This window comes from Erpetoichthys calabaricus, chromosome 8 (genome assembly GCF_900747795.2).
Source record: "Erpetoichthys calabaricus chromosome 8, fErpCal1.3, whole genome shotgun sequence".
In the NCBI taxonomy this organism is placed as follows: Eukaryota; Metazoa; Chordata; class Cladistia; order Polypteriformes; family Polypteridae; genus Erpetoichthys; species Erpetoichthys calabaricus.
Window position 1 is genome coordinate 3,615,331 of NC_041401.2, and position 72,089 is coordinate 3,687,419.

The 72,089-nt window shown below is 42.4% G+C and overlaps 1 protein-coding gene across 2 annotated transcripts; it reads left to right on the forward strand.

Annotated features, from left to right (window-relative positions):
- Positions 1 to 5,289: 5,289 nt before the first annotated feature.
- Positions 5,290 to 59,075, forward strand: LOC114655306 (uncharacterized). Of its 2 annotated transcripts, none has more exons than XM_028806198.2 (7): positions 5,290 to 5,865; positions 21,998 to 22,106; positions 32,193 to 32,239; positions 45,130 to 45,438; positions 45,587 to 45,655; positions 54,820 to 54,921; positions 56,762 to 59,075. In XM_028806198.2, the coding sequence occupies exons 2-7, from the start codon at positions 22,012 to 22,014 to the stop codon at positions 56,782 to 56,784; spliced, it is 645 nt and encodes a 214-aa protein (XP_028662031.1). In that variant the 5' UTR covers positions 5,290 to 5,865; positions 21,998 to 22,011; the 3' UTR covers positions 56,785 to 59,075. The 2 variants fall into 2 exon arrangements, with proteins under 2 accessions (XP_028662031.1, XP_051786666.1); XM_051930706.1 differs by lacking the exon at positions 5,290 to 5,865 and adding an exon at positions 31,511 to 31,691 and having other exon boundaries at positions 21,837 to 22,106.
- The last annotated feature ends 13,014 nt before the right edge of the window (positions 59,076 to 72,089 follow it).

Sequence of the window (72,089 nt, forward strand, 5' to 3'; positions counted from 1 at the left end):
CATAATTTTTTAACTATTTGGATGATACCTTACGAGATACAACAGCCTGTTGGACAAGAAAATACAAGTGTTTGGCACTATAAAGTCATCATAGCTCTTTGCTGCCAGATAGATTACAATACCAAAGTTTTACTTTTTAGTTAGCCAATAAAAGGTGTCATTTTGCTTGACTACTCATTTCTTCATCAGAATAATCTATGTTAAAACACTAATAAAACCACTAGTTCTGTGAATAACGGAGTAAATATTGTATATATATATACACATCTGTGATAAATTAGCTGTCTGTCTTAGACTTTTCCCATCTAATATCCATGGTCTCTGGTACTCATCTGTGACCCTAACCAGACTAGCAGGCCAGGGCAAACAGCAATTACTGAAACAGCAAACCTATTTTTAAAAACACTTTAACTGTTTTAACAGTTTACTGAAAATAGACGTGGTTCTATGTACAGACATGAAGTATAACCTATATACTCTTTAGCCAACTTACATCTTAAAATAAAACTGAAAATACTAATTTATATTGAGCTAATGTAGGTTGCAGGTTTGTTCTCCTAATGTTGTCTGTTGTCATTAACAGCACAGCAAACTACATCAACCACTGCAGTGTTTTACATACAACAGAAAAATATAGGCAATTGACCTGTATATGAAAAATATGACACTACAGCTGGTTAAAGAGCTGCAAGTGCCAAACAATTTCTTCTTCATCATCATCAATTCCCACTTCTATGTGTGGTCAATGTGCTTGATCAGCATTCTCCATACAGCTTAGCCCTGAACTGACTCCCCTGTCAGACCCTTGCCCTTCAGATATTCTTTTACTTTATCCATCCATCTCTGCTTATGGCCTCATTAGCTTTCTCTTCCCCTGTACTTCCATTTTTATCATCTTTTTACCCACATACACATTATCTCTACTCATTACAAATTCAAACCACCTCAGTCTACTTTCCAGTATTTTCTTAGATATCTCTCATTTGTGTTGCTCCTGGGATTGTCTCATTTCTTATTCTGTGCATAAATAAAGAAGCTGAAAAACGTCCAATTGAGATTAAAAGAAAGGACTGAACACCATACGTGGTAATTATCAATACAGAAAAATTAATTCATTGATAAATTGGTTTAAAGATTACTCAGCCTGAGTTAATTTAAAAAGTGGGATACACGTACCTCCGTAGGAAACTGCTGTTCTGCGGTGATCTCGCAAGTGTTCATTTGCTCGTATATACGAGTGTGAAGAATACAGTCGCGGATGACAGAAAGGGCACAAAAACACATCTGAAGATTGAAGTACTGACGGAATGGCTGTGGTATTTTTGACTGTGATATGATCCTGTTTAAAAAAATGTAAAATAACATTACAGCGTTTTAATCAAACATCTCACAAATGTAAATATTCACAGAGTTCATAGGGAACCAAACTACTGGCGGTGATCAACTAGCATTCCACTGAGCACCGGACAGGGGGTGCGTTTGGGTGGATGTTGCCCGTGAAACTTGCTTTGCGGTGTTTGAAGAGTTGCCGGCACCGCTGAGTGCCGGGCCACTTCAAGCACTGAATATGCATCAATTACTACAGCGAAAATTATTATTAATACAAACGTGAATACAATATATATATTAATATTTATACAAACGTACAATCACAACAAAGAAACAAAAAGTTATTTGAAAAACACGAAGAAAACTTAGCAATTGCAAATTTCATACGTTTTAATTTAGAAGCAAACTTACTTCCATTGTCAGAAATAACAAACAATTCGTTTCGTCGCTTCTTCTTTGGTCTAATAGAGTTTCTTCGCTGCTGCTTTGTCTTCTTTACTTTAACGGAGTTTCGTTGCTTAGTACAGAGCGAGGCTATTTCAAAAGAAACTCTATGAGGCGGAACCTCAAAGCGGTAGGGATCACTAACTGTGAAAAGATTGGTGGAAGTTACACTTGATAGACAACTTCAAACATTGAGTGAGTTTTTGATTGTCATACTTTAACAACAATCTCATTCGTTGAAATTCTGAACTAGCCAATACTATCCACTTCCATTTACAGTTATCCCGCCTTCAGATCCGCCCATAAAGTCTTCGGTCTGCAGCAATACCCTTCTCTCAGACATGCGTAGTACAGAGATTGGATCATGATAGGGCTTCGAAGCCTCGAGCAGACATGGTTACTGAATCTTTGTGAAGCCTCAGCACACTCAAAGGCATTGACCTCTATATTTTGAGAGTCTATCTGACACTTGACTCTCTAGTTATATTTTGTAATTCGTATTGACATTACACACTTCACTTAATATAGTTAAACTACAATTCAGGTAGTTGCTGAGAAGTAATTATTGTTCTTGTGGTTTGCTGTGATTTCCTTTGTCTGATACATAGTGTCAAAGATATATTGTCATATATCAACTTTATATATATAAAAAGATTAGGTAAATCGTGCAACCTTTTTATGGAACGCTTAATTTTGTTCAAAACCGTACGTCATATAGTATACATCTATAAATATAATTTTTTTGTCTTCATTAGGAGAATACAACAATGATACTCGCGTGTCAATTAAACCAATTTAACGTGCATATGTCAAACAACATATTTCCACATCCGCCGCAGTAAGAACAGTAGTAGTAGTTCAGTTGTGTGAAGCTCGTTGATTATCCTGATTAGGTGGCTCAATGGTATCACAACTGTCTTTCGATAAAAACACCAGGGGTTCGCGTCGTCGATCCTCCACTTGTTAAAGGCTTTTTTCAATTCCTCCATTTAACAATATTTTCAGCTTGGACGGATAGTGAGCGAATCGAGCTGTCGAGGGAAGATTGGGCCGCCGTAGACGGGCAGAGGGCACACGTCCCTAATTCTATTGTGTATGTAAAGAGTTTCACTGTAAAACGTAATAAGCTTCATATTTGTGTGTTTGGAGACCCTGGTGTCGTACTGAATTTGTATTGTAGAAAAAACAAACTACTGTCCAGCATGCCTAAATGTGTCTTTTCGTTTCTGATCGCTATACGGCACTACCAATTTGAGACAATTCGCTATAAACAGTTTCAGCCAATCAGCGCCTTCTAAACATGCAGAATGACAGTGTGACCCTTTATTGTAGCGGCGCAGCATCTTCGTACAGTCCGTCATTGTCCTGTTAGACTATTTACTGTTAAGTGCTGCTTGAGGTAGCGTTTATAGTACAACAGGTAGCCTACGTAGTTCTTAAATTGGTATTGAAATGCACACACAAGTCTCCTAAATTATTTATTGAAATGCCTACATTTACAGTGTCCGTTTTAGGAAATCGTAGTTTTTACTTGTTCCCGTTATTAGGAATTACAATTTCTCAGTGTCATATATTATTCGTTACTACTCGCGAGTCCCGCATCATTGAGATTCTGATTTATATTCGGTATAAGCAATTTTTTAAAAGGAGCGTTAATTGAACTGACTATAGCAGACTTGTCATCTTCTTAAAATGACTTTATTGATTTGATGTTGACAATCATAAGGTCAAAAACCAAGGAGGCGATGAGTTTGCACGGAATGTGCTGTTTCTTTTTTTTTGTGACATCGCATCAGTAGAGAGTGCGTCACGTTAACAATGCATTGTGTCCTAAATGGCAGCGCATACGGTTTTTGATATTTCCTAAAGGCCAATGTGTCTCAGTTTGCTCATTAATATATTTTGACAGTGTATTTTAGTGAGAATGATTATAAACATATTAACCTTGTTCATTTCCCATGTAGATATGTAACGTTTGGTGAGAATAAATAAAAAGTAACAACACATATAATAGTTATGTTGCATTGTTTATGATTAACAAAATTCATAGTTTATCTGAAATGTTCTACTTATACAGTCGATTTATTCCACTTCTGCAGGTGTACATTGTCGGTATTCTCCATTGCAATTGCCCCAGAGTGTAACGTGTGCCAGTGCAACTGAAGGGTGGCAGACGAGCTCACGTAATGGGTGACAAGGCACATCCTCACCCTGATGCCGAGGCTCTTGTCATGAATATTCCCATCTTGTGCTTTTTCTCGTTCCTGCCAGTTTACTATTATTATTGGACACGTATGTAGAGGGAATGTGTGTCTTAGTTTATGTCTATGAAAGGAAGGACAGTAAAGCCTTGAATGACACAGAGTGTTGATGCTTTGGGTGACACGACAGGTGAGGAGCAGGGAACGTTAAATGTGACAGTGACTGCGGGGGATTGTGGGACTGGAAGATGGTTTAAGAATACAGAAACGACAAAAGCTTGGTCTTTCAATAATTTTATTTACATCAATGATTTACTCCGTTGAGCTGCAGTTCGGAAGATTACTTATTTACCCCCCGGCGCAGCCTTTGATAAGATGCATTCAGAAGGAAAGGATGTTGCTGACAAAGTCAGGTGCTTTTTTGAAAGTTTGGCTCCAGATGTGCTTATCCAGCTGCTCCTTCTTGTCAGTACTTGAGTGATCTTTATGTTCACCTCTGGATGAATTCGCAAAGTTTCTTTACAACGTTTTTGTCTCATTAACGCAGAACTCCCGCAGCTTTCCTAAAATTGCAGAAGACAGTTGTGATTAGTTATGCAGCACACGCTTTTACTCACATTGCTTTTTGGAAATCAGTAATACAAATCAGCTACAGATCTGGGAATCACTGAATAGTAAAAACGTTTAATGAGAGTGTCTTGCGCATAAACTGGTGTAATGACCACGTCGGCTTTAGTGACGCTTTTCTTAGCCTCTCTGATATGATCGACATGGCGTAGAGTAGATTCTGGATTGTTATAATATGTGCTACCTTACGCAAAATATGCTCATTAATTTGTTACAGATTCTAGGTGGACACGATTCCACACCAAGGAAAAAGGTGCCCCATGTAAATCGTTCATAAAGTCTCCAAAATATATTTGTTAACTTTCAGACAAGTGCTACTTAACTGTTTTATACAAAATCCTTATTTCAACATATACGAGCCTAAATTAGGATTTGATTTCGGGTTAGCGAATCTTATCGCTGTAGCAAGAACAACTGCTTTTACGCTTTGAGCCAAAGCGCTTTAACAGACTAGTGAGTGACCAAATCGACTGCTGACTGCGCAGATATCAATGACGTCATTACGCTAGCGTGACTCAAAATCACGTGACTGGCGCATTTGAAGCGGCGCTTCGAAAGCTCGACACAGTGTCGAAACCTGAGTATCGAGCGGCCCATCACTACCCTGCAATCCAATTGGCTGTTCTTTATCATCAGTCACGTGGTAGTCAAGCTCTCTCTCTCTCTCTCTCTCTCTCCTGTGCTGCACTAAAGCGATACAGTAAAAGGTTCGCAGTCTTGGTGTGAAACGTCCCATCGCGAAGTATTTCAGTTGCCAAGAGTGGAACTGTAACGCAACAATGAAAGCTCGACGACTGCAAGGAGTAATTGTCGGAAAGCTGGTGATATTCGAAGTGAAAATGACAGAAAATGAAGGACCGCGAAAACAGGCCCAGGCACTCGATTATCCAAAGGGAGGAAAAATATCCAGGACATCCAAGCAAACTAATAATGATATGCAGAAATACAGGAGGCGCCCAACTGATCTCAGATTTGGATTTTATTTACTTGTGACAACCACGTCTTTCTCATGAAGACGAACGTTTGTATAGGTTTCAAATGACGTAGTGATCCATAAGTGGCAGTGACATGGGAGTGGCGTCTGTTGCATTTTGTCGCCGCCTCCTTGGTTCAGTTCTTGCATTCTCCGGCCGCACTTTGCAGGGTCGACGTGCTTCCTGATGTTTTCATCCATTAATCGGGAGTTACCCAGACCAGCGCGTCGTTGGAAGACGTGAGAGGAAAAGAGGCACAAATTAAGCCTTTGCAGTTTAAAACCCATCAGGTAAGTTTTGCAGGTTATTTACAGAGGGAATTGTTAAGCTAAATTTTAATTAGGTGTTGTATTTAAATTTTGAACAGCTTTGATTCTGAATTCTACATCTGGATGCGCCAGCTAACTTCTTTAATAATTTTAGTAGTATTCAATTTAAAAAGATAATAAAAATACAGAATTGATAACTTATAAAAAGATCACTCACTGTGGCGGTTTAGTTCTAGGCTTCTACATCTATGTTACGATTTTTATATAAAAACTTGATCAAGCCTGGAAAGAAACTGCAGGGTTACAGCAACAGATAAAAAGGCACAAATTGCATGTAACAAGAATTCTAATACAGTGGAACCTCTAGATACGAGTTTAATTCGTTCCAGCACTGAGCTTGTATAGCGAATTTCTCGTATCTAGAACAAACTTCCCCATTAAAAATAATTGAAATCCAGTTAATCCGTTCTGCACCCCAAATATATTAACATAAAAATCAATTTTCCTAACAAATAACACTGATAAATTATATATACTGTAGTCTACCTTTAATAAATAACACTGGTAAATAATAGAACTGATTATTAAAAGAATCAAAACAGGTGTCCAAAGTGCAGTAGAGCATTCAATAAATCTTTAAATAAATAATCCTTAAAACAGTTGTGAAGTGGAGGTTTAAAGTACATAAGAATAACAATCCTTTAACACGAGGTTAAAACGTCAAAAGGATGCAGTCTTTAAAAAACAGATGACAATCCCCGGTGCTTCTTCTCTGTTACCGTCTCACCTGCTTCTCCCATGCGGGCTCTGCAACAGGCGAGACACTTAATGCAGCTGACCTTCTCTACACTGTCCTGCTTCAGCTGTTTGGCTCGCCTGTTCAGCTACACGCGAGCCTGTACTCGCTCGCTCTCTCGCACCGACTTCCTACTGCTGCGGATTCCTTCCTCCTCCTGCAACCTCCGCTCTCTCTCCTCTCCTCTCTTTTCTTTTACTTCTTCTCCCCCTTAACTGGCTCGCGCTTCTCTATATATGCGGGGAAGACATGGCAGCTGCTAGGGTTACCACACTCTCTCTCTCTCTCTCTCTCTCTCTCTCTCTCTCTCTCTCTCTCTCTCTCTCTCTCTCTCTCTCTCTCTCTCTCTCTCTCTCTCTCTCTCTCTCTCTCTCTCTCTCTCTCTCTCTCTCTCTCTCTCTCTCTCTCCTTTTACTTCTTCTCGCGCTTCTCTATATATGCGGGGAGGACATGGCAGCTGCAGCCCATCAGCCACAGGAACAATCATGGGTGTGGGCAGTTTCCCACCTGTGCACTTAAGTGAGAAACGCAGACATCGCGGCTCACAACTGCTACCACGCCCCCTCGCTAAGCCGTGAGCTATACCCACAGCCTGGCACGTGGCTCGTTACGTGAGCCAATGCTCGCATTTAGATCTGAATTTTTCGCTCATACTTTCCTCGTATTTTGAATTTCTCGTATACAGAGGTGATCGTATCTCGAGGTTCCACTGTAATCTTAAGTATGCTAACAGAGTACAAATACACATATAAGGAGAATCGTTCCCACCTCAGACGTCTCGGGGATTTCATGAGATCTACCAGTTACCTAAAAACATCTACAGGTATACCACTGAAAGGAGGCGTTACTGCCTGGATTGGGAAAATCATGTAACAGGGCAGGCAGGGAGTGTGGTGTGGTCAGCTGAACTTCTAAGACATCTACAACAGTAATACCTGACCACAACAACAGCATTTATTTGTATAGCACGTTTTCATACAAATGATGTAGCTCAAAGTGCTTTACAAGATGAAGAAAGAAAAGTTTATTAAAAACAAAAATATAAAAGTAAGATTAGGACCAGGGCAGAGAAAATTACCAATGTATGAAGCCATCCCAACAACAGTTTCTTGTCTGCCCTACAAGTCAGGTAACGGTACGGAATCAGAGATCAAAGTCCACAGACCATCTTTGAAAAGGAAAGTGTCCCTCTTACATTCAGTTAAGTTATTCATTTAGGTGTTATTTTTCACGTATTTAAAATTTTATGAACTGTTTATATTTATAAAGTCCATCCGTCTATTTTCCAACCCGCTGAATCCGAACACAGGGTCACGGGGGTCTGCTGGAGCCAATCCCAGCCAACACAGGGCACAAGGCAGGAACCAATCCCGGGCAGGGTGCCAACCCACTGCAGGACACACACAAACACACACCAAGCACACACTAGGGCCAATTTAGAATCGCCAATCCACCTAACCTGCATGTCTTTGGACTGTGGGAGGAAACCGGAGCGCCAGGAAGAAACCCACACAGACACGGGGAGAACATGCAAACTTCACACAGGGAGGACCCGGGAAGCGAACCAGGGTCTCCTGACTGCGAGGCAGCGCCACCGTGCTGCCCTATTTATAAATTCGCGCATTATTATTGTTGTCCTTTTATATTCTTAAAGGCACAGTCAATGGTGTTGAGCAATTAAGCACTACACGACAGATTGCACTGTATATTTTGCATGTGACAGTTAAAAAAAAAAAAGTGAAATCTACAAGTATATTAACATAGTGCAGGTACTTATTAAGTGATTAGAATTGTGCATACTTGCCAATTACAGTTTCACAGTCCAGGATGTCTGTTATTGGCACAATATAATGGCACACAGTGTAAGGGGGTGACTCGTTACAGAGCTTGAAGATTGATGGTACCAATGACCTCACATTGTGCTCCTTGGACTAATGCAGTTCCCTCTTGTCTCTTACTGAAGGTGCTCCTGATAAAGTGTGTGAGAGTTACTGTCCCGGATAGTTGGCAACTCCCTGAGTGACCGCCTGCTGTGCCACTTCTTGTGGCGAGTCCAGCTTGACTCTTAGGATTGATCCGGTCTTTTTAATCGGGTTGTTTCATCCATTGGCATCACTTGCACTACTTCCATGTTCCCAGGACGCTGCTGCATTCAGAGTTACACTGGCCTCTGCAGACTGGTTTGTTGCATTTCTACTCCAGGGTTAGGTTCCCCTTCAGAGGAGTGGCCTTTGACAACCCCTTAGATTTCTAATAAAATAGAAGCACGCATGGTTTTACTTGTATACACATAATAGATAGAACTTTATTTGTCCCCATGTGGAAATTTGACTTTTACAGAAGCTCCTTAAATAAATAAATACATAAGACCACAGTGTGTATGTATAAGTATTTAACACAAACCAAAATGACTAAAAAGAAAGAAACCTTTTGAGTTGACCGTCCTAGTCACAGCAGTGAGGCGCAATAAAGAGGTATTGCTGTTGGCATAAAGGAGCTCCAGTCGCGTGTCCCGACACACATGCTAAATAATTCGTTGGCTTTTGGAGTGTCAGAGGGTGGTGCAGTATTGTTCATATATATTAAATTAATTCGATTGATAAATCAGTCGCTGTATCAGTAAGTTCAAATACAAGGTCCATTGAGTAGCGGTGTTATTTTGCGTGGTACAGCTGAGTCAGCCACACCCCCCCCTGCTTCAGTCCAATCCTGTCAGATTGCGTTCAGTGCATCGCTTTAAAAAAACCCAAAGCAAGCCAGTTGGCATCTCGACGTGAAAAGATACACGCGGCGAGTAAGACCAAGCAATTATACGTGGTCACGGGTGAGAACACGAGTGGTCCGCATCTTGTTCTTTCTAAGCCACTTGCATAGCGGAATGAGACATGGAAGAAGGAGGGACAGACAGCTTAGCCGGGAAACACTAGGCGCGCGTACACGAGAACACGCGGCACTGAACAGAACGCGTTTCCGGATTTCCCATTTAAATCGCGCGCTGTAGGTTGCACATTTATCCACTTGTGAGCATACGTCACCTAAATCCGCGTCTAGCCATATGGGTTCATATGATGAAGTGGATACAACTCGTACATTGAAGGAAGTTCCACTTCTCTAGCCAATGAGTTGCGGGGGGCGGGGCTTACCAAATAAAATTGGGAAACCTCATAGATCAGGAGGCACTTTTGAAGGTGACAGATCGATTGGATGAGAGGCTCTTATTGCACAACATAAGGTAAAAAGCACCCCACGTTACACGCGGTGTTTCAGTTTTTGAACAGTTTGTTGTTTATTTTTATATTCTGTGTGGTATAGCGGGTCCGCGGCTTCCAATAAATAAAATGGGCGCGTTTGCATGACCGCGGGGAGTTCATGAGGTGATAGGAGCGAGTCGCACTTGCACTCGGGGGTGTATATGTACGGGTCGAACTAGAGAAAAGGGGAGATAAATTGTGATAGAGAGAAATGGAAAGAAAGTGGATGAATGGCAGCTTAGCAGGACGATCTGGCCACCTTGGATTCGGAGACACCACGGGCTGGGGCCCCGCGAAGGAGCGTTAGACGGTGGCGCTCTGGGGGTTAGTTCGCCCCTCTGAAAATAAGTGAGTGGGGTGAGCAGAGAGGTGTCCTCCCGTGGGATCTGAGGAGCGACTGCGGGTGCGCGAAAGATCGAGGGAGGAGAGCTGATCTCGATGGTCTGGCAGTGACATCCGTAACGGGGATAAGACGTAGGTTAGCTGAAGTTGCTCGTGGCTGTTGGTCTCCGCCAGCTGTGAGTAATGGGAGGGCCAAGGAGTAAAGCGAGTGAGAGGCTGCATTTTTAACTTGTGCATTTTTTAACCTGATTTTTAAAGGATTATTTATTGATGGTTTTTAGCCCCACTGGACACTTGTTTTTATGGGTTTATTTATTGAATTAATGCACGTTTTTGTTTTGATTGATTTCTTCTACCATCACCAGTATTACTTTCTCTGGCCAAAATATTCCTCTTTCCACATCTGTTACTAATTTGGGTGTTAGAATGGACTCCCAACTTACTTTTGACACCCACATCAAATATCTCTGTAAGTCATCTTTTTTCCATCTCAAGAACATCGCCAAACTCCACCCATTACTCACCCTGGCAGATGCAGAGAAACTCGTCCATGCCTTTGTCTCTTCCAGGCTGGATTACTGTAATGCGCTCCTCATTGGGATTCCTGGCAAGAGTATCCAGAGACTCCAGTATATTCAGAACAGCGCTGCCAGGATCCTGATGAGGGTGCGAAAGTATGATCACATCACCCCAATCCTGAAAACCCTTCACTGGCTCCCTGTTTCATTCAAAATAGAGTACAAGGTCTCCCTTCTTACCCATCTGTGCATTTATGGATATGCCCCTCTTTATCTACAGGAACTCCTTACCCCTCATAACTCCTTACGTTCCCTCCGCTCTGTACACACTAACACTCTTCAAGTCCCCAGAACTAAGCTCAGCAGCATGGGTGACAGGGCGTTTTCATCGGTGGCGCCGAGGCTGTGGAATGCCCTCCCTGATTACCTGAGAGCCCCACAGTCGACTGAGGCCTTTAAGCGAAACCTAAAAACTCATCTTTTTAGAAAGTCATTTTGTTAAAGTATTTTATAGACTCTTCTGTTTTTTTTTTTATTTTATTATTCTATTTTTACTCTGTAGCACTTTGGGATTGCTAAAATATAAAGTGCAATATAAATAAAATTTATTATTATTATTATTTAATAGTACTAGGGTGTTGTACCGTGTTAGCCATTATGAATGTAGAGAAAAGCCAAGCAAAATGACCCCTTTTATTGGCCAACTAAAAAGATTACAATATGCAAGCTTTTGAGGCAACTCGGGCCCCTTCTTCAGGCGAGATGTAGTCATTGATTGATTTTAATAAAAGTACTTATACACTTTTTTGGAAATATCCCCTGGCTTCATGTGAGATTTGTCCCCATTTGTCAGCTCATCTCGGTTATAACTATCGACGGTGTTGGGTTCGAGGCTCCTATAAGGACGCTGGGAGCGTGAAGAGAACCCGCATCGTCACATTCTGCCAGCAACTCGGGTACTTTATTACAGTTTACTTGTGATGGGTGGTTCGTTGCTGTTAATACCAGTCTACCATGTAAAGATGAATCCAGTTAAGTATACTGTATATGAATTTTCTTTTTGTTTTGCAAAGTATGTGCTCATTTGCTGATGTCCTCTCTGGTACGTTTCACTAAAAACTGTATTATGTGCACCTGTGTTGTATGGTCTGCCTTCCAGGGCTTTACTTGTTAAATGACTTTTGTTTTTAAAAAAGGGGGCGCAAGACAGAACGTGATTTTTGTCATATATCTGTGTTGATCCTGGGTTCGCTTCCCGGGTCCTCTCTGCGTGGAGTTTGCATGTTCTCCCCGTGTCTGCGTGGGTTTCCTCCGGGCGCTCCGGTTTTCTCCCACAGTCCACAGACATGCAGGTTAGGTGGATTGGCGGTTCTAAATTGGCCCTAGTGTGTGCTTGGTGTGTGGGTGTGTGTTTGTGTGTGTCCTGCGGTGGGTTGGCACCCTGCCCAGGATTGGTTCCCTGCCTTGTGCCCTGTGTTGGCTGGGATTGGCTCCAGCAGACCCCCGTGACCCTGTGTTCGGATTCAGTGGGTTGGAAAATGGATGGATGGATGGATCTGTGTTGATTTTATAGAAAATAAGTAAACATTATTTAAAAGAGCAATGTTCTGCCTATGACAATGTAGATTTGCCTTCGAGCAAGTCTTCCTCCATAGCACTGACTGATTTAGGATTAAGAGGTGGTGTGTTTTTTTTTTTTTTTTTTTTTTTTTTTTTTGTAGCATGCAGTCTGTTCCTTTAACTTTTTAGTGCTATCCATCCATCCTCTTCCGCTTATCCGAGGTCGGGTCGCGGGGGCAGCAGCTTGAGCAGAGATGCCCAGACTTCCCTCTCCCCGGCCACTTCTAGCTCTTCCGGGAGAATCCCAAGGTGTTCCCAGGCCAGCCAGGAGACATAGTCCCTCCAACGTGTCCTGGGTCTTCCCCGGGGCCTCCTCCCGGTTGGACGTGCCCGGAACACCTCACCAGGGAGGCGTCCAGGAGGCATCCTGATCAGATGCCCGAGCCACCTCATCTGACTGCTCTCGATGCAGAGGAGCAGCGGCTCTACTCTGAGCTCCTCCCGGATGACTGAGCTTCTCACCCTATCTTTAAGGGAGAGCCCAGACACCCTGCGGAGGAAACTCATTTCGGCCGCTTGTATTCGCAATCTCGTTCTTTCGGTCACTACCCATAGCTCATAACCACAGGTGAGGGTAGGAACATAGATCGACTGGTAAATTGAGAGCTTCGCCTTGCGGCTCAGCTCCTTTTTCACCACGACAGACCGATGCAGCGCCCTCATCACTGTGGACGCCGCACCGATCCGCCTGTCGATCTCACGCTCCATTCTTCCCTCACTCGTGAACAAGAGATACTTGAACTCCTCCACTTGGGGCAGGATCTCGCTCCCAACCCTGAGAGGGCACTCCACCCTTTTCCGGCTGAGGACCATGGTCTCGGATTTGGAGGTGCTGATTCCCATTCCAGCCGCTTCACACTCAGCTGCGAACCGATCCAGAGAGAGCTGAAGATCACGGCCTGATGAAGCAAACAGGACAACATCATCTGCAAAAAGCAGTGACCCAATCCTGAGCCCACCAAACCGGACCCCCTCAACACCCTGGCTGCGCCTAGAAATTCTGTCCATAAAAGTTATGAACAGAATCGGTGACAATGGGCAGCCCTGGCGGAGTCCAACTCTCACTGGAAACGGGTTCGACTTACTGCCGGCAATGCGGACCAAGCTCTGGCACCGATCGTACAGGGACCGAACAGCCCTTATCAGGGGGGCCGGTACCCCATACTCTCGGAGTACCCCCCACAGGATTCCCCGAGGGACACGGTCGAATGCCTTTCAAAAGTCCACAAAACACATGTAGACTGGTTGGGCGAACTCCCATGCACCCTCCAGGACCCTGCTAAGGGTGTAGAGCTGATCCACTGTTCCACGACCAGGACGAAAACCACACTGTTCCTCCTGAATCCAAGGCTCGACTATCCGACGGACCCTCCTCTCCAGGACCCCTGAATAGACTTTTCCAGGGAGGCTGAGGAGTGTGATCCCTCTGTAGTTGGAACACACCCTCCGGTCCCCCTTCTTAAAGAGGGGGACCACCACCTCGGTCTGCCAATCCAAAGGCACTGTCCCTGATGTCCATGCGATGTTGCAGAGACTTGTCAACCAAGACAGCCCTACAACATCCAGAGCCTCGAGGAACTCCGGGCGTATCTCATCCACCCCCGGGGCCCTGCCACCAAGGAGTTTTTTGACCACCTCGGTGACCTCGGTCCCAGAGATGGGGGAGCCCACCTCCGAGTCCCCAGGCTCTGCTTCCTCATTGGAAGGCATGTTAATGGGATTGAGTAGGTCTTCGAAGTATTCCCCCCACCGACCCACAACGTCCCGAGTCGAGGTCAGCAGTGCACCATCACCACCATATACAGTGTTGTCACTGCACTGCTCCCCCCCCCCCCCCGAGACGCCGGACGGTGGACCAGAATCTCCTCGAAGCCGTCCGAAAGTCGTTCTCCATGGCCTCCCCAAACTCCTCCCACGCCCGAGTTTTTGCCTCAGCAACCACCAAAGCCGCCTGCCGGTACCTATCAGCTGCCTCCAGGGTCCCACAGGACAAAAGGGGCCGGTAGGACTCCTTCTTCAGCTTGACGGCATCCCTCACCGTCGGTGTCCACCAATGGGTTCGGGGATTGCCGCCACGACAGGCACCGACCACCTTACGGCCACCGCTCTGGTCAGCCGCCTCAACAATAGAGGCACAGAACATGGCCCATTCAGACTCAATGTCCCCCACCTCCCTCGGGATGTGGTCGAAGTTCTGCCGGAGGTGGGAGTTGAAGCTACTTCTGACAGGGGGCTCTGCCAGACGTTCCCAGCAGACCCTCACAACACGTTTGGGCCTACCACGCCTGACCAGCATCCTCCCCTACCATCGAAGCCAACTCACCACCAGGTGGTGATCAGTTGATAGCTCCGCCCCTCTCTTCACCCGAGTGTCCAAGACATGTGGCCGCAGGTCCGACGACACGACCACAAAGTCGATCATCGAACTGAGGCCTAGGGTGTCCTGGTGCCAAGTGCACATATGAACACCCCTATGCTTGAACATGGTGTTCGTAATGGACAATCCGTGACGAGCACAGAAGTCCAATAACAAAACACCGCTCGGGTTCAGATCGAGGGGGCCATTCCTCCCAATCATGCCCTTCCAGGTCTCACTGTCATTGCCCACGTGAGCATTGAAGTCTCCCAGCAGTACGAGGGAGTCCCCCGAAGGTATGCCCTCTAGCACCCCCTCCAGGGACTCCAAAAAGTGTGGGTACTCTGAACTGCTGTTCAGTGCATACGCACAAACAACAGTTAGGACCCGTCCCCCCACCAGAAGGTGAAGGGAGGCTACCCTCTCGTCCACCGGGGTAAACCCCAATGTACAGGCTCCAAGTCGGGGGGCAATAAGTATACCCACACCCACTCGGCGCCTCTCACCGGGGGCAACTCCAGAGTGGTACAGAGTCCAGCCCCTCTCAAGGAGATTGGTTCCAGAGTCCCAGGCTGTGTGTCGAGGTGAGCCCGACTATATCTAGCCGGAACCTCTCAACTTCGCGCACTAGCTCAGGCTCCTTCCCCTTCAGAGAGGTGACATTCCACGTCCCAAGAGCCAGCTTCTGTAGCCGAGGATCGGACCGCCAAGGTCCCCGCCTTCGGCCACTACCCAACTCACACTGCACCCGACCTCCTTGGCCCCTCCCATAGGTGGTGAGCCCATGGGAAGGGGGACCCACGTTGCCTCTTCGGGCTGTGCCCGGCCGAGCCCCATGGGTGCAGGCCCGGCCACCAGGCGCTCGCCATCGAGCCCCACCTCCAGGCCTGGCTCCAGAGTGGGGCCCCGGTGACCCGCGTCCGGGCAAGGGAAAACGCCGTCCAAAATTGTTTTTCTTCATAGGAGGTTTGTTTAACCGCTCTTTGTCTCATCCCTCACCTAGGACCAGTTTGCCTTGGGTGGCCCTACCAGGGGCATAAAGCCCCGGACAACAGAGCTCCTAGGATCATTGGGACACGCAAACCCCTCCACCACGATAAGTTGGTGGTTCGAGGAGCAGTACAGTAATCTAGTCGACTGAAAACAAAAGAGTAAACTAATTTTTGAGCATCTTTCAATGATATGAGGTCTAATTTTTAGGACTTTTATTCCTTATGCATCAAGTTTATTTCTAATAATCTCATTATATACATTATTGCCAATCACTAAAATTTCTGTTTTCTCTTTATTTAGCTTGAGAAAATTACTATTCATCCATTTAGAAACACAAGACATTGTGTTAGTGAAACAAGAGTCGGGGTCATCAGGGGCTGTTGATGAATACAGCTGTGTGTCATCAGCATAGCTGTGGTAGCTCACATTTTGCCCTGAGATAATTGGACCTAACGGAAGCATGTAAATCGAAAAGAGCAGTGGACCCAGGATAGAGCCTTGTGGAATACCATATAGAATATCATGTGTCTTTGAGTTATAATTACCACAACTAACAAAGAATACACTATTAACATTTACGTTGTGTTCGGGACTGTGGGAACCATTTAACATGTCGACAAAATGAAAATCATCAAGATCTGTGTTAATTGAAAATTGTTTTTTGTTTACATTCATGAAACGAAATATACAATATAATTACAATCTTTGCACCACGTTAGAGTTTAGTAAAACGTTAATAAGTGATTACATTTTTTAAAATGTACTATGCATGTGTGCAGTATTGTTCTAAACCAATTTAGAATGAACATTTAAGCCAGTCTAATATTTTTAAATATCTATGTGAAGACAACGGCAATACATATTCTACACTGAATTATGATAGACTAGGGGGCTCTGCCCCCTGCTCGCTTCGCTCGCCAACCCCTGGTGCTGGGTAACCCAAAATACATTGATGTATGTATGAGATATATTGGAGTGTAAAGGTGTAGATGACGAACAAAGGAAGTAAAGAACCCATAGCATGGCACATTAGAAAGATTTATTGGAATATTTCTTTATACACAACATTTGTAGTAAAGATGGTGTATTGTCCTTGAATGAGTTTTCCTTGGTATGGAGTATCTATAACTTTAATGTCAGATGAATGCCGAACTCTTGAGAAGGCAACATAAAGTTGTCCATGTCCAAATACAGGCTCAGATAGGTATATGTCAACTCTGTCCATGGTTTGTCCTTGGGATTTGTTGATTGTCATGGCAAATGCAGGTTTAATGGGAAATTGGCGTCGTTTAAGTGTAAAAGGTAATTCCAGGTCAGAACTTGTAAGGTCAACTCTAGGAATCAAAACAGTATTGTTAGAATGTGATCCTGTAAGTACTTTTGCTTCAATAACATTGTCTGTCATGGTGTTGATGACTAAACGTGTACCGTTGCATAAACCTTGTTTAGTATTAAGGTTTTTTAATAGCATGACTATTGTCCCGATTTTAAGGTTAAGATTGTGTTGTGGTAATCCGGCTGGGTTAATAGTGTTTAAATATTCAAAGGGGAAATTAAGATGCTCATTCTCGTCATCAGAATCAACATTGTCAGTACTTAGAAACAGGCGGCTTTCTCCAGGAAGTAACGCAATGACCTGCTTATTTATGCGATCAACGTCAGTATTCTTTGGACATAATATAGCCCGTTGTGTTAACAGTGGTATCTGGTCTAATGAGATTGGTGTTCCAAACACCTCCGTCACTAAGTCGTCGCAGATAAAGGCTTGAGGGATCTGAATAATATCTGGGTGAAGTACATTGTTTTCAGGAAGGTTCATTCGTTGATAGTGAATTATGATAGATACTTTATTAATCCCAAGGGGAAATTCACCTACTCCCGTAGTAGCATACCGATAAAGAAAATATTAAGAGTGATAACAATGCAGGTGTACAGACAGACAATAACTTTGTATAATGTTAACGTTTACCCCCCCCCCCCCCCCCACCGTGGAATTGAAGAGTCACATAGTGTGATGGAGGAGCGATCTCCTCAGTCTGTCAGTGGAGCAGGACGGTGACAGTAGTCTGTCACTGAAGCTGCTCCTCTGTCTGGAGATGATCCTGTTCAGTGGATGCAGTGGATTCTCCATTATTGACAGTAGTCTGCTCAGCGCCCGTCGCTCTGCCGCAGATGTCAGACTGTCCAGCTCCGTGCCTACAATAGAGCCTGCCTTCCTCACCAGTTTGTCCAGGCGTGAGGCGTCCCTCTTCTTTATGCTGCCTCTCCAGCACACCACCGCGTAGAAGAGGGCGCTCGCCACAACCGTCTGATAGAACATCTGCAGCCTTCTAAGGAAGTATAGTCGGCTCTGTCCTCTCTTGCACAGTATTGGCAGTCCAGTCCAGTTTATCATCCAGCTGCACTCCCAGGTATTTATAGGTCTGTACCCTCTGCACACAGTCACCTCTGATGATCACGGGGTCCATGAGGGGCCTGGTCCTCCTAAAATCCACCATCAGTTCCTTGGTTTTGCTGGTGTTCAGGTGTAGGTGGTTTGAGTCACACCATTTAACAAAGTCCATGATTAGGTCCCTATTCTCCTCCTCCTGCCCACTCCTGATGCAGCCCACGATAGCAGTGTCACCAGCAAACTTTTGCACATGGCAGGACTCCGAGTTGTATTGGAAGTACGATGTATATAGGCTGAACAGGACCGGAGAAAGTACAGTCCCCTGTGGTGCTCCTGTGTTGCTGACCACAATGTCAGACCTGCAGTTCCCGAGACGCACATACTGAGGTCTGTCTGTAAGATAGTCCACGATCCATGACACCAGGTATGAATCTACTCCCATCTCTGTCAGCTTGTCCCTAAGGAGCAGAGGTTGGATGGTGTTGAAGGCGCTAGAGAAGTCCAGAAACATAATTCTTACTGCACCACTGCCTCTGTCCAAGTGGGAGAGGGATCGGTGTACCATGTAGATGATGGCATCCTTCGCTCCCACCTTCTCCTGGTATGCGAACTGCAGAGGGTCGAGGGCGTGGCGGACCTATGGCCTCAGGTGGTGAAGCAGCAGCCGCTCCATGGTCTTCATCACATGTGATGTCAGGGCAACAGGCCGGAAGTCATTCAGCTCACTAGGACGTGATACCTTTGGGACTGGGGTGATGCAAGATGTTTTCCAAAGCCTCGGGACTCTCCCCTGTTCCAGGCTCAGGTTGAAGATGCGCTGTAGAGGACCCCCCAGCTCCAACGCACAGGCCTTCAGCAGTTGTGGTGATACTTCATCTGGACCCGCTGCTTTGCTGGCACGAACTCTCCTCAGCTGTCTGCTTACCTGCGCTGCTGTAATTGTGGGTGGTGGTAAACTCTCTCCTATGCTGGTATCAGCAGAAGGAAGTGTGGAGGGTGCAGTACTCCGAGGTGAGAGTGGGTCAGGGTGGTCAAACCTGTTAAAGAAGTTGTTCATTTGGTTTGCTCTCTCCACATCTCTCTTGATGGGGGTACCCCGCTTCGAGCTGCAGCCAGTGATGATCTTCATCCCATCCCACACTTCTTTCATGCTGTTATTCTGCAACTTCTGCTCCAGCTTTCTCCTGTACTGCTCCTTCGCCGCCCTGAGCTGGACTCGGAGTTCCTTCTGCACGTGCTTGAGCTCATGCTGATCACCGCCTTTAAAAGCCCTTTTCTTCTGGTTCAAAAGGCCCTTGATGTCACTTGTAATCCATGGCTTGTTGTTAGCAGCGTACAGTTCTTACTGGAACTACAATGTCCATACAGAAGTTGATGTATTCAGTAGTGCAGTCAACAACCTCCTCGATGTTCTCACTATGTGACCCCTGAAGGATATCCCAGTCTGTAGTTCCAGTCTCTCAGAGCCTGCTCTGCCTCGGGGGAGGCATTATTAGATATTAATTGCCTTATATAGAACTGCTCTAGTTTTTGTCACTTGTTATTATAAATGATGAGCCATCAAAAGAAAAATACTAATAAGAACACACTTTATTTGTATAGCACCCTGCCCAAAATTTCCGAAAGAACAACAGGACCTATATAACATTGGCTAAAAATAGATAGATAGATAAATATCTCACTAAATAAAGATAAATACAGGATATACTGTACAAAACATTCAAATATAATAAGACAATAATGCAGACTAAAATACAACATATAATACTACAAACAAATCTTGAACAAATAGCATAAATTGTGATAAAAATGCAAACCCCGAGTACCTGGACAGATAGAGGGGTTAAACTGAAAGAAGGGGCAGAATGTCAGGTCTGTTTAATGTCTTCCTAAACAAATGAGTCAGCTGATGTCATTAATTTTGGGAGGTCATTCCAAAGTCAGGGCGCTATACAGCCGAAGGCCCTGCTGTCACCCACAGAGTTAGTGCCCAGGTTAGTGAGGGGCACAGAATGAGAGGACCTTAGTGGGCAGGTCAATACCAGAATTTGATATTCAATCCTGTAAGACACAGGGAGCAGTGAAGGTGCAGCAGGATGGCTGTGATGTGCTCGCTGTTGTTGGTTCGTGTCAGGACTGTATATCCTGTATTTATCTTTATTTAGTGAGATATTATTTTTAGCCAATGTTATATAGGTCCTGTTGTTCTTTCTGAATTTTGGGCAGGGTGCTATATAAATAAAGCGTGTTCTTATTAGTGTTTTTTTTTTTTTTTTTTTGATGGCTCATCGTTTTATAATAATAATAATAAGTGACAAAAACTAGAGCAGTTCTATATAAGCCAATAAATATATAGCATAATTCAGTGTAGGATATATGTATGTCTTCACATGTTTAAAAATATTGGATTGGTTTAAATGTTCATTCTAAATTGGTTTAGAACAATATTGCACACATGCATAGTACATTTTAAAAACGTAATCACTTTTATTGTTAACGTTTTAATAAACTCTAACGTGGTGCAAACATTGTAATTATATTGTATATTTCGTTTCATGAATGTAAACGAATAACTATTTTCAATTAACACAGATCTTTGTAACAATAGGATTGTTAAGCCTTAAGATAATGTTCCCACACGGAGGGTTTTGAAGATAGCACCGGAAGAAGCATAGAATAGGGACTGTCGCTGGCTGTCAACTACTGTGAAATAAACAGACATAAACTGGAACCATGAGTCTGTGCCTTTTAATAATCTCGAGAGAGAAACAATCTTGATGATTTTAATTTTGTCGACATGGTAAATGGTTCCCACAGTCCCAAACACAACGTAAATGTTAATAGTGTATTTCACAGAAATGATCCGTATTGTTTAGTTTGATGTATGACCCGACGTGATGGCAGAAACCCTCTGAACTTCACAATGATGCATATTATTTAGTTTCTGAACCCGAAGTTACTTTCCGGGCTTTGCCGAGACCTGCCGAAACCTTCCAAAAGTAATTTTACGAAGTTATTCCTGAAACGACGGAGACTTCATTTCCGGGTCTACAACTGCGGTGACGTATGGTGCTGTGCTGCAGACTGAGGAGATTGTTCCTCACCCACAGTATGCGACTCTTAAATTCCACCGTGGGGGTAAACGTTAACACTACACAAGATTATAGACTGTTATACCTGGCTCACACTCTCCACCTTGCCTTTTTTTTTTTTTTTTAACTTGCACTGCGCTTTTATTACTCTTTAATTAATATTGTTATTATCAGTATGCTGCTGCTGGAGAATTTCCCCTTGGGATTAATAAAGTGTCTGTCTGTCTGTCTGTCTGTCTAATGAGAATTTCCCCTTGGGGATTAATAGTCTCAGTCTCTCTCTCTCTCTCTCTCTCTCTCTCTCTGTTGCGCAGCTCTTACGTTCGTAGACGTGCAGCTGTTGCAAGCGTCCCATGCCATATACGGACTTACAGACATCATTTGGTGAATGACGCTCCCTTCTGTCCAATGGGAGAATATTTTCCAGGGTTGACCCGGCAGATCAATCTCCTAGTGAGCCTTGGACCGTCTTGTTTATTATTTGAATCAAGATTCGTAGTGAGTCTTTTGCTGCTCAAGGTTTAAGAGGTTAAATTGAATATGCGAATGACATAAAACATTTTATGTTTAAAGATGCAGAATTTACTTTTTAAAAAGTGCTGAAAGAAAAACGTTTTTGTATACCATGTTGTAATATTTCCATTGTTTCTTAAACAGATCTTAAGTGACGATCCTAAGTTTGAGTAATCTATGTTGTGATTTTTTTTCCTCTTCAAATCTGATGTATATTTCCCCCATCTTTTGGGTTTACAACTCTCACTCTCTCTCTGTCTCTCATCTCATCTTATCTTAGTGCCACATCTCAGAATGCATCTGGATCAGTTTTTATTTTTGGCATCAGCACTATATCCATGTGTGACTTTATGGATCTTTTTGAGTGATTTGCAGAAGAACATAATCTGGTAAGTGTTTTGTAAATGTATGTAATAAATGTGCAATGCAATGGAACAAAATGTAAGGATTGCTTAACAGTCAGTGTTTGAACTCCACTGGTTGTAACAGGTCCCTTACTTAGATGGTGAGAGAAGGCCTTCAGTTATATTTTGCTGCATATACTCACCGTGACCTTAAATAAAGCAATTCAAGCTGTTTTTTCTAAAATATCTTCTGGTCTGTTCAAATGAAGCCATCTTATATACTCTGTTAATTAGAATGAAAACTTGCACATGGCTAAGAACATAGTTTGAGACACTTAAACTAATCTCTGGCAACAAATTTAAAACTGATATTTTTATAGTGATTATAACCCAATTTAATCAGATTATTTTAGATTTGTAATTTGAATTATTATAATCGGTTTTGCACTTTTCTCAACTGATTCGTTGGAGACGTAGGGAAAAATTAACAAGCACTTGCTGGTTAGATTTATTGGTGATTCCACATTTACCCCTGTGTGAGTGGGCCTTGTGATATACTGGTGCAATAACCCAGAGCCGTTTCCTGCATTGTGTCCAGGAATCCTCTTCTATTGAATTGCATTGTGTATTTGAAGTGGTTTTGTTAAGTACAAAAATCAACGTCCCAAAGGTTGCCATTTGCTTTTTTTGGTTCACAGCTAAAGCTAAACACTGAGTGTGAATAGTGGTCTGGAAATACAATTGGCTGCCATCTTTTGTGCTGGCAGGATTTCATATGTGACAATTAGATACAGTAGCAATTTGGAATTATATGCATTGTTTTTCATCTAAATTCTCAACCGGTGTGATTATTACAATAAATTCAGTATGTGCTTTGCTTCCAGTAGCCGAACCACTTAACTCTGGTTTGGTGGACAAAGCTGAATGGAAAGAGTAGTCGCCCAATAGTTGTGGGTTTCCATTACTCACAATTTAAATAGCTTTCTTTAACAGACGTCATAAGCTGTAACCTGTTTCTAGGATTTTTAGTTCATAAGAAAAAAAACTTTTATTTCATTTTGGTACCAGTAGTTGCGAGACATGGACGCTATCCAGTGACTTGAGATGAAGACTGGACTCCTTTGGTACTATGTCTCTCCGGAAAATCCTTGGATACCATTGGTTTGACTTTGTGTTGGTCATATAGTCCCGAATGAGGCACATTACCTGCATTGTGAGGGAGCATCAGTTACAGCACTATGGCCATGTGGCGCGTTTCCCTGAGGGTGATCCGGCTTACAAGACCCTCATTGTTGAGGACCCGAGTGACTGGACCACACCAAGGGGTCGCTCATGTAACACCTGGCTGCGGCAGATAGAGGGTCATTTCCGGAGGGTGGGACTGGACTGCGTGTCTGCCTGGGGGATTGCCAACCGGGATCCCGAGTTGTTTCATTGTGAAGTGGGTGTGGCGACACACTGTACCAGTGCATGCTCCCCAACGTGACTTGACCAGTAGTCCTCTGTAACTGCTCACTGCAGCTGTAAAGTGTATAAAATGTACTTCAAACACAAAGTCTGGCCATTTAATTGAACATCTTCAAACGGAGTCTAGAAAGCCCAGTCTTGAGTCTGAATCATAAAGCCACAGTGGCGTAACTAGGGGCGGGCAGCACATTTTTGGGGGCAGCATTATTGGCCAAAAGGCTCAGTACAATATTTGTGTGTAAGCAGCGGGGTTCGGAGAAATATCACTCATGAAAGAAAAAAGTAAAATTCTTTTTTATATCCACGAGTGCTACAAAAATAATTTTCAGACTGTGCTTCTGTGATGGCATCGGACACAGCAGTTGAAATTTATGAGGCGATAACAAAAATAAACATAAACATTACACTGATAATAATTTCTATGAAGATAACCAACTAATTTATAATTTAGTTTCGTTATCAATCTGAATGCGTTCTTGCTCTGTGAAAAAACATTCCCACCCATCACTTGTACACTACACTGGTTCTGGTTTTCGCAGCATAATTATAATAAGCCATGTTATTATTATTAGTTTGTCTGTTTTGTCTATACTATATCACTGATGCTTATAAATAATTATATGTGAAAATGTATTGCTGTGTCTTTATATATGAATAAATCTATGCAAAATTTATCTTAATTTTTCTCTATACGTCCTTTTAATTTTCTATTTAAATAGGTTGACATATTCAGATACAGTAGGGCAAAAAAAGTATTTAGTGAGCCACCAATTGTGCAAGTTTTCCCACTTAAAAAGATGAGAGAGGACTGTAATTTTCATCATAGGTATACCTCAACTATGAGAGACAAAATCAGAAAAAAAAATGCAGAAAATCACATTGTCTGATTTTTGAAGAATTTATTTGCAAATTATGGTGGAAAAAAGTATTTGGTCAATAACAAAAGTTCATCTCAATACTTTGTTATATACCCTTTGTTGGCAATGACAGAGGTCAAACGTTTTCTGTAAGTCTTCACAAGGTTTTCACACACTGTTGCTGGTATTTTGGCCCATTCCTCCATGCAGATCTCCACTAGAGCAGTGATGTTTTGGGGCTGTCGCTGGGCAACACGGACTTTCAACTCCCTCCAAAGATTTTCTATGGGGTTGAGATGTGGAGACTGGCTAGGCCACTCCAGGACCTTGAAATGCTTCTTACGAAGCCACTTCTTCGTTACCCGGGCAGTGTGTTTGGGATCATTGTCATGCTGAAAGACCCAGCCACATTTCATCTTCAATGCCCTTGCTGATGGAAGGAGGTTTTTACTCAAAATCTGACGATACATGGCCCCATTCATTCTTTTCTTTACACGAATCAGTCGTCCTGGTCCTTTCGCAGAATAACAGCCCCAAAGCATGATGTTTACACCCCCATGCTTTACTGTAGGTATGGTGTTCTTTGGATGCAACTCAGCATTCTTTCTCCTCCAAACACGACGTTCTATTTTGGTTTCATCTGACCATATGACATTCTCCCAATCCTCCCTCTTCTGGATCATCCAAATGCTCTCTAGCAAACTTCAGACGGGCCTGCACATGTACTGGCTTAAGCAGGGGGACACGTCTGGCACTGCAGGATTTGAGTCCCTGGCGGCGTAGTGTGTTACTGATGGTAGCCTTTGTTACTTTGGTCCCAGCTCTCTGCAGGTCATTCACTGGGTCCCCCCGTGTGGTTCTGGGATTTTTGCTCACCGTTCTTGTGATCATTTTGACCCCACAGGGTGAGATCTTGCGTGGAGCCCCAGATCGAGGGAGATTATCAGTGGTCTTGTATGTCTTCCATTTTCTAATAATTGCTCCCACAGTTGATTTTCTTCACACCAAGCTGCTTACCTATTGCAGATTCAGTCTGTCTTCCCAGCCTGGTGCAGGTCTACAATTTTGTTTCTGGTGTCCTTTGACAGCTCTTTGGTCTTGGCCATAGTGGAGTTTGGAGTGTGACTGTTTGAGGTTGTGGACAGGTGTCTTTTATATTGATAACGAGTTCAAACAGGTGCCATTAATACAGGTAACGAGTGGAGGACAGAGGAGCCTCTTACAGAAGAAGTTACAGGTCTGTGAGAGCCAGAAATCTTGCTTGTTTGTAGGTGACCAAATACTTATTTTCCACCATAATTTGCAAATAAATTCTTTAAAAATCAGACAATGTGATTTTCTGGATTTTCTTTTCTCATTTTGTCTCTCATAGTTGAGGTATACCTATGATGAAAATTACAGGCCCCTCTCATCTTTTTAAGTGGGGGAACCTGCACAATTGGTGGCTGACTAAATACTTTTTTGCCCTACTGTATGTTGGAATGTGGCAAATTGAAGCCCCACCCTGAGTAGCATGAACTCGTCGCCACTGTAAAGCTAGCAGTCACATAAAGCATGAATGTCATGCCGATTGTAAAGAAATTTCTAAATTTTGCCTCTTCTCTACCTTTCTCTTTGGAGACCCCCTGGAACAGAATTGTTTTGAACTCTCACCATTTTTTAGGGTCTTCAAGTACTGAAGTCTTATTAAGAAGACCTAAGGATGGAATCTTTGTTTCTTCTTGTATCATTTTTAGGATTTTTAAAAAGTTCCGTATGTCTATTAATCTTGCGTTCACTGCTGCTTTTTACCATCCATCCATCCATTATCCAACCCGCTGAATCCGAACACAGGGTCACGGGGGTCTGCCGGAGCCAATCCCAGCCAACACAGGGCACAAGGCAGGAAACAATCCTGGGCAGGGTGCCAACCCACCGCAGTGCTTTTTACCTTTTTTTTTCATTGTATGGGCAATAGTGTGGTTTGGAAGCATTTTTATTCCATTTCATACTTTTAAGTTCTAAATTAAAAATAGCTAAGGGTGCAACACAAATATTCTTATGTATCAATTATGTATACCACATTGTTTTTGGTAATGGATAAGAAAAGAAATTTTAATCTCATGTTTTCAGGAAGAGAAAACTTGAGAACAATTCTGATTCAATGGTCTTAAAGGGGAACAAATCTCAATGGCAAAGAGTTCATGTATTTGCATGCACACTCATAATTGTTTTTTAAGGTGAATAACTTGGTTAAAGCTGAAACCCGGTTTCTTAAAAATCCACATTTTACATGGGCAAGTAATTTGCTGGAGTTCTCCTTTGCCAAAAAAACACCCCGTCATTAAATTGCACAAAAAAAAAAAAAGAGTTGAACATCATCATCATCCTCCACTATAAGTCCGAAACTAAGCCTGACACCTGTGATAATGTTCTTATTTTATAAATTTGTTCAGTCAAACTGACTTTTATAAGTTTCTGTTAGTGGATTCCATGCAGCTCACTCCTTTCTGCTTCACTGTGTGGCTGGCGAGAAACCTTAACTTTTTATCTTGCATCTGTATTGCTTGATTATTTACAGTTAGGTCCATAAATATTTGGACAGACAACTTTTTTCTCATTTTGGTTCTGTACATTACCACAATGAATTTTAAATGAAACAACTCCGATGCAGTTGAAGTGCAGACTTTCAGCTTTAATTCAGTGGGGTGAACAAAACGATTGCATAAAAATGTGAGGCAACTAAAGCATTTTGTGAACACAATCCCTTCATTTCAGGGGCTCAAAAGTAATTGGACAAATGAAATAACTGGAAATCAAATGTTCATTTCTAATACTTGGCTGAAAACCCTTTACTGGCAATGACAGCCTGAAGTCTTGAACTCCTGGACATCATCAGATGTTGGGTTTCCTCCTTTTTAATGCTCTGCCAGGCCTTTACTTTCAGTTGCTGTTTGTTTGTGGGCCTTTCTGTCTGAAGTTTAGTCTTCAACAAGTGAAATGCCTGCTCAGTTGGGTTAAGATCAGGTGACTGACTTGGCCATTCAAGAATTTTCCACTTCTTTGCTTTAATAAACTCCTGGGTTGCTTTGGCTGTATGTTTTGGGTTATTGTCCATCTGTATCATGAATCAATTTGACTGCTGTATTTGGCTGTATTTGAGCAGACAGTATGTCTCTGAACACCTCAGAATTCATTCGGCTGCTTACGTCCTGTGTCACATCATCAATAAACACTAGTGTCCCAGTGCCACTGGCAGCCATCACACTGCCTCCCTCCACCGTGTTTTACAGATGATGTGCTATGCTTTAGATAATGAGCTGTTCCACGCCTTCTCCATACTTTTTTCTTGCCATCATTCTGGTAGAGGTTGATCTTGGTTTCATCTGTCCAAAGAATGTTTTTCCAGAACTGTGCTGGCTTTTTTAGATGTTCTTTAGCAAAGTCCAATCTAGCCTTTCTATTCTTGAGGCATATGAGTGGCTTGCACCTTGCAGTGCACCCTCTGGATTTACTTTCATGCAGTCTTCTCTTTATGGTAGACTTGGATATCGATACGCCCGCCTACCCCCTGGAGAGCGTTGTTCACTTGGTTGGCTGTTGTGAAGGGGTTTCTCTTCACCATGGAAATGATTCTGCGATCATCCACCACTGTTGTCTTCCGTGGACGTCCAGGTCTTTTTGCGTTGCTGAGTTCACCAGTGCTTGCTTTCTTTCTCAGGATGTACCAAACTGTAGATTTTGCCACTCGTAATATTGTAGCAATTTCTCGGATTGTTTTTTTCTGTTTTCGCAGCTTAAGGATGGCTTCTTTCACTTGCATGGAGAGCTCCTTTGACCGCATGTTGTCTGTTCACAGCAAAATCTTCCACATGCAAGCACCACACCTCAAATCAACTCCAGGCCTTTTATCTGCTTAACTGATAATGACATAATGACGGACTTGACCACACCTGCCCATGAAATAGCCTTTGGGTCAATTGTCCAATTACTTTTGAGCCCCTGAAATGAAGGGATTGTGTTCAAAAAATGCTTTAGTTGCCTCACATTTTTATGCAATCGTTTTGTTCACCCCACTGAATTAAAGCTGAAAGTCTGCACTTCAACTGCATCGGAGTTGTTTCATTTACAATTCATTTTGGTAATATACAGAACCAAAATGAGAAAAAAAGTGGTCACTGTCTAAATATTTATGGATCTAACTGTAGGCAAGACTGTAGTTTTTGCTTCCTTGTTTCCATATTTACAGTCAAAGTAAAAAGTATGTGAGCCCTTTGGAATTATTTGGTTTACTTCATGAATCTAAGTCACAGGTACTGATATACACAATGAGCTTAAGCCAATGACACACACAAAATTCTACTCTTTCATGTCTTTATTTTACAAACACATTCAATGTTCACAGTGGTAGTGGAAAAAGTAAGTGAACCTTGGGATTTAATAACTGGTTGACCCTCCCTTAGCAGCAATGACCTCAACTAGGCACTTCCTGTAACTGCAGATCAGACCTGCACATTGTACGGAGGGAATTTGAGCCCATTCTTCCCTGCAGAACTGCCTTAACTCTTCCATAGTCTTTGGTTGTATGGGTCTCTTCAAGTCATTCCACAGCATCTCAGCAGGATTGAGATCTGGTCTCTGACTGGACCACTCCAAAAGGCCGAGTTTGTTCTTCTGAAGCCATTGTGCTGTGGATTTGCTGCGATGTTTGGGCTCATTGGCCTGTTGCATCACCCAGCCTCTTCTGAGCTTAGGTTTGACGGACAGACACCCTCACGTTATCCTGGAGAATTTTTTGATAACTTGTGAATTCATTTTCCCCTCAATCATGGCAAGCTGTTCAGGCTCTGATGCAGCAAAGCAGGCCCAGAACATGATACAGTATTCCCTCCTCCATACTTGACTGTAGGGGTGATGTTTTGATGTTGATATGCAGTGCCCTTTTTACGCCAAATGAAGTTTTGCTTGTTCCTTCCAAATAGTTCAATTTTGGTTTCATCACTCCACAAAACATTTCCCCAGTACCGTTGTGGAGTGTCCAAGTGGTCGTTCAGCAATGTTCTTTTTTTGATAGCAGTGGCTTCCTTCTTGGTGTCCTGCCATGGACTCCTTTCTTGTTCAATGTTTGGTGTATAGTTGACTCATGAACAGAGATGTTAGCCAGTTCTGATGACTTCTTCAAGTCCTTTGCTGTCACTTTAGGGTTCTTCTTTACCTCATTGCTGACTTTGTGTTGTGCTTTTGGGGTCATCTTGGCAGGGCGCCCACTTCTAGCAGAGTAGCCACAATACCAAATGGTCTCCACTTACAGACAACTTGCCTAACAGTAGACTGATGAATATCTCAAATCTTTGAGATGACTTTGTAACCCGTTCCAGCCTTATGTAGATTAACAATTCTTGATCATAGCTCTTCACACAGCTCTTTTGTGCGAGGTGTGATTCCCATCTGGATATGCTTCTTGTCAAAAACTCAAAACTGTATAGTGTTTTTGATCAATCAAACTAATTCTTGGCCGCACCTCTGAACTCGTTTCATTAAATGGACTCCAGGTGTGCAAAATTCTGACTGCAGTGAGCTTTTTAAAAAGTCATTAGCTTAGGGTTCACTTACTTTTTCCAACCTTCAGTTTCAATTTGAATGATTTATTCAATATGGTCAAAAATTCTCTGAAAATCTGTGTGTCTTTAGTTATAGGAGACTATGTTTGTTCATTATTGTGACTGACATGAAGATACGGCCATGTTTTATGTGAGAATTAGACATAAATATAGAGAATTCCTAGGGGTTCACATACTTTTTACTTTGACTGTAAGTTGCTATATCTTTTAATACTGGAAAGTACAAAGCTGGAGGACTACATTGATGACATTGTCATCACAGATAATGTTGTGGCAGTGTCCTTCACTAAACAAGTTTAATAACAGAGAGGCAGCATATGCTAGAGTTGCACAAAGAGACCAAAATGCAATTGGAAATGATGGCAAACCCAGTTTTGGGTACAGTATTACCTCAAACTCCTTTTAAATACACTGTATCTGCATAAGCTATCTAATCAGGATTGATACTATTTCGTGCTGGTTCTGCATGAGGCAAGCTGTTAGATTTAAATGTGTAATACTAGGGGCCTCAGCCCCCTGCTCGCTTTGCTCACCAACCCCTGTGTGGGCCCTATGTGCTAGTCATTTCTCAGATCTGCCACTTACGATGAATCGTGCTGTGCTTTTGGATAAACACAAATATCAACTCTGTCTTTGTTTCCATCTTTCAAAATTTATCGCTGACAATTCATCACATGTATATTATATATACGAGTGTGATCTTTCTGATTCATATAGAAATCCAAGAAAACTTCTTTGTCCGTGTTTTGTATCCATTATTGGCTGTAGAATTTGTAATACGTCCGATCGTTTAACTCTTTTGATTCTATGTTGCATCTCTTCTCCGTGATCATAAATATAAACCTGACCGTATTGTGGTTTCTTTGAAATTAAACTTGCAGTAGCTTTAATTGTTGCGGGATCACAGATTTTCATAGCATATGGTCCTGAATCATGTAAATCTATGTTTTGAGCATTGATTGATGCGAACGTGAACAGATTATTGTAGATCTGGATATTTTTGCCTGTAGTGTTTGTGGATTTCACTTTCACCGAATAACAAATCTTTTAATTCTCGTGAATACGCCTCTTCATTGGGAAGAAACGCTACTTTTCCCCGATGGCAACACGAATTAGATAATCCTACAAGTCTCCGATTTAAACTTTAAATCTGAACAATATCTTCATCGGTCATATCACCTATGTCCATATTTTCGATCTCTTTCGCTGTTCCATTATTTCACCAAATAATAATTTCTGTGTTAGCGCTAATGCGATCTTTACTATCAGTTTTTTGAGACTTTCAGTTTTTAGTACTTTCATAAACTAACCTGCTCTGCATGTGTATAGCAGCAACGTTTTTGAACTTCTTTACGACGTTCTACTTTGTCTTCTACTCTTTGTCTTTTATTTCCGCCCCTGCTTGGACCTGTTATGTTTTTAATTCCACTTGGTCCAAGCTGATTATAACTTTCCTTATTTTCTGAATTTGCACTTAGATGATTATTGTTCTCTTTTTGAATTCTTTTCTCTCCAATGCTTTTAGGCCTCTTTTTGACGCGCTGCCCTTTCTTCTTTGCTTAATCATTGACGTTTCATCTAGAACGTATAAAATTATTGTCCAGAAAAGAACTACATCGAAGGAAACGAATAGATTGAAAATGTAAAAATTTGTAAGAGCTGAGAGCACAGGAACTGTATGACAAAAGCATTCACATGAATGAAAGGTGAGTGGACCGTGGAAGTGGTTCTCGTCTCACGGGACTTGAAAAATTTTTTTTTTTATATAATAGAGAGACTTGAATAAAGCCACAATTGAATTTTATTATATTGTAGGTGTATTCATTTTGAATAAATGTACATCTATCACACTGGGTAGAGATTACAAAACCTTGCATGTCTTTTTAATCAGAGCATGGTCGCATAGTTCAAGGATGAAAATGATCTAAATGAAATGTGTATTTAAATTTATTGCAGAGCACAATTGTATTGTATTGGGCTGGTTTGAGAGTTGAGTTACAGTATATACCTGTATCATGTAAGGTTTTAAAACAATTTACATTGAACTTCTAACATGAAACTAACACCATAAGTTAAATAATTTTAAGGGCTAGTGTGATTGGTAGCAATGTTAAAGGCATACACTTTTCCATCTTTATATTTTCTATTTTTATTCTGTTGGGGCTTTTTAATGTACTGACATGATGTTTAAATGTTTTCTTTTTCAGGAAGAGTTTTTTTATCATCTACTTTTTGATCAACTCTGCATTTTGTGGTAAGTTTAAATAGGATAAAAAAATTTTTTTTCATATCTTCTATATGATCAAAAGCTATGTCTATGTATATGCTGTCTATGTATATCCAGTCCCTCTGAGAAATCTGATTGTGTTTGGTCAGTTTCACTGTAAGTTACTCAGTCAATCGAGACCAGAGATGCCGGTCAAGGGAAGCTGACATACACAAGGATATCAGTATTTGATATTTAATATTACTTGTCTGTGACAGTTAACATAGCTAGTTACTTGTATTCCAAAGTATTGCAATGTTTGTGACTTATGTTGTACAACCCCAAATCGTAAAAAGTTGGGATGTTATGAAAAATGTAAAAAAAAAAATATATATTTGCTTTGACTTTTATTTCATTGCAGACTGCATAAACCCAGGATATTTCACACTTTGTCTGGTCAACTTCATTTCATTTGTTAATGTATGTCCATTCCTGCATTTCAGGCCTGCTACACATTCCAAAAAAAGGTTGGGATGGTAAAGCATTTACCACTTTGTAATGTTGCCATTCCTTTTCACAACACTTAAAAGATATTTTAGCATTGAGGATTCCAAACAGTGAAGCGTTTCAGGTGTTATTTTGCCCCATTTTACCTGCAAACACATCTTGAGTTTTGCAACAGTATGGGGTCGTTGTCACATTTTTCATTTCGTGAGGACAGGTGAGGACTGCAGGAAGGCCAGTCCAGTACCCGGACCCTCTTCTTCCTCAGCCATGCTTTAGTAAAGTGTGCAGAAGTGCCTTTGCATTGTCTTTGTTGAAAAATGCATGGACATCCCTGGAAAAGATGTTTCCTTGAAGGCAACATACATTCCTCTAAACTCTCAAATGTACTTTTCTGCATTAATGCTGCAATCACAGAAGTATAAATGACCTTTAAGAGCACTGACACCATGACAGACCCTGGCTTTTGGACTTGTTGCTGAGAGCGGTCTGGGTGGTTCTTTTCGTCTTTGGTCCGGAGCACATGGCGTTCATTTTTTTCTGGAATTTTCATTCATCTGACCACAATGCACGTTTGTTTCCACTGTGTGATGGTCCATCCCAGATGTCTCCAAGCCCAGAGAAGTCGACGTTGCTTGTGGACACGGTTAGCATAAGGCTTCTTTTTTGCACAGTAAAATTGGAAGTTGTTATTTGAGTGTAACACCTTATTGTAGTGCTTGACAAAGGTTTGCCGAAGTCATCCCTTGTAATCCCATGTGGAGATATCGGCCATTGGTGAGTGATGAGATCACGTGTATTCAGCTTCGGCTTGCTCCCTGGCCCTTTACACACTGAAATTCCTCCAGATTCCTTGAACCATTTAATGATATTTAAATTGAGAAACTTGCAAATCCCTTCCATTCTTTCTTTGTCAACATACAGTGGTGTGAAAAACTATTTGCCCCCTTCCTGATTTTTTATTCTTTTGCATGTTTGTCACACAAAATGTTTCTGATCATCAAACACATTTAACCATTAGTCAAATATAACACAAGTAAACACAAAGTGCAGTTTGTAAATGGTGGTTTTTATTATTTAGGGAGAAAAAAAAATCCAAACCTACATGGCCCTGTGTGAAAAAGTAATTGCCCCCTGAACCTAATAACTGGTTGGGCCACCCTTAGCAGCAATAACTGCAATCAAGCGTTTGCGATAACTTGCAATGAGTCTTTTACAGCGCTCTGGAGGAATTTTGGCCCACTCATCTTTGCAAAATTGTTGTAATTCAGCTTTATTTGAGGGTTTTCTAGCATGAACTGCCTTTTTAAGGTCATGCCATAGCATCTCAATTGGATTCAGGTCAGGACTTTGACTAGGCCACTCCAAAGTCTTCATTTTGTTTTTCTTCAGCCATTCAGAGGTGGATTTGCTGGTGTGTTTTGGGTCATTGTCCTGTTGCAGCACCCAAGATCGCTTCAGCTTGAGTTGACGAACAGATGGCCGGACATTCTCCTTCAGGATTTTTTGGTAGACAGTAGAATTCATGGTTCCATCTATCACAGCAAGCCTTCCAGGTCCTGAAGCAGCAAAACAACCCCAGACTATCACACTACCACCACCATATTTTACTGTTGGTATGATGTTCTTTTTCTGAAATGCTGTGTTCCTTTTACGCCAGATGTAACGGGACATTTGCCTTCCAAAAAGTTCAACTTTTGACTCATCAGTCCACAAGGTATTTTCCCAAAAGTCTTGGCAATCATTGAGATGTTTCTTAGCAAAATTGAGACGAGCCCTAATGTTCTTTTTGCTTAACAGTGGTTTGCGTCTTGGAAATCTGCCATGCAGGCCGTTTTTGCCCAGTCTCTTTCTTATGGTGGAGTCGTGAACACTGACCTTAATTGAGGCAAGTGAGGCCTGCAGTTCTTTAGACGTTGTCCTGGGGTCTTTTGTGACCTCTCGGATGAGTCGTCTCTGCGCTCTTGGGGTAATTTTGGTCGGCCGGCCACTCCTGGGAAGGTTCACCACTGTTCCATGTTTTTGCCATTTGTGGATAATGGCTCTCACTGTGGTTCGCTGGAGTCCCAAAGCTTTAGAAATGGCTTTATAACCTTTACCAGACTGATAGATCTCAATTACTTCTGTTCTCATTTGTTCCTAAATTTCTTTGGATCTTGGCATGATGTCTAGCTTTTGAGGTGCTTTTGGTCTACTTCTCTGTGTCAGGCAGCTCCTATTTAAGTGATTTCTTGATTGAAACAGGTGTGGCAGTAATCAGGCCTGGGGGTGGCTACGGAAATTGAACTCAGGTGTGATACACCACAGTTAGGTTATTTTTTAACAAGGGGGCAATTACTTTTTCACACAGGGCCATGTAGGTTTGGATTTTTTTTCTCCCTAAATAATAAAAACCATCATTTAAAAACTGCATTTTGTGTTTACTTGTGTTATATTTGACTAATGGTTAAATGTGTTTGATGATCAGAAACATTTTGTGTGACAAACATGCAAAAGAATAAGAAATCAGGAAGGGGGCAAATAGTTTTTCACACCACTGTATGTGTGTGCAGATAGTGCAGACCTATAAATACCTGGGAGTGCAGCTGGATGATAAATTAGACTGGACTGCCAATACTGATGCTCTGTGTAAGAAAGGACAGAGCCGGTTATACTTCCTTAGAAGGCTGGCATCCTTCAACATCTGCAATAAGATGCTGCAGATGTTCTATCAGACGGTTGTGGTGAGCGCCCTCTTCTACGCGGTGGTGTGCTGGGGACACAGCATTAAGAAGAAAGACGCCTCACGCCTGGACAAACTGGTGAAGAAGGCAGGCTCTATTGTTGGCATGGAGCTGGACAGTTTGACATCTGTGGCAGAGCGACGGGCGCTGAGAAGACTCCTGTCAATCATGGAGAATCCACTGCATCCACTAAACAGGATCATCTCCAGACAGAAGAGCAGCTTCAGCGACAGACTGCTGTCACCGTCCTGCTCCACTGACAGACTGAGGAGATCGTTCCTCGCCCAAACTATGCGACTTTTCAATTCCACCTGGGGGGCGGGGGGGTAAACGTTAACATTATACAAAGTTATTGTCTGCTTTTTCCTACATTTTTATTACTCTTTAATTTAATATTGTTTTTTGTATCAGTAAGGTGCTGCTGGAGAATGGGAATTTCCCCTTGGGATTAATAAAGTATCTATCTTTATCTCTATCTCTTGAATTGTTTAAAACACAATGTTCCTCAAACTGGGGATCCTCTGCCCATATTTGCGCCTCAAACCCTTTCATGGATACCAATTGAGGATTACAATCGCCTGTTTGAAATCACATCATTGTTGAATTTTTTCACTTCATTACTGACCCTAATTTGCCCCCGTCTTTTTTTGGAATGTGTTGCAGGCCTGAAATGCAGGAATGGATGTACTGTATAATAACAAATGAAGTGAAGTTGAGCAGATAAAACATGGCATATCTTGGACTCATACTGTCTGCCGTGAAATAAAAACAAAAAAAGGATTTTTAAATATACTTTGACTTTTCTTTGCATTTTCCTTACACTCCCAACATTTTCTGATTTGGGGTTGGCTATCTTTATATACACTTTGTCTGACATACTCATGGACATAACTGTATACATATTTGGACATTGATTAAATTACTGTTTATTTTAGCATTTTTCCAAAACATATTCAAATTCATTATATAACTTAAGCTTCAACAAGTCTAAATTTGAGGTTATGGGCATCCAAATTGGGTGAATGGTCTAAGAGTTCCAACACTTTTTTATACTGTATGTCGTCACCTCCTTATCAAGTGACCAAGTGTAATTGGATAGTTGACTGTCAAGCTGCTCCATTGCCAGGTTTGTGCAGTTCCCTCATCAGTTCATTATTTAGGCAGGCCAAAGGTCTGTGTGGAAATTACATTTGGAAGCTGTTGCCATGAACTCTGAAGATGAGGTCCAAAGGCCTGCCAGTGAAAGTCAAGCAGGCCATCATTAGGCCAAGTAAACCAAACCAAGCTATCGGAGAGAAAGTAAAAACATACGAGTGACCAAACCAACAATTTGGTAGATCCGTAATTCTTTTAGGGCTAATTTTTTTTTGTTTCTTTACTTCCAGGGCTTTTTTTTTCTTCCAAAAACTCACTTAAAAAAAAACAAAAAAAAAAAAAACACAAAGCAATAGTTTAACACATCAAATCAAAAAAAAATATTTATTTTTGACAAATGTTACTGTCTTGCATGTTGTATGAGCCTGCATACTCTATGATTTCCCATACATATCACATACATGTTACACAGCAAAGTCCTGTAAAGTCTGATGCCACTCAAAGCAGCCAATTGCATACATTGCCATTTTGTACTGCTTACAATACGTGTTGCACTGGTGCCTCCTTTTCAATTATCTGTTGCTGCACACAACACAGTCAGGTTTGTATTTTTTTTTTTTTTTTGGTCAGCCTGTCTGCCACTGCTCTTTGTGATGGCCTTCCTCGCTTTGCCAAAGGCACTGCAGCACACTCTGCCAGCAAGCTGTCAACCACCTTCTTGCGGAAATCTGCTGCAGTCATAGTGCTGTCACCGTTTGCCTGCTTGAACAATCTCACACATGTGATGGTACTCACTGTGGTACCACTTGGTGGACTTATGGCCGTAAGTATATGACCCCAGCATCTGATCCAGTCGATCAACTCCAGCCATTTTACAATTATACTTTTCCAGTGCAACTGGCTTGTCCAGCTTCCTACCTTCTGGATTTCCCTTTTGACAATTAACTTTCTCACTTATACAGTGGGTACGGAAAGTATTCAGACCCCCTTCAATTTTTCACTCTTTGTCATATTGCAGCCATTTGCTAAAATCATTTAAATTAATTTTTTCCCTCATTAATGTACACACAGCATCCCATATTGACAGACAAAAAAAAGAATTTTTGAAATTGTTGCAGATTTATTAAAAAAGAAAAACTGAAATATCACATGGTCCTAAGTATTCAGACCCTTTGCTGTGACACTCATATATTTAACTCCGGTGCTTTCCATTTCTTCTGATCATCCTTGAGATCACCTTCATTTGAGTCCAGCTGTGTTTGATTATACTGATTGGACTTGATTAGGAAAGCCACACACCTGTCTATATAAGACCCTACAGCTCACAATGCATGTCAGAGCAAATGAGAATCATGAGGTTAAAGGAACTGCTCAGAGACAGAATTGTGGCAAGGCACAGATCTGGCCAAGGTTACAAAAACATTTCTGCTGCACTTAAGGTTCTCAAGAGCACAGTGGCCTCCATAATCCTTAAATGGAAGACGTTTGGGACGACCAGAACCCTTCCTAGAGCTGGCCGTCCGGCCAAGCTGAGCTACTGGGGGAGAAGAGCCTTGGTGAGAGAGGTAAAGAAGAACCCAAAGATCACTTTGGCTGAGCTCCAGAGATGCAGTCAGGAGATGGGAGAAAGTTGTAGAAAGTCAACCATCACTGCAGCCCTCCACCAGTCAGGGCTTTATGGCAGAGTGGCCTGTCGGAAGCCTCTCCTCAGTGCAAGACACATGACAGCCCGCATGGAGTTTGCTAAAAGACACCTGAAGGACTCTGAGATGGTGAGAAATAAGATTCTCTGGTCTGATGAGACCAAGATAGAACTTTTTGGCTTTAATTCTTAGTGGTATGTGTGGAGACAGCCAGGCACTGCTCATCACTTGTCCAATACAGTCCCCACAGTGAAGCATGGCGGTGGCAGCATCATGCTGTGGGGGTGTTTTTCAGCTGCAGGGACAGGACGACTGGTTGCAATCGAGGGAAAGATGAATGCGGCCAAGTACAGGGATATCCTGGACAAAAACCTTCTCCAGAGTGCTAAGGACCTCAGACTGGGCCGAAGGTTTACCTTCCAACAAGACAATGACCCTAAGCGCACAGCTAAAATAATGAAGGAGTGGCTTCACAACAACTCTGTGACTGTTCTTGAATGGCCCAGCCAGAGCCCTGACTTAAACCCAATTGAGCATCTCTGGAGAGACCTAAAAATGGCTGTCCACCAACGTTTACCATCCAACCTGACAGAACTGGAGAGGATCTGCAAGGAGGAATGGCAGAGGATCCCCAAATCCAGGTGTGAAAAACTTGTTGCATCTTTCCCAAGAAGACTCATGGCTGTATTAGCTCAAAAGGGGGCTTCTACTAAATACTGAGCAAAGGGTCTGAATACTTAGGACCATGTGATATTTCAGTTTTTCTTTTTTAATAAATCTGCAACAATTTCAAAAATTCTTTTTTTTGTCTGTCAATATGGGGTGCTGTATGTACATTAATGAGGAAAAAATTAATTTAAATGATTTTAGCAAATGGCTGCAATATGACAAAGAGTGAAAAATTGAAGGGGGTCTGAATACTTTCCGTACCCACTGTATTGTTATAAGTGTGTACTGTAGAGAGACGAGTCACCCGTTTGACATCGTGCCATGCCAATGCCACCAAGTTTTCTGCCCACATGAAAACCGTATTGTCACCTCTTTTCCTCTTCAGCCTGTCTGGCTTCAACTGTGAAGGCCTGTGTCTCCTGTTCATCCTCACTGTGCCACAAGCTCCAATTCCCCTGCTCTGTAGCACCATGAACAAATTCGGGTGATGTATAAAAATTGTCCAAATGTACACAACATGACCCAAATGTTCATAGCCCTGAAGCAGCTCCAGCACAACCTGACTTGTCGAGGGACAGTTCTCACTTTGAAAGAAATACTTTCCTGTATATGTAATTACTTTCAGGCAGAAACCAGTGTTTGCTGCTGCCAGTACAAAATCCTTTTATGCCATACTTTGTGGGCTTGTCTGGCATATATTGGCAGAAAAAAAGGCGTCCCTTTTATTTTATCATAGATTCATGCAGAGACAAATCACAGCCAGGCTGATAAAATTGTTTCTATGTTGGTTCCACAATGTCAGGCAGGGGCTGAACTTTATACATGGGGCTATAGCCTGGCTCACCCCTTGGGATTTGCTTCTGGTTATACAATACAATACAATTTATTTTTGTATAGCCCAAAATCACACAAGAAATGCCGCAATGGGCTTTAACAGGCCCTGCGTCTTGACAGCCCCCCAGCGTTGTTATCACATAACTGAATAAAACTTTGCAGCAGCACGTACCTATCATCACACGGCATAGCCTGTCCAAAGCCACCAGGGGACAAAGCACATTTGGACCAATTCTCCCTGAAGTTATATCGCCAGTCCAGCCCCATCTCCATCTGTAATGCCACAGAGCCCTTCATCTCATCTTTTTTTTGTGGGTTTCCACTTTGAAAAACGAGAATGCGGTGTAAGCGCAGCACGCGATTCAAAAAATTGCCCTGTATACCTGTTTGTCTCGTCTGACAGAAGCTGAAAAGCAGCCTCAGGAGAGATCAGCCTGAAGTAATCCAGCTGCTGGTAATCTGTCGTGTCCAACAGCAAGTCTTGTGAAGTCCGTTAGCCAGTTTGGCTCCCATGGATCAATGTCTGGGTATTTCTCCCACACAAACCTTGCTGTAGGTACATCAGCTGCGCAAATGCGCTCAACTGGCAGCTGATCAGCTGAGGCGGCATCGGCTGGTGTCCGATGAGCTGATGCCATTTCCTCACTCTCTTGCGATAATGCGCAAAACATCATTTGCTGAGTACTTTGTTTTCTGCTCTCGCTTCACTCCCTCGTGAGATTTCGATGCCACCAAGTCAATAAGTCTAACATTCCTCCAAGCATAGAGGGAATGCCTGTGACGTAACAGTGAGTTTTGTCGCCATTAACAGCTGATTGTTGTCCTCTACCCCTGGCAGGGGCGGCCTTAGTCATGTGCAAACTGTGCACCTGCACAGGACCACCAAATCCCAGTAGCCGCCACGCCAATATATACTGAATATTAAACAGAAAGAGAAAATAACGACACAGCTGATGGCAATGTGGCCAAAAAAACATTGTGTTTCTTGTTAATTAGTACGCTGTATTTACTAATGTCGCTAGAGTCGGACCCCTCCTTTAATCGTCACCTTATCGTGGTGGAGGGGTTTGCGTGTCCCAATGATCCTAGGAGCTCTGTTGTCCGGGGCTTTATGCCCCTGGTAGGGCCACCCAAGGCAAACTGGTCCTAGGTGAGGGATGAGACAAAGAGCGGTTAAACAAACCTCCTATGAAGAAAAACAATTTTGGACGGCGTTTTCCCTTGCCCGGACGCGGGTCACCGGGGCCCCACTCTGGAGCCAGGCCTGGAGGTGGGGCTCGATGGCGAGCGCCTGGTGGCCGGGCCTGCACCCATGGGGCTCGGCCGGGCACAGCCCGAAGAGGCAACGTGGGTCCCCCTTCCCATGGGCTCACCACCTATGGTGGAGGTCGGGTGCAGTGTGAGTTGGGTGGTGGCCGAAGGCGGGGACCTTGGCGGTCCGATCCTCGGCTACAGAAACTGGCTCTTGGGACGTGGAATGTCACCTCTCTGAAGGGGAAGGAGCATGAGCTAGTGCGCGAAGTTGAGAGGTTCCGGCTAGATATAGTCGGACTCACCTCGACGCACAGCTTGGACTCTGGAACCAATCTCCTTGAGAGGGGCTGGACTCTCTACCACTCTGGAGTTGCCCCCGGTGAGAGGCGCCGAGCAGGTGTGGGTATACTTATTGCCCCCCAACTTGGAGCCTGTACATTGGGGTTTACCCCGGTGGACGAGAGGGTAGCCTCCCTTCGCCTTCGGGTGGGGGGACGGGTCCTAACTGTTGTTTGTGCGTATGCACCGAACAGCAGTTCGGAGTACCCACCCTTTTTGGAGTCCCTGGAGGGGGTGCTAGAGGGCATACCTTCTGGGGACTCCCTCGTTCTGCTGGGAGACTTCAATGCTCACATGGGCAATGACAGTGAGACCTGGAAGGGCGTGATTGGGAGGAATGGCCCCCCTGATCTGAACCCGAGCGGTGTTTTGTTATTGGACTTCTGTGCTCGTCACGGATTGTCCATAACGAACACCATGTTCAAGCATAGGGGTGTTCATATGTGCACTTGGCACCAGGACACCCTAGGCCTCAGTTCGATGATCGACTTTGTGGTCGTGTCGTCGGACTTGCGGCCACATGTCTTGGACACTCGGGTGAAGAGAGGGGCGGAGCTATCAACTGATCACCACCTGGTGGTGAGTTGGCTTCGATGGTGGGGGAGGATGCCGGTCAGGCGTGGTAGGCCCAAACGTGTTGTGAGGGTCTGCTGGGAACGTCTGGCAGAGCCCCCTGTCAGAAGTAGCTTCAACTCCCACCTCCGGCAGAACTTCGACCACATCCCGAGGGAGGTGGGGGACATTGAGTCCGAATGGGCCATGTTCCGTGCCTCTATTGTTGAGGCAGCTGACCGGAGCTGTGGCCGTAAGGTGGTCGGTGCCTGTCGTGGCGGCAATCCCCGAACCCGCTGGTGGACACCGGCGGTGAAGGATGCCGTCAAGCTGAAGAAGGAGTCCTATGGGACCCTTTTGTCCTGTGGGACCCCGGAGGCAGCTGATAGGTACCGGCAGGCCAAGCGGAATGCGGCTTTGGTGGTTGCTGAGGCAAAAACTCGGGCGTGGGAGGAGTTTGGGGAGGCCATGGAGAAAGACTTTCGGACGGCTTCGAGGAGATTCTGGTCCACCATCCGGCGTCTCAGGAAGGGGAAGCAGTGCAGTGTCAACACTGTATATGGTGGGGATGGTGCGCTGCTGACCTCGACTCGGGACGTTGTGGGTCGGTGGGGGGAGTACTTCGAAGACCTCCTCAATCCCATTAACATGCCTTCCAATGAGGAAGCAGAGCCTGGGGACTCAGAGGTGGGCTCCCCCATCTCTGGGACTGAGGTCACCGAGGTGGTCAAAAAACTCCTTGGTGGCAGGGCCCCGGGGTGGATGAGATACGCCCGGAGTTCCTCAAGGCTCTGGATGTTGTAGGACTGTCTTGGCTGACACGCCTCTGCAACATCGCATGGACATCAGGGACAGTGCCTCTGGATTGGCAGACCGGGGGTGGTGGTCCCCCTCTTTAAGAAGGGGGATCGGAGGGTGTGTTCCAACTACAGAGGGATCACACTCCTCAGCCTCCCTGGAAAAGTCTATTCAGGGGTCCTGGAGAGGAGGGTCCGTCGGATAGTCGAGCCTCGGATTCAGGAGGAACAGTGTGGTTTTCGTCCTGGTCGCGGAACAGTGGACCAGCTCTATACCCTTAGCAGGGTCCTGGAGGGTGCATGGGAGTTTGCCCAACCAGTCTACATGTGTTTTGTGGACTTAGAAAAGGCATTCGACCGTGTCCCTCGGGGAATCCTGTGGGGGGTACTCCGAGAGTATGGGGTACCGGCTCCCCTGATAAGGGCTGTTCAGTCCCTGTACGATCGGTGCCAGAGCTTGGTCCGCATTGCCGGCAGTAAGTCGAACCCGTTTCCAGTGAGAGTTGGACTCCGCCAGGGCTGCCCTTTGTCACCGATTCTGTTCATAACTTTTATGGACAGAATTTCTAGGCGCAGCCAAGGTGTTGAGAGGGTCCGGTTTGGTGGGCTCAGGATTGGGTCACTGCTTTTTGCAGATGATGTTGTCCTGTTTGCTTCATCAGGCCGTGATCTTCAGCTCTCTCTGGATCGGTTTGCAGCTGAGTGTGAAGCGGCTGGGATGGGAATCAGCACCTCCAAATCCGAGACCATGGTCCTCGGCCGGAAAAGGGTGGAGTGCCCTCTCAGGGTTGGTAGCGAGATCCTGCCTCAAGTGGAGGAGTTCAAGTATCTCGGGATCTTGTTCACGAGTGAGGGAAGAATGGAGCGTGAGATCGACAGGCGGATCGGTGCGGCATCCACAGTAATGGGGGCTCTGCATCGGTCTGTCGTGGTGATAAAGGAGCTGAGCCGCAAGGCGAAGCTCTCAATTTACCAGTCGATCTATGTTCCTACCCTCACCTATGGTCATGAGCTATGGGTAGTGACCGAAAGAACGAGATCGCGAATACAAGCGGCTGAAATGAGTTTCCTCCGCAGGGTGTCTGGGCTTTCCCTTAAAGATAGGGTGAGAAGCTCAGTCATCCGGGAGGGGCTCAGAGTAGAGCCGCTGCTCCTCCGCATCGAGAGGAGTCAGATGAGGTGGCTCGGGCATCTGATCAGGATGCCTCCTGGACGCCTCCCTGGTGAGGTGTTCCGGGCACGTCCAACCGGGAGGAGGCCCTGGGGAAGACCCAGGACACGCTGGAGGGACTATGTCTCTCGACTGGCCTGGGAACGCTTTGGGATTCTCCCGGAAGAGCTAGAAGAAGTGGCCGGGGAGAGGGAAGTCTGGGCATCTCTGCTCAAGCTGCTGCCCCCGCGACCCGACCTCGGATAAGCGGGAGACAATGGATGGATGGATGGATGGATGGCTAGAGTCGGAGCAGTAAGCTATATGTAGTATTATAATGTTCTGCCGTAATGAGAATATTGTGGGCCGCCACTTGGCTTTCAAGTTACGGACATGCGCATATAGAAGCGAAGCTAGTGCAAGTGGGCGAGTCTTCTTACAAGTTAATGTTTCACCTAGTTTTAATAAAGTATTAGTGTTAGCGCAATAGTCATAGTGAGTATGACCAAATTTCGGCAAAAGTTAAACGCTTGTGTCATGAGTACGAGGTGGCTATGCAGTGTCCGCAACTGACGTGGCCATCCGGCGTGCATAAGATACCATATTGTTCATTGACGGGTGGAGGGGCCACCGATTTTCTTTCTCTGCCCAGGGCCGCCTAGAGCCGCTCCTGCCCCTGGATGTCAACTTTAGTCGACATGCACCCTCACCCCCTCTGGTCGACATCCGCCCTTAAAGAGTTAAAGAAGGAACATAATAGTGAGCTCAGTAACACCAAAGAGCCTGGATAACCATGGAAGCCAACTTAGCTGAATGATCACATAATTATTTTCTTGGTGAAGAAAACCTCCTTCATAATATCTAGCGAAGTGGAGAACAAGTCTACAATCAAGAGAAAACATTAAAGGGAATACAGAGGGTTCATCACAAGGTGCAAACCTCTGTTAGACCTTGAGAATAGGAAGGCCCGATTAGACTTTGTTTCAGAAATGGGTGGGATTTTCAGATGTTTTCTAGCAATTATTTTTTGGACAGATGAAACTAAGATCAACACATACCAGGATGATGGGAAGAGAAAGGTATGGAGAAGGGAACAAATGTTAAAACAAGTGACTATCGGATGAAGAAGCTTGGAGGTGCATACTGTCCCTTTCTTATGTGAATATTTGACGTACATAAAATGTCCACCATTTGGGTTGTAGAGCTTACTGCGCAGGCAAAATATAACCAGTTTCTCCACTCCTATTTCCCAATAGTGGAAAGTGTGTGCTTTTAGTTTAATAACATTCTTTCTCTGTATTTATAATGCATGTGTATTTAGTAGAGAAAAAAGAAACTGATGTTTGTAATGACATCTTTTGTTTTTCCTTCCTAACAGATGACTTTAAATTGAATTGTCCACCGAAAGTAGTGGCCATTGCTGGCAGTGACCTCACAATCAACTGCACAGGCAGTGGGGCCCATGGCAATTTTCTTTATGCTTGTTGGGCTCGCAAGGGCGTAGTTGTAGCAGAATATCCCAGAAAATCTAGGAATCCTGTAATCATCTTGGACGAGAGTCGCATTAAAGAAGATGACTTTTCCCTGCCATTTCACTTGGTGAAGGTGTCTGACAGTGGCAATTACACCTGTACTGTGACATTCGGAGAGATTTTTCGTGAGAAGAACGTTACCGTAATTGTAGCAGGTATGTGGGGTTTTTTTTTTTTTCCTCTTGCTGTTGTCCTTTCTGCTAAAAGAGCAGTTTTACAAACAAGTATGTTCTTTTTCTATAGACAGAAGGGTGATGGTGAATGTAACCTGTACCACCTTTTGTCTTTTATTTTCTTTTACAGTTCCGCATGAAGAGATAAAACAAGAACACTCAAAACCTACAGCATTTAACAATGTCACAGTTAGTACAGGTATGTGACTTTTGTCCTCCTGGCTGAAATTTCTGATGTATTGTCAGGCTGCATTCATGTGCATTCTGACTGATGGTAAAGAAGGGATTCTGAGTCCAACAATACCATAAGAAGGCTCTACAAACCCACAGTTACAATTCTTAGAAAACAGTTAACTGAATTCTCCGATTTGTGATGTAACGCTGACCGTTTTCCTTAGTCAATTGAATATAATAAAAACACACAATCTGGTGAGCCAGACGTCCCATTTTTGTTTTGGTCCAATTGCATTTGGAGTGACATGATACATGTTTAAGAAGTTTATTTTGCACTTCCATCCATGCATTATCCTACCTGCTATTATCCTAACTTCAGGGTCACGGGGGGGTCTGCTGAAGCCAACACAGGACGCAAGGCAGGAAACAAACCCTGGGCAGGGCGTTAGCCCACCGCAGGGCATTTTGCACTTTATTTTATCAAAAAAAAAAAAAAAAAAAGCAGTTTATTATTAATTGTGTGTGTGTTTTTTGGTCAACCAGGTAACAAATGAACAGTGACCTTGCATTTTTCTGAATAGTCCAATCAGAATTCCCACGTAAACACAAGTGAGAAGGTGAAAAACATCTCAACTTTGGAGCTCTGAATAGTCTTAAGAGCACATGAAAGCAGCAGCAGCAAGGTAGACCGAAAGCTGCCATATTTTCCACTGTGACTATCACTCATAGCTCATATCTTGTATGTCTTTAGGTTGAGGAGATTGAAAAGTGTGGTGCCATATGACTTTTTTTCCTAGTAATATAATTCCAAATACGGCCTTCTAAAAGAAAACCATATTTATGCATGCAGACATTAGAAGGAAAGTTATGGCTAAGGCCCATAGCAGGAGCTGTCTAATGCAGGGGTGGGCAGAATCAGTCCTGGAGGGCCACAGTGGCTGAAGGTTTTTGCTCCAACCCAATTGCTTAATAAGAAGCCCTTATTGCTCAAGTAACACTTCAGCTTCACTTTAGTTATCTCCCTCGTTAAGATTTTGAACCCTTATTGCTTATTTTAGTCTTAAACAGCTGTATTCTTGGTTTTTAATGGCTCCTAATTAGCAATACCATGCAAATGACAAAAGAGACCAGCATTTCTCCATTTAGCTTGTTTTCATTTACACCTGTGTGTATTTATCATGCACTATTCCTGTCCTTACTGGACTGTTTTGACTTGACACAACATGTTGATTTTCCAACCCATTGTGGCGGTCATATATTGGACCTGATCTGCACTTCTGGACTATCTGTTGCCAACATTTACAGCACTGATTTGGGACTCTCTGACCATAAAGCAGTATTTTTCACTGTCTCATTACCTCTCCCACCTCTTACCTGTAAACGACAAATTTCTTACAGAAACCTTAAAAATATCTGTCCCTCTATCCTTTCTGGATCCATTTCTGATCTTTTACTGTCTGCACCTATTCCATCAACACTAGATAGTTTTGTTCACCAGTATAACACAGCCCTTCACTCAGCATTAGATAAAACAGCTCCTTTAAAACATAAGGAGGTTTCCTTTAAACGTTCAGCTCCTTGGTATAACTCAGAATTGCGATCTATGAAAGCAGCTGGCCAACACCTTGAGAGAATGTCACGTAAGACTGGCCTCACCGTGCACATCCAGGCTTTCTCTGACCACCAAAGAGCTTACAGAGAAGCACTAACTTCTGCCAAGAACACCCATTATGGCAGAATAATAGAAAGTAGCCATGATAACCCAAGGGTTTTGTTCTCTGTAGTTAATAAACTACTCGAACCCGCATCTGGTCCAACTACCTCTTTTACTGAAGTCTGTGAGGAATTCCTCCACTTTTTCCGTAACAAAATTAAAGATCTAAATAATTCAACCAACATAAATACATCATCTGTTTATATCTCTCCCTGTTTTCCCACTCCATCCAGCTCCTTCTCTAAGTTCTCACCAGTCACATCTGCGTTTGTTAATGACCTGCTTTATAAGATGAGGCCGACTACTTGTGTACTGGACCCCATCCCCACCACACTACTTAAATCCTGCCTTCATGCCATAATCCCGACTGTTACAACAATAATAAACTAATCCCTTGACACTGGCTCTGTGCCGCTCACTTTTAAAATTGCTTCTGTAACCCCAACGTTAAAAAAGTCTGGCCTTGATGCTGACAATCTTAACAATTTCCGGCCTATTTCCCACTTACCTTTCCTGTCAAAAGTTCTTGAGCGTGTTGTAGCTTCCCAACTCACCAATTACCTAACCTCTAATAATTTGATGGAACCCTTTCAGTCTGGTTTCAGGGTGCGGCACAGCTGTGAAACTGCTCTGCTACGGGTAACCAATGATTTGCTTATGGCAGCAGACTCTGGACAAACCAGCATATTAATTCTGTTAGACCTCAGTGCAGCATTTGACACTGTCAGACATGACATCCTACTGTTCAGAATGGAGAACATGCTGGGTATCTCTGGCACTGCCCTCCAGTGGTTCAAGTCCTATCTGACTGATAGGCAAGAGTTTGTTAGTCTTGGCAACAGTAGATCCAGCTCCGCGCCAGTCACACAAGGAGTCCCTCAGGGCTCTGTCCTCGGTCCTCTGCTTTTCTGTATTTATATGCTTCCCCTTGGCCATATTATCCGTAGTTATGGATTGGGTTATCATTTTTATGCAGATGATACACAGCTCTACTTCAATGTTAAAAGTGGAACTTCATCAGAGCTTTCTCAGCTCACAACCTGCCTTAGTGAAATTAAAACCTGGATGGAGCAGAACTCTTTAAAATTAAATTGCAATAAAACTGAACTCCTGCAAATTGGGACTAAAATGCAACTTAATAAAATGAGCTCCTTCCCAGTCCATCTTGGCAGTGATCTCATCAGACCTGCCTCTACTGTAAAAAATCTTGGTGTCATTTTTGACTCCTCCCTCACTTATTCCGCCCACATAAATCACATTAAGAAACTTTCTTACTTTCACCTCCGTAACATATCCCGTGTTCGCTCCTTCCTCTCCTTCTCTAATGCTGAGAAACTTGTCCATGCTTTTATCACATCCCGCATCGATTATTGTAATTCCTTACTGGCAGGTGCCCCTTCTAATCTTATATCACAGCTCCAGCTTATTCAAAACTCAGCTGCAAGAGTCCTTACTCGAGCCAGCAGCAGCGAGCACATCACACCCATCCTGCTCCGCCTTCACTGGCTCCCTGTGTCCTACAGAATCGAATATAAAATCCTACTAATAACCTACAAAGCTTTAAATAACCTCGCACCAAACTACATCAGTGACCTTCTCCATCACTATGTGCCTGCCCGCCCACTAAGGTCCTCTGATTCTGGTAATCTTGTTGTGCCCGTCACTAATCTACACTCCATGGGTGACAGGGCCTTCAGCTGTATAGCGCCCAGACTCTGGAATGACCTACCAAAATTAATCAGGTCAGCTGACTCCATGAATTCTTTTAAAAAACAACTCAAAACTCATCTGTTCAGGAAGGCTTTTAGCTCTACTTGACTTTATTACCTTTCTCTCAGTTTACTTCTCTGTCAAGATGCCAACGTAACCTGTATGTGTGTGCGAGACCATCGATTATGTTGTCTGTTTTTTTTTTTTTTTTTTTTTTTTTTTCAGAATTTACTGTCTTAATCTTCTTTGTTTATTTATCTGGTTTGTACAATGCTATATACTGTATATTCTGCCATTCTTTATTTATTCTGTAAGTGCCTTGAGCATGGGAAAGGTGCTATATAAATAAAATGTATTATTATTATTATTATTATTATTATTATTACTATTTGGTTTAATTAAATACTTTGAAGGAAAGTGAAGAGAAAAAAGTGAAGCACTGAGAATTGCTCATCTGTTTTAGACTTCAAATCATTTGTATGATATCCTTAGAAAGGAAAATAAATCTAGGATATGAGAATGACCTGACATGGCAGAGTTAAAGCAAGCCATGCAATTAAATAATTGACAAGGATTGGTTTTTAATTAAGCAACTGGGTTGGAACAAAAACCTGCAACCACTGCGGCCCTCCAGGACTGAATCTGCCCACCCCTGGTCTAATGTTATCCTATTTTGGCCTACAATCATTTTTAAATAAAATCATAATTAATCTGCTTTCCAATGTGAACCCCAGTGGCTTTCTATATGGTCACCATAAGGAACATCCATGTTTACAATTTAACGGAATATTCCTTCTATGTTGTTTGTAGTAATCTCATCTTCATTGCAAAACAGAGGTAAGGTTTATGAGAGAGAAGTATGTAAATAGGGATTCATATTGAACAACAGCAAACGATATGAACATGTCCATGAAAAAAATCTCACATTACTTTTGTTGCATAATTCATATCAAGTCATTCAGCTGTAAACCACTTCCAGAAAATGCTCTTATGAATGAAAATGAAACACACTCAGACGTACCCAAGCATTTGAATGGAGGACCCGCCAACCCTCATCGTTCTTTGCTCACAAGCAAAGTTAACAGCTTTATTTAGTAGCTAACATTGCATTTAACAATACCCACCATGAAAAGTTCACTGAAGAGACGTGTACAACTAAAGATTACAAGTTAAAGAAAGGCGAGCGAAAGTGTGAGGAAGGGAATAATGCGCCTCCTACTTGTGCTCATCCGAGATGATTCAGCAACGTGAGGCTCATTCCACCCAGTTTCACTGCCTTCCATCCCGAGGCACTCCAGTTGTGTCTCACCAATACGATATAAATGTAATGATGATGATGCAAATGCTCATTTATGTCTAAGCATATTCCATTTTAGTTCACAAGAGTGTATTCCGGAATTGACGTATTTAACAATATTTTAGTAAAAATCCATGTGTTAGGGACGTCATGAGCATATGACAGTGCATCGTGATGTGTGGATTATGGGACACGAGCAGCATGAGGTTTTTCATGGATATTTTTGATATCATTTGCCATTGTCCAACATTGGTCACCTTTGACTTCTGTTCTAGCAGAATACATGAAATAATGAGATTTAAATTTTTTTTTGGCTATCTCAATTAGGTAAGTAACATATAAAACTTATCATTTTAGATGGAGTATTACTTTAAAGCTGGATGATGTAGTGCACGGCTGTCGAAGTCCAGTCCTGGAGGGCCGCAGTGGCTGCTGCAGGTTTTCATTCTAACCATCTTCTTCATTAGTGACCAGGTTTTGCTGAAAATTAACTTCCTTTTCCTTAGTTTTAATTAACTTGACTCAGGCCCCTTTAGTTGTCTCTTTTTCCTTAATTAGTAGCCAAACAATAAAGAGACACAAAACGAGCTGCCACGTGACCAGCTCACCTGTGCCCATCACATAGTATCTGAAAATAAAGAAAGGTGATGATCTCCATAAGGTTTTTAGCAGAATGAGAGCAGCAACAAGCCATGGAATTAAATAATGAGTTCAATTAACAGCAAGAATCAACTTCTCATTAAGAGTTTGAAATCCCAGTTTAGCTGGTCATCTGTTGGCTTGTTTCACATCTCGTTTGTCATTTAATGAAGAAAGGAATAAATTCAGAGGACTGAATCCTTAAAAACAAGGCTATTAAAATGAAGGGAAAAGGAGTTCATTAGCAGTGAAAACTGCGCATGGATTTGGAAAAGGGTTAGAATGAAAACCTGCAGCCACTACGGCCCACTAGGCCTGGACTTGGACACCCCTGATGTAGTGTATAGGTGCAGTCACTACTTGTGAGGACAGATGGATTTACACAACACGTTAATTGTCCAAAAATTGAGCATAACTGCTTCACCATTAAAACCTAATGGGACATACAAGTTTATAGAAACTACACTGTAGTTACTCATCAAAACAAATAATGTTAAGTGACAATAAGTGAATATTCATATACAGTGCATCTGGAAAGTATTCCCAGCGCTTCATCACTTTTTCCACATTTTGTTATGTTACAGCCTTATTCCAAAATGGATTAAATTCATTTTTTCCTCAGAATTCTACACACAACACCCCATAATGACAACATGAAAAAAGTTTACTTGAGATTTTTGCAAATTTATTAAAAATAAAAAAAACTGAGAAATCCCATGTCCATAAGTATTCACAGCCTTTGCTCAATACTTTGTCGATGCCCCTTTGGCAGCAATTCCAGCCTCAAGTCTTGTTGAATATGATGCCACAAGCTTGGCACACCTATCCTTGGCCAGTTTGGCCCATTCCTCTTTGCAGCACCTCTCAAGCTCCATCAGGTTGGATGGGAAGCGTCGGTGCACAGCCATTTTAAGATCTCTCCAGAGATGTTCAATCAGATTCAAGTCTGGGCTCTGGCTGGGCCACTCAAGGACATTCACAGAGTTGTCCTGAAGCCACTCCTTTGATATCTTGGCTGTGTGCTTAGGGTCGTTGTCCTGCTGAAAGATGACCCGTCGCCCATCTGAGGACAAGAGCGCTCTGGAGCAGGTTTTCATCCAGGATGTCTCTGTACATTGCTGCAGTCATCTTTCCCTTTATCCTGACTAGTCTCCCAGTTCCCCACAGCATGATGCTGCCCCCACCATGCTTCACTGTAGGGATGGTATTGGCCTGGTGATGAGCGGTGCCTGGTTTTCTCCAAACGTGACGCCTGGCATTCACACCAAAGAGTTCAATCTTTGTCTCATCAGACCAGAGAATTTTCTTTCTCATGGTCTGAGAGTCCTTCAGGTGCCTTTTGGCAAACTCCAGGCGGGCTGCCATGTGCCTTTTACTAAGGAGTGGCTTCCGTCTGGCCACTCTACCATACAGGCCTGATTGGTGGATTGCTGCAGAGATGGTTCTCCTTCTGGAAGGTTCTCCTCTCTCCACAGAGGACCTCTGGAGCTCTAACAGAGTGACCATCGGGTTCTTGGTTCACCTCCCTGACTAAGGCCCTTCTCCCCTGATCGCTCAGTTTAGATGGCCAGCCAGCTCTAGGAAGAGTCCTGGTGGTTTCAAACTTCTTCCACTTATGGATGATGGAGGCCACTGTGCTCATTGGGACCTTCAAAGCAGCAGAAATTTTTCTGTAACCTTCCCCAGATTTGTGCCTCGAGACAATCCTGTCTCTGAGGTCTACAGACAATTCCTTTGACTTCATGCTTGGTTTGTGCTCTGACATGAACTGTCAACTGTGGGAACTTCTATAGACAGGTGTGTGCCTTTCCAAATCATGTCCAGCCAACTGAATTTACCACAAGTGGACTCCAATGAAGCTGCAGAAACATCTCAAGGATGATCAGGGGAAACAGGAGGCACCTGAGCTCAATTTTGAGCTTCATGGCAAAGGCTGTGAATATTTATGGATATGTGCTTTCTCAGTTTTTTTTATTTTTAATAAATTTGCAAAAATCTCAAGTAAACTTTTTTTCACGTTGTCATTATGGGGTGTTGTGTGTAGAATTCTGAGGAAAAAAATGAATTTAATCCATTTTGGAATAAGGCTGTGACATAACAAAATGTGGAAAAAGTGATGAAGCGCTGGGAATACTTTCCGGATGTACTGTATTTGTGTGTTATGGTTGGCAAGCCAATGATGGTGAACAAGTATATAGTAGTAAAGAAACAGTGCTCTTTGATTTAATGTGACAATTTTTTAAGATACATTTTTCATTACTGGAAGATAAAAAGATAAACATAATAAAACGGCAAAGTCAATCCTGGACTTGTTGAATTGTTCAGCAACAGAAAATCTTCAGTGTGATTGAGGGGAGGAGAATGTCCCAGGCAAATAGCTTGGGAAACACAAAAATACACTAAGATGGCAGTCTGTTTTTAAACTGCTTGCAACAAAAAAAAAATTGATAAGTAATGGAGAATGGCATGCTGGAATGAATTAATGTGTGCTTTTACTGTGCTGGACGTTTCATTTTAGTTACTGTGTATACTCGTGTTTAAGTTCTCCCATGGCGAAGTCAGGACTTGATTTTACTGTATAATTTCCGGTATTTTATAATGTCGGTCGTAAAAGTCGAAAGTGGAAAACTCACGCTATTGGTCCAAGAGATTACGATATGCTAACACCCACCTGAGAGAGAAACCACAGAGCATACAGCCTTTTTTTTTTTTTCTATGTGGGTGTGGCAATATGCTGTATCAGTGTGTTCTCCTAACCGTTGTGACAGCGTGAGCACACGGTAATACCCTGAACTATTCCAGAGTGACGTTTGCACTATTTTGTGTTTCTTGTATCTCACCCTTATACACCTTTATCGTAAGAGTATCTCTTATCTACAATGGAGCATTTGATTAGAACAAAATACGAAGCTGGTTTTAAATTAAACGTCGTTGAAGTGGCAAAAGAAATTTGTAACTGCGCTGCTGCAACAAAATTCGAAGCGTCTTGAGAAACTGATGCGAGATTGGAGGAGGCAAGAAGATGTTAAATAAATAAATAAATAAATGTTAAGTGTCACATTTTTGAAAGGGTGTACAAGTCAGGGTCTGATTTTATGATTGATTTTTTTTTTTTGGGTTTCAAGACCCTACTTATATACGGTACTGTTCTGCTGTGGAGCCAACCCTTTCTGCATATACATATTTATGAAAAAGTGCCTGTCTCTTTGACCTGTCACACAGTTAAATGAAACTTTATTTATGCCAAGTGGGTAATTTTTTAGCTTTTTACAGACGCTCAAGAAATATAGAAATAACAACAATAACCCTCATTAATGCAAGTGCAGACACATGGAAGGCACTATAAATGCTGGAGCCCCAGTAGCATTAGCATTACATGACATGCTTCTGCTGAACCCCGCAGTGTTAGTGTGTCACAGAGAGAAGCTGTGCAGCATTGTTCATAATGTCTCATCATTTTTGTCTTCATTCTCTCCTCTGTTACTGCACCCCATAACTGAGCCTGCCCTCTTAATCAGCTTGTTAATTCTGTGGGCCTGTCTTGATGTATCCATTATGGGCAGTTATTAACATCCTGAATGTTATTAAAACAGATGATAAATCCCTTGAAAACGTCAAAGAAATAACAATGACATGTTACATTTAATGGTAATTTATTATTCTTAATCTCGCAGTTAATGAAATGTTTATAGCCTTTTGAAATCTGGCATGTGATGGATACCTAAAGTGTCGCCCAGTTTTCTTCCTTGAAATGGAAATGGCTGCAATCCTTTCATTAAGACTGACTTCTTCTTCTTTTTTTTTTTTTTTTTATTCCCTCTTAATTTAGGTTATCGACAAGATACTAAAGTACAGTTCATTGTCTTAGGTGTGCTGTTTGCATCGTTCATATTGGTCTGTACATTACTGTTCTGGCGGCATAAGAAATTAGGTGAGTAATTTACCTTTATAAAGAATCTCAACAAAATGGACGAGTATACTAACGGATGTGAAATGTTTGCAACTAGCAGTCTGTTATTTTTGTTTGTGAAAAAGGTTTGATAAACAGCAGTAGTCAAGCTTTGTGTTTATACCATTAGTGTTTTTTCATTTGCTTGATGTGCTTGAATCACCAGCTGTCCTGTGACACACACACAGAGTACTAAGAATGGGCGGTTTTATAAATGGCTTCTCTAACAAAACTAGTGAGTTTTCAAAGGTGTTTGCATGTTCACCATTTCCAAAGTGGTTCTTATTTTCCATTTGACGGGCAGAGGGTGAGCCTGGCAGCACCTCCTTGTCCTGCACTCTCAGAGTAGTTTCATTTCTGTCTGTCCAATTTCCATGTACTTCAGGTGCTGCTGTGTTGCGTGTATTTCACTATGTGCACATGACAATAAGACCCTTACAGGTGTGGACAATTTTGTTGGTACCTCTCCATGAAAAAAGAAGAGCCCACAGTTGTCTCTGAAATAATTTGAAACTGACAGAATTGGCACCCATCATTGTTTATTGTGCATTTAATAAAAAAAAAAAAAAATCAGAATTTGCTTTTATATTTTGATTCAACAGAATATTTCAAATAATAACACAAAAGGAAAATGACATGGGCACAGATGATGGGACCCTTAGCCTAATATTTGGTTGCACAACCTTTAGAGTTCCCAGTCAGTGCACACAAGCAATTCCTGGTGCTCGCCATGAGACTTCTGCACCTGCCCATAGGTCGTTCGACCCACTTATCTTGAGCAAAGTACTCCAGCTGGGGCAGGTAAGAAGGGGTTCTTCTCCAGACTGTACGTTTCAAGTCTTTTCATAGATGTTTGATGGGATTATGTTTTATGTTTGTTTTTTTGGTTTATCATCCAGCTGCACTCCCAGGTATTTATAGGTCTGCACCCTCTGCACACAGTCACCTCTGATGATCACAGGGTCCATGATGGGCCTGGGCCTCCTAAAATCCACCACCAGCTCCTTGGTTTTGCTGGTGTTCAGGTGTAGGTGGTTTGAGTCGCACCATTTAACAAAGTCCTTGATTAGGTCCCTATACTCCTCCTGATGCAGCCCACGATAGCAGTGTCGTCGGTGAACTTTTGCACGTGGCAGGACTCCAAGTTGTATTGGAAGTCTGATGTATGTTGGCTGAACAGGACCGGAGAAAGTACAGTCCCCTGTGGCGCTCCTGTGTTGCTGACAACAATGTCAGACCTGCAGTTCCCAAGACGCACATACTGAGGTCTGTCTGTAAGATAGTCCACGATCCATGCCACCAGGTATGAATCTACTCTTTGTCAGCTTGTCCCTAAGGAGCAGATGTATTCCCTTATTCCCCATCTTAATGACATGGTATATTTAAAAGCCTCACACGCCATCTTCTGTGTTGCTGTAGCCATCTTTTTTTTTACACAAAGAATCTTTTATCTTCAACATCCGTCTTCCCTCAAATTGCAACACAGCAAAACCGGACATTGTTTTCTCACTATGATGATATCTCGCACTGCCTCCTGGTGGAATCCTCCAGATTGACATAAAGTATGTGTACAGGGTGGTCCAGATCTGATTATGCAATTATTGCATTGCATTGCATTAAATAGTTAGAATAGTTGTACAGGGTGGTCCAGATCTAACTATACAAGTATAGTCCGTACAGCTGTTGCTTAGGGGCGGCGTACGCATCACGTAGTGTCAAGTATATTCTGGCCATAAAGGTGCAGTTAACTTTTACGTGTGGAAGTGTGCTTGCAACTGATTTTAGTACATGCTGATTAACTATTGGTTTATTTATTTTTTAGGATCTCCGGAGCCTTTTATATAACTGTGGATGTTTTGCTTATTGCACTGCGCCATATCCTGGAGGACTCAAAGAATGGTAGAATATGCCACAGCAAAGACTGTTTGACCTGAAGCACAAGTGACCACTTCTTTGGAAAATAAGAAGAGCGAGGGTGGAGAGCACAGTGCCTACTTTTACCAAAAGGTTTTAAAGATTTTTTTTTTTTCCCCTCGCAACTGTAGACATTGTCAAAGAAGAGACAAGTGAGACCCAAAAAGAGTTGGGGCAGCCACCCATAATTGGTTTCCTGGGTGCAAAAGAGTGATTTTTTGTGTACATTTGAGTAGATTTATGTGCAGAACAGAACTGTCTTTATGAGGCAAAGATGGCGGTTTTAAAGAAGATGACAGGAAGTGATGTCATCTGGGCCGGAACCGTAAAGTGATGTTGTTAGAACCAGGTGGGATTTCCTGTAATCTGTCTGCATTGGAAAGAGAGAGAGGTTCAGTACACTCTGCCACCCCCTGGTCTGGAGTGGAATCGTACTCCTTTAGGCCCATGCACACGTGTGTGACAACATATTTATGCCTTTTTATATTATGTCTCTATCATATAAAAAAAAAATCTTGGGTTGAGACGTGATTTTCTCTGAGACACTTTAGTGTCCCGCGAGATAAGGAGGACAGCTGCTGTACAGGCTTTTAAATGATTGAAGTGCTGCGCAACAAACAGATCACACGGCACAAGCAGCAGCAAGCCAGCTGATCGTGCATAGAGGAGGTAAAAAACAAAAAATGGATTTGTTTCCCATTGTATCACCGTTTAAGAGGGGGGTTCGGAGGGGCAATTGCATCTCCTTGGCATGCGTTCAGCCCCCCTCCCTCTTCACAACTCGAGAGGCAGAGACACGAAGTGGCTAGCGCATAGTGCGCCGCGGGGGGAGAGAGGGGGTGGGCGAGCGAAGTATATAGTTTTTGTTCCAATAAATTTTAAATGTTTCAAATATAACAAGCAAGTTTGTTTTGGGGTTTTTTTTTTTTTTTTAGCCCCCTGCAGAACTGAATCTGTGTTACTTTTCAAACCTGACATGGAAAGTTTTTTGTTTCATGCAAATGTGAACAGACCATGCTCTTTGATATGGGATTAATAAAAGCAGTGTTCTCGTTTGTGATCCACCACCTGTTGGAATGACAGACACGCAGGTACTTGTCCTTTTTATTAGGGTGGCTGTTAGTCTAATGTGGTTAAGGTCATCTTTGCCTTGCAGTTATTATTGCACTGCCTAGCGGATTTATATGAAACATGAAACCACATCCACAACGTTTTTTGAAAATATCCCTAACAGAAAAAAAAAAATACACAATTTTAATAATATTTTTGAACGTATTTTTTTACTAGAGCCATCCGGTTGCAGAACTTGTTTAAAGCTGCTTTTGGGACACAAAGAGCCCAATACAGTGGAATGTGCTTTTTTGTGGATTGAGATGCAACATCAAGTGTTTGATGTGAGAGAAAGAGAGCCATGCTGATGCTGCAGAACTTTGAATATTCATCAGATGGCTGTTTAAAAACTCTGCAGTGGGGCCTTTATCTATCCATTATATAGAGCAGGGGTGGTCAACTCAGGTCCAACTCAAACCACCTACACCTGAACACCAGCAAAACCAAGGAGCTGGTGGTGGATTTTAGGAGGCCCTGACCCCTCATGGACCCCGTGATCATCAGAGGTGACTGTGTGCAGATGGTGCAGACCTATAAATACCTGGGAGTGCAGCTGGATGATAAACTGGACTGGACTGCCAATACTGATGTTCAGTGTAAGAGAGGACAGAGACGACTATACTTCCTTAGAAGGCTGGTGTCCTTCAACATCTGCAATAAGATGCTGCAGATGTTCTATCAGACGGTTGTGGCGAGCGCCCTCTTCTACGCAGTGGTGTGCTGGGGAGGCAGCATAAAGAAGAGGGACGCCTCACGCCTGGACAAACTGGTGAGGAAGGCAGGCTCTATTGTAGGCACAGAGATGGACAGCTTGACATCCGTGGCAGAGCGACGGGCACTGAGCAGACTCCTGTCCATCATGGAGAATCCACTGCATCCACTAAACAGGATCATCTCCAGACAGAGGAGCAGCTTCAGCGACAGACTGCTGTCACCGTCCTGCTGCACTGACAGACTGAGGAGATCGCTCCTCCGCCACACTATGGGACTCTTCAATTCCACCCCGGGGGGTAAACGTTAACATTATACAAAGTTGTTGTCTGTTTTTTACCTGCATTATTATCAATCTTTAATTTAATATTGCTTTTTGTATCAGTAAGGTGCTGCTGGAGTATGGGAATTTCCCCTTGGGATTAATAAAGTATCTATCTATCTATCTATCTATCTATGAGGGCCACAGTTGTTTAATTAGAAGCCAATCCTCCCCAATAACAGATCTTATTTCATTTCATGGCTTGTTGGTGTTTTAACTTTTACAATCACAGTTCATTCTTAAATTAGTTTGTTTTCCTTACTAGTGATTCATGAATATGATCCGTGTGATTTGAAGCCTAAAACACATGAATAATTTTCAGTTTTTCACATTCTCTTCAATCTCCTTCTGGGTACTTAATTAAACCAAAAAGTAAATGATAAATACACACGAGTGTTAATGGGACGAGCTGTAGAACTGCTGGTTCCTTTGTCATTTGCATCTTATTACTGATAAGGAGCAGTTAAAACAATGAATGACAACAACATTTATTTCTATAGCACATTTTCATACAAAAAATGTAGCTCAAAGTGCTTTACATAATGAAGAAAATAAAAGACAAAAAGATAGTAAAATAAGACAACATTAATTAACATAGAAAGGAGTAAGGTCCGATGGCCAGGGAGGACAGAAAAAACAAAAAAAAACACTCCAGACGGCTGAAGAAAAAACTGCAGGGGGCCACGAGACCACCCAGTCCCCTCTGGGCATTCTACCTAACATAAATGAAATAGTCCTCTTTGTAGTTAGGGTTCTCATGGAAGGACTTGATGATGATGGTCATACAGACTTCTGGCTTTTAATCCATCACTGTTGGAACATCATGGTGCTTTGAGTAGATGGTGGTGGCTTGCGAAACCGGAAAAAGAAACAGAAGAGAGTAGGGGTTAGTACAGAATTTAGAGCCACCATGAATTGTTATTATAATGAATTGGATATACAGAGTATCAGGATTAAATTAAAGTGAAGTTATCAGAAGGCCATGTTACAGTAATGTGTTTTCAGCAGTTTTTTAAAGTGCTCCACTGTATTAGCCTGGCGAATTCCTACTGGCAGGCTATTCCAGATTTTAGGTGCATAACAGCAGAAGGTCACCCGCCTCACCACTTCTTTTAAGTTTTGCTCTTGGAATTCTAAGGAGACACTTATTTGAGGATCTGAGATTACGATTTGGAATATAAGACGTCAGACATTCCGATATATAAGACGGGTCGAGATTATTTAAGGCTTTATAAACCATAAGCAGAATTTTAACGTCAATCCTGAATGACACAGGTAACCAGTGTAGTGACATCAAAACTGGAGAAATGTGCTCGGATTTTCTTTTCCTGGTTAGGATTCTAGCAGCTGCATTCTGCACTCATTGTCTCTGATTGATGTCTTTTTTGGGTGGTCCTGAGAGGAGTGCGTTACAGTAATCTAGACGACTGAAAACAAACGCATGAACTAATTTCTCCGCATCTTTCAATGATATAAGAGGTCTAACTTTTGCTATGTTTCTTAAGTGAAAAAATGCTGTCCTAGTGATCTGATTAATATGTGATTTAACATTCAGGTCACAGTCAACAGTTACCCCTAAGCTTTTAACTTCCGTCTTGACTTTTTACCAGCCCCCAGCCCCCTCGATATTGTACCACCACGTCTCTTAGTGGAAGCCTTTGATGTGTTGGGCCCACCCTTACTAGCCATCATCAATGATTCTATTAGTTTGGGTGTTGTGCCCTCATTTTTTAAACATGCTGCAGTCCTCCCCTGTCTAAAAAAGGCAGAATTAGACCCTGGACTTATAGCTAATTTTCGTCCAATTTCCCAACTGCCATTTCTGGCTAAAATTCTAGGAAGAATTATTTATTATCACTTGGTTGATCACCTTAACTCCAATAATTTATTTGAGATCTACCAATCTGACTTTAGGCGTTATCATGGTGTTGAAACGGCACTCCTGAAAGTGTTCAACGACATCTCTCTTATTACTGACTCGGGTGATGCGGCAGTCCTTCTCCTCCTTGACCTGTCCGCTGCCTTTGACACCACTGACCATGAGATATTGCTGTTGCAGCTTGAACATCTTGTTGGGCTTAAAGGGGCTGCTCTTAACTGGTTCAGGTCATATTTAACTGGTAGACACTTCTCAGTGACTTTTAATTCCTGTTTTTTGTCTACTGCTCCTCTTAAATATGGTGTTCCTCAGGGATCCATTTTGGGTCCTATCTTATTCTTTATATACCTTCACCCTATTGGAGTGATTTTTAGGAAATTTAACATTTCTTTTCACTGCTATGCTGATGATACACAGGTTTATATTCCTGTCTGCAACTCTACAACAAATCAACTACACAACTGTCTGTCTGAACTAAGATCCTGGATGGCTAATAATTTTCTTGATCTGAATCAAAATAAAACGGAGGTGTTTATAGTGGGTCCATCAGCTAAAGCCCACATTGCTCTTGAACTTCTCGGCTCTTTCTCTGTCTTTTCCAAACCTCAAGTCCTCAGTCTTGGTGTTACCTTTGATAGTAACTTCTCTTTTGAGAAACAAGTAAATTCTGTAGTCAAGAGTTGCTTTTTCCAACTTCGTCTATTAGGTAAGATCAAGCCTTTTCTATCTTCTAGGGATCTTGAGAAAGCTACTCATGCTTTTATTTTTTCTCGCCTCGATTACTGCAACTCGCTGTATTCTGTGATTAGCAAATCCTTGATACACAGGATACAGTTGGTCCAAAATGCTGCCGCTTGCTTTCTGGTTGGGGCAAGAAAGTAGGACTCTGTCTCTCCTATTTTAGCTTCTTTACACTGGCTGCCTGTCAGTTTTCGAATTGATTTTAAAATCTGCTGCTAGTTTTTAAATCTTTACATGGGCTTGCTCCTGCCTATTTATCTGAACTGTGTGTTTTACATCAGCCATCTAGAGTGCTTAGATCTTCTGGTCAGTTATCTCTTGTTGTCCCTTGTACCAAGTGTAAAACTAAGGGGGACAGCTGCTGCTCCTCGTCTGTGGAACTCTTTACCTCCTCACATAAAGGAGTCGTCTACAACTGAACTGTTTAAAACAAGACTGAAGACTCATTTCTATTCACTTGCATTCCGTGACCTTCAGGAATACTGATGGCTTCCTCTTTGTGATTATATAATATTACTTTTATTTATTATGTATATAACATTACTTCTATTTATTATGTATTTCATTTTATGTTCATATATTTTATTTCTATTTATGTTTTATGTTAATTTGTTCTATTTTTCTAAAGCACTTTGGCAACAGCATTACTATGTTTGTTTAAGTGTGCTATATAAATAGACAATTGACTTTTAATCCTAATGCATGAAGTTTAAGCTGTTTAAGACTAAAATAACTCTCTGAGGGCTGATTTACTTTTTCCAAAAAACTCAGTTTTCTGAAAAACACACAAAGCAATGGTTTCACAAATAAATCAACATACATTCAGTGGCATAGCTTGGGGTGCTCCTCCCCAGACGGCATTATTGGCCAAAAGGCTCAGTACAATAAGTGTGTAAGCAGCGGGCTTCGGGAAAATATCACCCATGAATGAAAAAAGTAAAATTCTCTGATTTTTTTTTTTTAATCCACAAATGCTTCAAAAAATAATTTTCAGACTATCTTTCTGTGACGGCATCTGACACCACAGTTGAAATTTATGAGGCGATAACAAAAATAAACAGAAATATTACACCGATAATTTCTAGGAAGATAAACAACTAATGTATAATTTCGTTTCGTTATCAATCTGAATGTGTTCTTGCTTATCCCCACCTATCACTTGTACACTACACTGGTTCTTGTTTTCGCAGCGTAATTATATTAAACTAATAATTAGACCACAGCTTATCAGTGCAGCCTCTATACTATATTCTTGTCTAGTTGATGCTTATAAGTAATTAAATGTGAAAAATTATTGCTGTTTCTCTATATATGAATAATTTATTTTAATTATTCTGTATACATCATTTTAATTTTCTATTTAAATAGGTTAACATATTCAGATATGTTGGAGGGCAGCAAATTGAAGCCCCAAGCGGCACGAACTCTAACTACACCACTAAACATAAAATGTGTGTTCAGCGTCTCTGGCAGCAGTGGGTGGGCAGCTTGATGGCCAGTCAGGAAAGTGCGGCGGGCTGTCTTTGTGTTCGTGTGGCCTTGGTAGGTGTAGTGCGATATAATCTGGTTTGTACCTCTTGTCATTGAAAGTGCCGGTTCTCACAGGTGAACAGTGCTGGTGGCGCTTCAGCTACACGAAAATGTTTAGCACCACAATCAGTTGGGAACCCATCAACTGATGCTGGTATCTCATTTTTTGTTTTCTATCTCCAGTTCACTTGCATCAAAATCGGAGTCTTGACAAGTCAGTCTGTTTCAGCGATAATCCACAAAACATCGTCCACAGACTGTTTTGCTTTGCGCATTTATTTTGGTCTTTCGCCAGCTGTCGATGCCATCTTTGAGGTTGTTTGCTCTTTGCTACTCACACATGCACAGGGAATTGAGGTCAAATCAACAAAGATGACTTCAAGCAAAGACAGCTGAACTAAAACAGGACGGAGAGCTTTGTTGCAGTTTGCGGCTGATTTCCGTCTTCTGTCCCTGAATTTCGAGAAAAGTTGACAACCATCCTAAAAGATCGAAGATTCTGAACCCTTAATTGCTTAACAAGCAAGACAACTAAAATGAAGCAGAAAAATGTCACTTGAGCAGTAAGTGCTTCATCAGCAATAAATGATTTCCCATGAAACAATTTTGTTGGAACAAAAATCTCGGATAATTTTGTTTCAGTTCATTGTTTTTCCGTTCAACATTCACCTGATATCATCATCATCAACTTCACCAGGCTGTGTCCATAGTTTGTAATGGAGTTAAAGTGTTCTGCTATTATGTCAGTTTCTGTTTTGAAAGACAATCAAATCTCTTACTGTTTGACTTGACTATTTGCAAGAAGAATATTTGGGGCTGTAAAATATGCAGCTGCCTACTATTGTCACGCTAATAGCAAAGACCAAGAGTTCTGTGAACTTCATGACGTGCATAAGACCTCTTCACAGTACTATCTATCTATCTATCTATCTATCTATCTATCTATCTATCTATCTATCTATCTATCTATCTATCTATCTATCTATCTATCTATCTATATTATATAGTGCCTTTCTTTATCTATCTATCTATCTATCTATCTATCTATCTATCTATCTATCTATCTATCTATCTATCTATCTATCTATCTATCTATCTATCTATCTGTCTATCTATCTATATTATATAGTGCCTTTCTTTATCTATCTATCTATCTATCTATCTATCTATCTATCTATCTATCTATCTATCTATCTATCTATCTATCTATCTATTATATAGTGCCTTTCTTATCTATCTATCTATCTATCTATCTATTATATAGTGCCTTTCTTTATCTATCTATCTATTATATAGTGCCTTTCTTATCTATCTATCTATCTATCTATCTATCTATCTATCTATCTATCTATCTATCTATCTATCTATCTATCTATCTATCATACAGTACTTTTCCTTCCTTTCTATCTATCTAGCACCTTTCCTAATTATCTATTATATAGTGCCTTTCATGCTATCTGTCTGTCTATACAGTGCATTTTACATTATTCATTATATAGAATTTTTCCTATCTATCTACAGTATATAACACCTTTCCTATGTATCTATTATGCTGGAATTCTATGAGGAGGCAACAAAAGTATATGATCAAAGTTTGAACAGATGATGTTATTTATCAGGACTTTCAGAAAGCATTTGATGAGATGCCACATGAGAGGCTGGGCATCAAATTAAAAGAAGTGGCAGTTCAGGGTGATGTTATTAGATGGGTGCAAAATTGGCTCAGACACAGGAAGCAGAGGGTGATGGTGTGAGGAACCTCATCAGAACTGGGTGATGTTAAGAGAGGTGACCAGCAGGGGGCAGTGTGGGGGCTGCTGCTATTTTTAATATATAAGTGATTTAGATAGGAATATAATAATAATAATACATTTTATTTATTTTGTAGGCACCCTTTCTAAACACTCAAAGACACCGAACAATAGACAAAACATAGATTATACACAAAAGTAAAATACAAAAGTTAACATAAGACAGAGCAATTGTAATCAAAGAGAAAAAGCCGTCTTAAACAAATGAGTTTAAAGTTTATATTTGAAAAGTGAAAATGATTCAATATTTCTAAGCTCAGGTGGTAGTGAGTTCCAGAGCTGGAGAGCAGAGCAACTGAATGGTGGTAAGACGGATGAAGGGGACAGTCAAGTGGATGGATGAAGAGGATCTAAGGGTACGGGAGGGAATGGCAACATGGAGGAGGTCAGACAGATATGGAGGGACGAGGTTGTGGAGAGCATTACAAGTTAACAGAAGAATTTTGAATTGAATGCGGAACTTAACTGGAAGCCAATGAAGCTGCTGCAAGACGGGAGTGATGTGGTGAATAGAGGGGGTTCTAGTAATGATGTGGATGGGCAGCTGAATTCTGGACCAGTTGAAGCTTATAAAGAGAATTGCAAGAAAGACCAAAGAAAAGGGAATTGCAAAAATCCAGACGCGAAGTGACAAGGCTATGAACGAGGATAGCAGTGGTGTGGGGAGTGACGGGGGGGGGGGGGGCGCAAATATGATTAATGTTACGCAAGTGGAAATATGGAGACCGGGAGATGTTATTGATGTGGGACTGAAAGGATAAATTACTGTCAGGGGTGACGCCTGTGGGGAAGGGGAGACAGAGGAATTATCAATAACAAAGGACAAATGATCAGTTTTGGATAATGTTGATTTTGTACCAATGAGGAGAACCTCAGTTTTGTCACTTGTTATTTAATCTAAGAAAATTGGAAGAAAACCAGGATTTGATTTCTGCTATGCAATCAATAAGTGAGGAGGGTGGAAAGGAAGCAGTAGGTTTGCTAGTGAGATAGAGCTGGGGGTCATCAGCATAACAGTGGAAGACTTGTGAAGGGTAAATTTCGCACAAACATTTGGAAGCTTTTCTTTACACAGAATGATAGACACTTGGAATAAGCGAGCAAGTAGTGTGGTGGACAGTAAGACTTTAGGGACTTTCAAAACTCGACTTTGTTTTTTTGGAAGAAATAAGTGGACAGGACTGGCGAGCGTCGTTGGTCTGAATGGCCTGTTCTCGTCCAGAGTGTTCTAATGTTCTATTTTTGACAAAAAGAAAGCAGATAAAGATTTGGGGTATCATCTTGGTAACCCCATATACTGTAATTGGACAGTTTGAAAAGAATAAACACGCAGTTAACTACAGGAATGTCTTTACAAACACAAGTCCAAACAGAACCTATGCAGCTAGTTGGTTTGCCGGTTTATGAATAAAGATGGTAGGAAGCGGTGGGTCCAGCAGAAGGACAGACACCGGAGATGATGTCAGTGATTGAAGGGCTGTCAATCACCCAATCTGCAAAGTAAGAAAGAGAAAGAGGGTCAGAAAACAGTGCCAACCCCTGGCCTGGCGGGTAATTCCATTTACTAGAGCCCTTAACCTGTCTCCCATGGGCATATGCATGACACTATCTGTTATATAGTGCCTTACATGTGAGCTGTCTAGCTAACTATATAGTGCCTTTCACATTATCACATCCAGAAAATAATAATTGAAGATTCTTTTAAACTTCACAAAATTGTCTCTATAGTGCATTTCATCCCTTTCTAGCGTCTTTCCTATTTTCTGTTATATAGTGCCTTTCTCACTACCATCTATCTAATGCCTTTCACATTATCTAGTATATAATACTTTTCCTATCTGTCTATGTAGCACCTTTCCTATGTACCTATCTCTTATATAGTGCCGTTCGCATTATCTATCATTCCTATTTATCTATTACTAGGGGGCTCCGTCCCCTGCTCGCTTCGCTCGCCAACCCCTGGCATTGGGTAATCCAAAATAAATTGATGTATGTAAGAGATACATTGGAGTGTAAAGGTGTAGATGACGAAGAAAGGAAGTAAAGAACCCATAGCATGGCACATTACAAAGATTTATTGGAATATTTCTTTATACAGTGATCCCTCGCTATATCGCGCTTCGCCTTTCGTGGCTTCACTCCATCGCGGATTTTATATGTAAGCATATTTAAATATATATCACGGATTTTTTGCTGGTTCGTGGATTTCTGAGGACAATGGGTCTTTTAATTTCTGGTACATGCTTCCTCAGTTGGTTTGCCCAGTTGATTTCATACAAGGGACGCTATTGGCAGATGGCTGAGAAGCTACCCAGCTTACTTTTCTCTCTCTCTCTTGCGCTGACTTTCTCTGATCCTGACGTAGGGGGATTGAGCAGGGGGGCTGTTCGCACACCTAGACAATACGGACGGACGCTCGTCTAAAAATGCTGAAAGATTATCTTCACGTTGCTACCTTCTGTGTGCAGCTGCTTCCTGAAACGACATGCTGCCCGGTGCTTCGCATACTTAAAAGCTCAAAGGGCACGTATTGATTTTTGACTTTGTTTTCCTCCGTCTCTCTCTCTCTCTGCTCCTGACGGAGGGGGTGTGAGCTGCTGCCTTCATTGTAACAGCTTTGTGCCGCGGTGCTTCGCATACTTAAAAGCCAAACAGCCCTATTGATTTGTTTGCTTTTCTCTCTCTCTGACATGATCTGCTCCTGACACGCACTCCTTTGAAGAGGAAGATATGTTTGCATTCTTTTAATTGTGAGACGGAACTGTCATCTCTGTCTTGTCATGGAGCACAGTTTAAACTTTTGAAAAAGAGACAAATGTTTCTTTGCAGTGTTTGAATAACGTTCCTGTCGCTCTATAACCTCCTGTGTTTCTGCGCAAATCTGTGACCCAAGCATGACAATATAAAAATAACCATATAAACATATGGTTTCTACTTCGCGGATTTTCTTATTTCGCGGGTGGCTCTGGAACGCAACCCCCGCGATGGAGGAGGGATTACTGTACACAACATTTGTAGTAAAGATGGTGTGTTGTCCTTGAATGAGTTTTCCTTGGGATGGAGTATCTACAACTTTAACTTTAATGTCAGATGAACACCGAACTCTTGAGAAGGTAACATAAAGTTGTCCATCCCCAAATACAGGCTCAGAGAGGTATATGTCAACTCTGTCCATGGTTTGTCCTTGGGATTTGTTAATTGTCATGGCAAATGCAGGTTTAATGGGAAACTGGCGTTGTTTAAGTGTAAAAGGTAATTCCAGGTCAGAACTTGTAAGGTCAACTCTAGGAATCAGAACAGTATTGTTAGAATGTGATCCTGTAAGTACTTTTGCTTCAATAACATTGTCTGTCATGGTGTTGATGACTAAACGTGTACCGTTGCATAAACCTTGTTTAGTATTACGGTTTCTTAATAGCATGACTATTGTCCCGACTTTAAGGTTAAGATTGTGTTGTGGTAACCCGGCCGGTTTAATAATGTTTAAATATTCTAAGGGGAAATTAAGATGCTCATTCTCGTCCTCAGAATCAATATTGTCAGTACTTAGAAAGAGGCGGCTTTCTCCAGGAAGTAACGCAATGACCTGCTTATTTATGCCATCAACGTCAATATTCTTTGGACATAATATAACCCGTTGTGTTAATAGTGGTATCTGGTCTAATGTGATTGCTGTTCCAAACACCTCCGTCACTAAGTCGTTGCAGATAAAGGCTTGAGGGATCTGAATAATATCTGGGTGAAGTCCATATGGACCTCTGTGGACCCCGTAGTGCAGAAGCGCGTTGTAGGCGCGTTAGTAATATGGAATTGCACTTACTGTTAATACGGAGCGTTTTCTGTGGTTGTACTGTTAATAATGCATCACTGTAATGTGATTCACATATGCTTTATGGTTTGGACGTGTGAGGATGCCGTACGTTTAATACGGAGAGTTTGTTTATTCTTATTACCCAGACCATGCTGTGTAGTGTGGACGTTTAGTTCAGAAGCGTGTTGTAGGCGCATGCGCCTTTCCGTACTATCTTTGTGGACCTTTGCGGACCCCGTAGTGTCTTCCGTTTGACTCTGGGCTGCAGTTCAGAATCCTCGTCTCTGTGTGCAGAATCGTCTTTTCTGTGTGGCGGTAGCTGAGCTCTTTCATTTTTGAGTGGTCCTTCGTTCGCGGTGGAGCAGACTTGGTTGCGGTTTATGAGACGCGCGCTTTCGGCGCCTGCGCACTATGTCTCCTGCGTCCATCGCCGTGTACCTGGGTCCGTGCCTTCCGGTTTACCATTCTCGGTTAGTAATATGGATATGTTGTCTTTCACATTATCTATCTAGCACCTTTCCTATTTATGTACCTATATGTGTTGCTTTTCATATCTTCTATCTAGTGCTTTCATTTCTATCTATCATCATTATGGGTGGAGTGGTGGCTCTGAGGCCAGTTCAAATCCTGTAAATGCCAAAAGTGACTCTACTCCATTGGACCCTTAACCTGCAATTGCGCCATCCTGGGTATGACGTTAATCTGCATCCAGCCCTCCAGGGAAATACCTGGGGGTGGTGGCGGAACTGGCACTCCAGCCACCATAAAAAAACCTTGCACTGTTCCATGCCATCTGAGTTGTCACCCATCACATGGCTGCACTCGGGTCCTAATCTGGGTTCCTGAGTTGGTTTGTCATGTGGTGGGTGCGGCAATGCGCTGTATCAGTGTGTGCTCCTAACCTCTCTCTTTAATCTGTCATCTTTATATTGAAACCAGTAACGGCTGAATCCACTTGACTTGAGCATTCCTAGTTTTCATCCTCTTTCTCTGTACGTTTAGCATTCGTTTGCTCAGAGGTTCTCCACCCTAGCGGCCCGCCTCTTCTCTTCTTTCTTCTCCATCTTTTCATGTTAAAACTGATTAAGTCAGTGTTTGGGTTGCAATTACTTAGTACATTTTTCTTAATTTTTCAGTTAAGCTGGCACTTCAATCTGCCTCAATAATGATTTAAGATATGAAGAGGTAGGGGAAGTGACTGCGCAGGTGGTAAGGATGAGAATGGCGCCCATATGCATGTGCCACATGGCCGCCCGCTGCCAAAAGTTGATTCTACAATAAATTTAAATGTGTAATAAAAATCATCACCCCGAAAGCGGACAGTAGAGGTCACGTAAGTATATGAGTATCAAATTTCAGGTCAATAGTTCAAACGGTTTGCGAGCTACAGGCGATTTAAAATCCTGGACAGACAAACAGACAGCCACGCTAGCGTATTATATAAGAAGAACATAAAGAAAAAGGTCAGTAGAAATGTTGGGTTACCAGCCGCATTGAACAAGTATGGAAAAATCAATCAAAATCAAAATGTTTTGCACTGCACCAATCCGCCTGTCGATCTCACGCTCCATTCTTCCCTCACTCGTGAACAAGACCCCGAGATACTTGAACTCCTCCACTTCGCTCCCAACCCTGAGAGGGCACTCCACCCTTTTCCGGCTGAAAATATAACAATATCGGTTTTGTTTATTATTTTAGGTTTTTATGTGCCTCTGCTTGTTCTGTTCTGTTTTATTTGTTTTGTGGATATTTCTGAAGAGCCGAGGCCAGCATTATAAAGGCCCGGACAATAAGCCATTCCTTGCAGTTCATTGAATGCACTTTGTGGTGTTGGTGAGTTCTGCTCTACTGTGACATTCATTCTTTGTGTTCCTGGATGTTTTTACCTATTTGATCCATTTTTGACCATTATATCAGATTTTTTTTTTTTTTTTGATCTTTATTTCGCCTTATACAATTTCTTGTATTAGGAATTTGGTAGTTTTCGCATACCCCATGGGGTCAGAGCGCAGGGTCAGCCATTGTACAGCGCCCCTGGAGCAATTACAGGTTAAGGGCCCTGCTCAAGGGCCCAGCAGAGCAGTGGCCTTTTGGCAGTGATGGGGATTTGAACCAGCAACCTTCAGGATACCAGCACAGCTCCTTTGCCTCAGAGCCACCACTCCGCCCCAAATTTTGTACTGGGACTTGTTTGTTTGCTACTGGATTTTCTATTTCAGGCAACTCCTTCTGTGTCTTCGTGCTCCTTGGAGCTTTCAGAGCATTTCTGCAAAATAAATTATTTTATTTTATGAAGATTCTTTGTGTGCCCTTTTCTGTTTCAAGCCCAAGGTTGAAGGCTCCTTCCTCTTATGGAGCTTTATGTTGTAGTTTTTGGGACATTTAACTAAATTGGACAGTTTCAAATCAAAATCAAATCAGTACTACAAGCAAAAAGAAATTGAGGGTTTGGCGTTCTTTGATTGTCAAAACAAAATACAGGAATTTTAATCTGCACAGACAAATGCGGTCAACTCACAGCTTTCTTCTTCTTCTACCGTGGTGCATTACTGCCATCTTCTGTCCTGTTGCTTTATTCTGCCCTGCCCGTTTTAAAATTATTAATACTTTAGTAATATATACTAGCGGACTTCTAGTCCTCAAATAAAAGCCATTTGAAATGTTTTGCATTCCGCCATTGTAATATTAAACTTGCATATTAATTTTAAATACGTAGGCGACGTGTCCTTTCGGCATTAAGAGAGGCGCTGATGGATGGCAAAGTCACGGAGGAGTTGTTGATACTGCGCATGTGTAAAGGGGATGGGAACCGCCCATACAGGTGGTGTAATGTGAAAGAACAAAATATAAGAAATATATTATTGAAACAAAGAAAGGAGCATAAAACACACAAATGGAGCACTGCGAGAATGTGATGAAACTTTAAACTAACACGCTCACGTACTGCCTGTTATAATAGCGTTGGTCCTGTTAAGAGGGCGATAGAAGGAGGTCATCAGCAATCGGCGTATTCGGTAATGTCATAAAGGCGAGTTAATGTCTATGCCATTTAAAGTAAAAGACTGGACAAAAAAAGGCAAAAATGAGCGCCAAGTTATTATAAAGTGGGATTGAAAAAAAATAAATCTATAAATAAACGGAAGTTAGTTTTTACTTTTACTCACTGAAACGCGCCGTCTCCCGTCGGTCTGTTTCTATCACATTGTAGAGAAAAGCCAAGCAAAATGACCCCTTTTATTGGCTAACTAAAAAGATTACAATATGCAAGCCAGGCCCGGTCTTAGGTATTATGGGGCCCTAGGCGAAAGGGGGGTCCAGGGG

Bases quoted from the DNA above. Each gene is read 5' to 3' on its own strand.
- LOC114655306 (XM_028806198.2), top strand. From the start codon at position 22,012: ATGCATCTGGATCAGTTTTTATTTTTGGCATCAGCACTATATCCATGT. The intron at 22,107-32,192 runs GTAAGTGTTTTG...TTTCTTTTTCAG, and splicing joins TTGCAGAAGAACATAATCTG to GAAGAGTTTTTTTATCATCT. The intron at 45,439-45,586 runs GTATGTGGGGTT...TTTCTTTTACAG, and splicing joins CGTTACCGTAATTGTAGCAG to TTCCGCATGAAGAGATAAAA.